General features: G+C 42.2%; 2 protein-coding genes across 2 annotated transcripts; both read right to left on the bottom strand.

Annotated features, from left to right (window-relative positions):
• Positions 1 to 34797: 34797 nt before the first annotated feature.
• On the bottom strand, positions 34798 to 37525 carry LOC310723385 (uncharacterized protein). The gene is made up of 4 exons (XM_083536330.1): positions 37346 to 37525; positions 35426 to 35672; positions 35089 to 35116; positions 34798 to 34996 (listed from the first exon to the last, which is right to left on the bottom strand). The coding sequence occupies exons 2-4, from the start codon at positions 35642 to 35644 to the stop codon at positions 34914 to 34916; spliced, it is 330 nt and encodes a 109-aa protein (XP_083392456.1). The 5' UTR covers positions 35645 to 35672; positions 37346 to 37525; the 3' UTR covers positions 34798 to 34913.
• Positions 37526 to 42884: 5359 nt separating this feature from the next.
• LOC310723364 (importin subunit alpha-5-like) lies at positions 42885 to 57349 on the bottom strand. Its single transcript, XM_083536286.1, has 15 exons — positions 57238 to 57349; positions 56413 to 56546; positions 56162 to 56275; positions 55496 to 55595; positions 55223 to 55317; positions 54645 to 54776; positions 53399 to 53487; positions 52957 to 53056; positions 52603 to 52772; positions 48643 to 48721; positions 48415 to 48540; positions 48206 to 48333; positions 47102 to 47277; positions 46810 to 46987; positions 42885 to 43018 (listed from the first exon to the last, which is right to left on the bottom strand). Exons 2-15 carry the CDS (start codon positions 56536 to 56538, stop codon positions 42967 to 42969), a joined length of 1665 nt encoding a protein of 554 aa, XP_083392412.1. The 5' UTR covers positions 56539 to 56546; positions 57238 to 57349; the 3' UTR covers positions 42885 to 42966.
• Between the last annotated feature and the right edge of the window lie 11706 nt (positions 57350 to 69055).

Below are 69055 nucleotides of genomic sequence, written 5' to 3'. Positions count from 1 at the left end.
TCTGGTTACAGCTAGAACAGTCGCCGGACCCAGATACTTCGGTTCACCGACCTTGGTAGGCTTCAGACTTCGTATCAGGACCTGCTGATTAGGCACAAAAGGGTGTGTTGGCTTATCTGTGGGCAGAGGAAGAGTTAGTGAGACATCAGCACTGATAGAATTCAATTTTTCAACCAGGACAGAAACGTAGTCGTCCACCATCACTTCCAGGTTACCTAAGGAAGAAATGCCAGTGCGTCTCCTGACCCATGGGGTTGGGAAAGGCCTGAACATTAGAATTTCAAAAAGTGACAGTTTAGTAGTTGAAGATGGGGTCATTCTCATTTCTGTGAGTACTGCCGGGAGAACAACAAGGAAAAGCCGTTCCTTAATGGTTCTGTTTGTTCTCTCCACCACTCCAGCTGACTGAGGGTGAGAGGGAATATTAAAATGGCAGTCAATTACTAAGCTTTTAGGCAAAAGTTGTGTTACTTTAGAAGCGAAAGGTGTGCCGTTATCACTTTCAATCACACTAGGAATATCAAACCTAGAGATGATCTCTTTCATTAATATTTTTACAACTGTGTTAGCGTTCTCTGACGCACATCCAAATGCTTCTGGCCACTTACTGAATCTATCAACTATAATTTCCTACAGGTGGAATATGTGTGAAATCTATCTGTAGGTGTTGGAAAGGTGCTCAGGAAAAGTAAGCGCAGTATGATGTACAGGTCGATGTATAATAGTTTTGGATCAATATCTAGTATATTGGTGATATGTGAGTTGAACAGCACTTCACCAATGAGATTAGAATATATAATAGACTTTTCATCAGCTTTATTAAAGTGTCTTTGCCTCAATGTTTTGACAAAATCATGTACGACACCTTAACATACTTAGAATCAGTGTATGTAGTCACTACTTTACCTTCAGACAGCTGACATGCTCTTGTAAGTGCCACCAACTCTACAGCTTGTGCAGATGTGTATGGTAATGATTTAGCTGCAACTATTTCATCAGTTAATCTTACAACCGCATATCCACAAAAATACACATCATCAGATCCATCCATCTACATAGAGGCAGAATCCAGGGCCGTATCTAAAAGATCGGCCCTACAAGAGGTCTCTTGTTCAATGTGTTTAAGGCAATCATGTGCATCGTCAAAACCATCTAAATCAATATCGTCTAGCAAATCACACAGCGCTACTACAGCTGAATCCGGCTGAGAAGATGCTTAAGAGTTAAGTTTTCCGTTGCTAAGAGTGTGGTTTCATAACCAGATCTACGTTGTGCTGTCATATGTTGTGTGTTGAGGTTGTGTAAAATAGCTGTTACCTGATGTGAGGTGTACAGTATCAAAGGATGTGACAGCACCGTTTTCTCAGCATCCCGGACCATCAGAGCCGCAGCAGCCACTGCACGCAAACACGAGGGAGACCCTTGTGTTATGTTGTCTAAAGATTTAAAGATACACAACAGGGCGATATCGGTCACCATGTTCCTGGGCTAGGATCCCCGCAGCCGTGCCACCATGTTCGTGCACATAGAGGTAAAAAGGCTTAGTATTATTCGGAAGACCTGAAGCTGGAGCAGACTGTGGAGCCTTCTTGAGAGCAGTAAAACTTTAAATAATTTCATGAGTCCACAGAATGAGATGTGATGGAGGAGCTTTGTGATCAATAGCACTACGCAAAACTTTATCATGCTGAGCGCAGTCAGGGATCCATGCTCGGCAGTAGTTCATCAGTCCCAAGAAGCTCTAGATCTGCTTTGTTAAAGGTGCACAATCTTCATGAGGTGAGACGTGACTGGAGCTGAAGCAACCTCAGGATGGGTAGAGAAAGAGAAGCAGTGGAGAGGAATTAGCGTAGCTGCTGTTCATGATATAAACAAGCACAAGTTAATGTGTATGTGAGCAGATGTTCTGGAGCACAAGGTGATTATATGTGATGTGCGTCTTGTGTAGAACCCGCTAAAACGATACGTCTTTAATCTGCACTTAAACTGGGGGAGTGTCTGAGCCCCGAACACTGTCAGGAAGACTATTCCAAAGTTAAGGAACTAAATGTGAGAATGTTCTACCACCTTTAGTGGACTTTGGACTTTTAGGTTCAACTAGAAGTCCGGAGTTTTGAAATCTCAAGAACGTGATAGATTGTAGCATGTTAGAAGACTGGAGAGATATATGGGAGCTAAACCATTTCCATGCTGGAGCTTTTGCTAACTGGTTTTTGGGCAGATTAACTATATCTGTCTCAGAATTTAATAATAGAAAGTTATGCATCATCCAATCTTTTAATTCTTTGACACACTCAGTTAAACTGTCCAATTGAGCTTTATCGTCTGGTTTTGAGGAGCTATATAGCTTGGTATCATCAGCATATCAGTGGAAAATAATCCAATGCCTTCTAATAATATTTTCCAAGGAAAGCATGTATATTGAGAAAAGCAGGGGTCCTAGAACTGAGCCTTGTGGTACCCCAAGTCTCTGGGAATCGATAACATTTCACCACAGAGAGAATGGACCAATGTCTTCATTCGATTATGTAGATTGTGATGGTGATGAGACTTGTTGCATCTATTAAAATCCCTGAACATAAAATAAATTATTCCATTATTGATTCTGTTGGATAGAGTTGGGTTGATTATAATGAGGTAAAGCATGAGATTCCTGTATTTTCCAAGATATACAATCATCAATAACCAGGATCTTGGCTATTGTTTGTGGTCAATCAGCTTGTGACTGATTATTTCAGTGAACACAACCATGCTTTTGTAATATGCAAGGGTGAAGACAAGGAAGATAAAACAAGTAATAATTTTGACTCATTTTCATTCACTTCATTAGACAGTGAGAAGAAAAGTTATTATTAAGTAATATTTTCAGTGTTAATGACCTTTAAATTCATCCTATACAGAATCGTTCTCTTCTAGTAGTGTTAAATTGTTAACTCTGTATTAGTGTTATTAGTTGATTATTAGTAAAATAATCAACACTAAAGTACAGTTAAACCTTGAAAACTAGTAATAGTGTTAATTTAACTGGGCAGTGAGAATTATATAAACACCAGGAAAGTGTTGAAATGAATTCTTAAGAGTTCTTAAGAGAATTAACACTGTCAATTTTACTCTCTCTCTCTCTCTCTCTCTCTCTCTGGCTTATGTTCATTATTTATTTAGGCATTTATTTATTGTATTTCAGCATGTTATGAGGTGTGGGACTTCAGTGTTTGTGTGTATGTTCTTTCTACAGAAAAGTGAACAAAAAAGTCACATTTAATTTAAGAGGGGGTGTAACATGGAAAATATACAAAACTATTTCTATTATATTTTATTTTTTTATTTATATAATATTTGTTAAAACATTTGGAACTTTAGTACGAAATTTAAGCAAGTTATTATTAAAGACATGCGATCCTCCTTCGTCCTTCCCACGTCCTTGTCCAGTTCCTCGTCCACTTTCTCACCCGCTTGGAAATGTGGTTTGATGATCAGTATTTTTTCGATCATGCTCAGAAGAAGACCTGCCAGCAGAGAGCTGCAGTAGTATAGTTTTGAAATCATTAGAGACTGAACAAGCACCTGAGCAGCCTGTGTGGACAGAAATGGTCGAAACCTTCGATGTTGTAGAGAAGAAATCGACAGGAACGTGCAACATGTGAGGAACAGGATAGTTGATTGTCAATAGTTGACTCAAGGTTGCGAGCAGTGGCTGAAGAGAAGAGCAGAGAGTCATGAAGATCAATTCTGAGATCCTGACATGGAGATGAATCACCTGGGATGACCAGCAGTTCTGTTTTGCTGGGGTTGAGTTTTTACTAATGAGCACTCATCCATTAAATATGTCTGTGAAGCATGCTGAGATCCGAGCAGAAGCTGTGGTATCTGAGGGAGGGAAAGAAAAGAAGAGTTCAGAGTCATCAGCATAGCAGTGGTAAGAAAACCCATGTGAGGAAATGACTTCAAACACAAACAGCAGAAATAATGGCGATTAAAACTCTGTAAACCCCAGAATAGAGTGCATTGTTAAATTATCACCTACAACTTGACTTATTGTGCCATACACTTTTTCTGCAGATATGGGCAGATGAATTCCTTCACTTTCAAGCCTTTTAATATAAAAAATTTAAGGCTTCAGAATCAAATCAAAGCTGACAATGAAACAAAGCCACTAGATAAATGTTCAAAACGGCTGAATTAAACTTTGGTGGTAGATTTTGCAGTCTCAAACTCATCAAAATAGAGCTGAATTTGTAAGGAATTTGTGAATTTGGAGAACAGTGGATGGGTTTTACAATAGCTCCCATCACTAAAATCTCTAAAAAATCTATTTAAACGGTTCATCAATTGCGCCGAGGGAACCGTCTGACTTACGGGGAGGAGATTCTTCTCAAGAGCTATGTAGACGTGCTCAGTCTGGCAGCGGTTCCTGCAAACAGCAAGGAGATATGGCTGTCTTCCTTCTTGTTGCTGGAGATGATGTTCGAGTCTGGTACAAGTCTACAGAGAGACACAGGGGAAAAAAAGATACATTCACATTAAGGTTCTGTATAGATGTGCAGATATATGGAAAAATAAAAAAATCTGAGAGTTTTGGACGCACCCCCGCAGCCCCTATGGCACACTTTAGTGAATTCATCTAAACATTACGCCAGTAACAGAAAATGTGAAGTAATGGACATAAATGCTTTATTTATCACTTAAAATGAATAATAAAATGATGTGTTTAACATTTTTATGAAATTTATAAGTGAAAAGATTAAAATGTTATTCTTAACGTTCCTGAACAGTCACGTGAATTTTAAGATAAACTTGCTGTTAGTTAGAGTCCAAATGAGAACTCGTGAATTTTCTGAACCGCAAATCATCAGGGGTTGAATGTATATCATACAAAACATATACAATATTGTTACAGTGAGCATTTTAAAATACCTTGAATACTTTAAGATAGATAGTTTAGAATGCTTTTTACGAATACATCATTCAGTTAAAAATGTACAATGTGTTTATGCTGGGTCAAACAGGCATTAACACTGATGTAACAACACAACCATCACAAAGATGATTCAACAGTTACGTATTTTCATACGCCAGCATCACTCTGTTTCGCTCAACAAAAACACAATTCATTTTTCTTTTTCTTATTATTATCTGTTTTGTCGTGTATAGTGTGTTTTGTCTTGTATACATGGGTGTAAATTTTATTTAACAGTAGGGGGGGACAATAAATATAAAATTTCTCATGAGCAATTTTTGAAGGGGGACACAAATAATAATCAAATGGTACTTACAGTATAAAGACACAGTGTCCCCACAGGGAAAAACTTTGTTTCTATCATTATTATTGTAGCATGGAGACTGCGTCAATTACAATGGTAATTCAAACTGCTTTACATAAATAAAGTAAAACTATCATAAAAAAAATAATCACAACAATAAAAACAAGGAATAAAAAAAAAAAAAAAAGGGTTAACATTTTACTTACAAATTAAGACATTTAAGAACAGAACAGAAATTTATTTTAAATACAGTGGGGTCAGTTCGGACGTAGCACAGTGCTCATTTAGTAAATGCACAGATAAACAATATGCTAATTGTGGCCGTTAATGTTAAGTTAACATTATGCCAAGTCGTTCCAAATAAAACACTGCATGGGAAACGGCTTTGGTGTGTTCGTGTCAGTGCGCTATGCTACAAGCTATTGTAAACAAGCTAACGTTTACTAGATAAGTCATATTTTAATCACTAATAGAGCAGATTCATGGAAAATTACATCGCTAATCAGCATTTTTGCCGCAACTAATTTATGAATGAGTCTGCATCAACTACATTAAAGAGAATCGCTTTATTTAAAGTAAATAAAATCCCCTAGTTAATGGAGTTGAACATTAATTGAGCCGCAGACACACACCTGACTCGTGTGTGTAGAGAAGGTGAGATGAACACACACCTGACTCGTGTGTGTAGAGCAGGTGAGATGAACACACGCCTGACTCGTGTGTGTAGAGCAGGTGAGATGAACACACGCCTGACTCGTGTGTGTAGAGCAGGTGAGATGAACACACGCCTGACTCGTGTGTGTAGAGCAGGTGAGATGAACACACGCCTGACTCGTGTGTGTAGAGCAGGTGAGATGAACACACGCCTGACTCGTGTGTGTAGAGCAGGTGAGATGAACACACGCCTGACTCGTGTGTGTAGAGCAGGTGAGATGAACACACGCCTGACTCGTGTGTGTAGAGCAGGTGAGATGAACACACGCCTGACTCGTGTGTGTAGAGCAGGTGAGATGAACACACGCCTGACTCGTGTGTGTAGAGCAGGTGAGATGAACACACGCCTGACTCGTGTGTGTAGAGCAGGTGAGATGAACACACGCCTGACTCGTGTGTGTAGAGCAGGTGAGATGAACACACGCCTGACTCGTGTGTGTAGAGCAGGTGAGATGAACACACGCCTGACTCGTGTGTGTAGAGCAGGTGAGATGAACACACGCCTGACTCGTGTGTGTAGAGCAGGTGAGATGAACACACGCCTGACTCGTGTGTGTAGAGCAGGTGAGATGAACACACGCCTGACTCGTGTGTGTAGAGAAGGTGAGATGAACACACGCCTGACTCGTGTGTGTAGAGAAGGTGAGATGAACACACGCCTGACTCGTGTGTGTAGAGAAGGTGAGATGAACACACGCCTGACTCGTGTGTGTAGAGAAGGTGAGATGAACACACGCCTGACTCGTGTGTGTAGAGAAGATGAAATGAACACACGCCTGACTCGTGTGTGTAGAGCAGGTGAGATGAACACACACCTGACTCGTGTGTGTAGAGAAGGTGAGATGAACACACACCTGACTCGTGTGTGTAGAGTAGGTGAGATGAACACACACCTGACTCGTGTGTGTAGAGTAGGTGAGATGAACACACACCTGACTCGTGTGTGTAGAGTAGGTGAAATGAACACACACCTGACTCGTGTGTGTAGAGTAGGTGAGATGAACACACACCTGACTCGTGTGTGTAGAGTAGGTGAAATGAACACACACCTGACTCGTGTGTGTAGAGTAGGTGAGATGAACACACACCTGACTCGTGTGTGTAGAGTAGGTGAGATGAACACACACCTGACTCGTGTGTGTAGAGTAGGTGAAATGAACACACACCTGACTCGTGTGTGTAGAGTAGGTGAGATGAACACACACCTGACTCGTGTGTGTAGAGTAGGTGAGATGAACTGGGTACGCAGGCAGTGGGTTTTTGTCTTGTCTGTTTCGTCTTGTATAGTGCGTTTTTGTCTTGTCTAGTGCGTTTTTGTCTTGTCTGTTTGTCTTGTATAGTGTGTTTTTGTCTTGTATAGTGTGTTTTTGTCTTGTCTGTTTGTCTTGTATAGTGTGTTTTTGTCTTGTCTGTTTGTCTTGTATAGTGTGTTTTTGTCTTGTATAGTGTGTTTTTGTCTTGTATAGTCCAAGCTGAATGTATAGTGTTATTTATGTGTGTACTTTTGAGAGAGTCATTAACAGCTGGAACTAAATTCCTTGTGTGTGTGTGTGTGTGTGTGTGCGCGCGTTAACACACTTGGCCAATAAACCTGATTCTGATTTATGTCTGTAATGTATATGAAAAGTAAAAAATAATTTATTTTAATTTACTTAAAAAAAATAAAAAATAAAGTCAGAAAGACATCAGATGTCTGCTGTTGTTCATAAATAACAGTAGTAATGTTGTACAATGAGGATGAAGAAATAATCATCAGCTCAAATTAACCATTTCTGTTCCTTGAACGTGTGAAGAGACACAAACCCCAGAAGCCTCCATGTGGAAGGTAGTTAATGTGGGGATGACCCTCATTAACCCTCATTAAAACACGGATATCACTTAGAATTACTCGTTAGTTCGTGGTTTTATTTACTCGGTAGTAAAACTTTCTTTAAAAAATAATTCATGACCTCCAGTTTTTCTTAATCCCGATTTGTAAGTGTAAAACACTACATTTATTAAAATATAGTCACTATTCTCTTCAGAAACCTCAAAACCGTGTGTCAAAAGTTACTGAAAATCAAACCTTCACACTTAAGCAGAAATAATTCAAGCGGAAAAACTGCACCGCCATAAAATGCTCGTTTTTAATGCTAATGCTAACGAGCTAATTAGAGGTCGCTTATTAACGGCGGTCTGGTTGCTAACAGCCATTCAAACTGATCATTTTAAATGTAAATATTGCAAAGTTATTATAAATACATTTTCTAAATGATATATATATTAATTTATTACATACTAAAATAATTCGCTGACTCGCCTCTATCTCTCGCGGTGAAAACAGACTTTCCCGCTTCTTGCATCCAGACCGGAAATGATTGAAGGCGCGTGCACGAAAAGAAATTAACTCTCCGTGAGCGTTCATAATAAAAGCACTGCCCTCTTGTGGACAAATATTGACATTGCAAGTTTAGAAAACGTTTAAATGAACACTGTAATTAACACCAGACAACTGTAGAGTAGGGAACACTGTAAATTCAACACTCGAGCTTTTGCTGTGGAAGAGAAACACAGGAATAAGAGCGACAGACAGAAGAGTAAAAGACAGATGAAAGACAGAGGAGAAACAGACAGAAGAGAAACAGACAGAAGATTAAGAGACAGAAGAGAAACAGATGGGGAGTGGTGGCTCCAGCGGTTAAGACGCTGGGTTATACAGTGCCTTGCGAAAGTATTCGGCCCCCTTGAACTTTGTGACCTTTTGCCACATTTCAGGCTTCAAACATAAAGATATAAAACTCATTTTTTGTGAAGAATCAACAACAAGTGGGACACAATCATGAAGTGAAACGAAATTTATTGGATATCTCAAACTTTTTTAACAAATAAAAACCTGAAAAATTGGGCGTGCAAAATTATTCAGCCCCCTTAAGTTAATACTTTGTAGTGCCACCTTTTGCTGCGATTACAGCTGTAAGTCACTTGGGGTATGTCTCGATCAGTTTTGCACATTGAAAGACTGAAATCTTTGCCCATTCCTCCTTGCAAAACAGCTCGAGCTCAGTGAGGTTGGATGGAGAGCATTTGTGAACAGCAGTTTTCAGTTCTTTCCACAGATTCTCGATTGGATTCAGGTCTGGACTTTGACTTGGCCATTCTAACACCTGGATAAGTTTATTTGTGAACCATTCCATTGTAGATTTTGCTTTATGTTTTGGATCATTGTCCTGTTGGAAGACAAATCTCCGTCCCAGTCTCAGGTCTTTTGCAGACTCCATCAGGTTTTCTTCCAGAATGGTCCTGTATTTGGCTCCATCTCCTTGTATGAGCTGAAGGTTTAGAGGGACGGCCAGGTCTTGGTAGATTTGCAGTGGTCTGATACTCCTTCCATTTCAATATTATCGCTTGCACAGTGCTCCTTGGGATGTTTAAAGCTTGGGAAATCTTTTTGTATCCAAATCCGGCTTTAAACTTCTCCACAACAGTATCTCGGACCTGCCTGGTGTGTTCCTTGTTCTTCATGATGCTCTCTGCGCTTTAGACTGACCTCTGAGACTATCACAGTGCAGGTGCATTTATACGGAGACTTGATTACACACAGGTGGATTCTATTTATCATCATTAGTCATTTAGGTCAACATTGGATCATTCAGAGATCCTCACTGAACTTCTGGAGAGAGTTTGCTGCACTGAAAGTAAAGGGGCTGAATGATTTTGCACGCCCAATTTTTCAGTTTTTTATTTGTTAAAAAAGTTTGAAATATCCAATAAATTTAGTTCCAATTCATGATTGTGTCCCACTTGTTGTTGATTCTTCACAAAAAATTACAGTTTTATATCTTTATGTTTAAAGCCTGAAATGTGGCAAAAGGTCGCAAAGTTCAAGGGGGCCGAATACTTTCCCAAGGCACTGTAAATGGATTGTCTGTTGTGGATGGAGTTAATAGAATCTCTAGTATTTAAGTCATTGTTAGATTTTTATCATGCCCAAAACGAAACTTGGAGAGATTTTCCATACAACCTGTGATGCTCTGTAGTGCCTTTCTGATATCAGGGAAGAAGAAATACACAGCACACAGAATGTAGCAATGTTTCCTCTCTTCAGTTTATTGCAGGTGGCAGACACGTATTTATACACAGGATGATACAGTCCACGCGCACACACACGAACACGCACACACATATTGGGGAGAAAGCTGACCTTAAGTGTTTCCTGTTTAGACTAGAGGATATACCAGTCAGAGATTTGTGAGCCCAGATAAGACTCTCTGTTTACCTTACAGACTAACATCCTATAGACACTGAACGGACAAAGGAATGTGTGTGAGATAGTGTTAAAACAGTTTTAACACTAACAATGGCCACTTTGATTCATTTATGATTTAGCATCACACACCAAAACATAGGCGAATTGAAAGATAAAGAAAAACAAAAACATACAGATTCCATTTCATTCTTTCCCTACATGCAAATAATCCTTCATCATTACCACTCAAATCGAGGCCTTTATGGCCTGTCTTACCATCGTCATCAACATACATAATACAATTCCAACAACATACAAGAATCTTTCCTAAAACAAAATAGTGTTCAACACTCGTAAACAAATTCTTAATCTTTTCCAAAAACTTTGTTCAGCAGTTGTTTCACGTTCTCCAAGACATCATGAGACCACTGTTTCTCATTGTTTGTTCAGTATGTCTATAATCAGTGATATAAGGTATACATAACAGTTTCTTCTCTGAATAATGTATTCAAAGAGAATAAAAAAGTTTGGAGTCTAGTTCAATCTATGCACATATAGTTATAGAATTTAGACCTAGAGCAGGTATCAGGGTAAGCTAAACTAAACAGTCAAGTGAGTTTGATCTCCACCCCGGCGGTGGCTCCCTTTCTACTAAAAAGAAAAGATCTTTCCGTGGGCTCTCAACTGTTTCAGCCCTGAACACTCACTTAGGCTGGCTTCTTAGGCCAACAGACCAATTAATGCATAGATTAAATAGGTGCTGTTTTGATCCTGCTTGCGCGTATCCACTGTGGCTGATAATCAGTCAGAACTCCAGTTCTGGTTACAGCTAGAACAGTTGTGGACCCAGATACTTCGGTTCACCGACCTTGATGGGCTTCAGACTTCTTATCAGGACCTGCTGATTAGGCACAAAAGGGTGTGTGGGCTTATCTGTGGGCAGAGGAAGAGTTAGTGAGACATCAGCACTGATAGAATTAAATTTCTCAACCAGGGCAGAAACGTAGTCGTCCACCATCACTTCCAGGTTACCTAAGAGAGAAATGCCAGTGCGTCTCCTGACCCATGGGGTCATAAAAGGTTAGAACATAAAACTTTCAAAGGATTAGTTTTGTTAGAGATAGGGTTATTTTATTTCTGTGAGTACTGCCGGGAGAACAACAGTCCAATTTTCTGCCTGTTTCAATGCAGGCTTTAGTAACACGCTTAATGGTTCTGTTTGTTCTCTCTACCACTCCAGCTGACTGTGGGTGATAGGGAATATTAAAATAACAATCAATTGCTAAACTTTTAGCCAAAAGTTGTCTTACCTTTGAAGCAAAAGGTGTGCCGTTATCACTTTCAATCACGCTAGGAATACCAAACCTAGAGATGATCTCTTTTGTTAATATTTTGACAACCGTTTTAGCATTCTCTGTCGCACATGCAAATGCTTCTGGTCACTTACTGAATCTGTCAACTATAACCAACAGGTATCTCAAATTTCCTACAGGTGGCATATGTATAAAATCTATGGCCACTTTGGCAGGGAGTTGAACAGATATTTTAATAAGTCGCCTATGAGATTAAAATGTGCTATGGGCTTTCCATCAGCTGTTTTAAAGTCTCTTTGCTTCCATGTTTCAGCAAAATCATGCACAACACCATAAGCATACTTAGAATCAGTGTATATAATCAGTAAGTGTGACCAATTCTGCAGCTTGTGCCGATGTGTATGGTAATGATTTAGCTTTAACTATTACATCAGGTAATCTTACAACCGCATATCCACATAAATACACACTAGAAGGTTCTAAACATGAACATCTACTTATAGACAATCCCCCTCTTCCAGGGCCGTATCTAAAAGATCGGGCCTACAAGAGGCCTCACGTTCAATTTGTCTAAGGCAAGCATGTGCGCCATCAAAACCATCTAAGTCAATATCGTCCAGCAGATCACGCAGAGCTACTACAGCTGAATGCGGCTGAGAAGAAGGCTTAATAGTTAAGTTTTCCGTTACCAAGAGTGTAGTTTCATAACCAGATCTACGTTGTGCTGTCATATGTTGTTTGTTGAGGTTGTATAAATTAGCTGTTACCTGATTCAAGGCGCACAGTATCAAAGGACGTGACAGCACCGTTTTCTCAGCATCCCGGACCATCAGAGCCGCAGCAGCCACTGCACGCAAGCACGAAGGCAACCCTTGTGCTATGTCGTCTAAAGATTTGGAAAGATACGCAACAGGGCGATATCTGTCACCGTGTTCCTGGGCTAGGATCCCCGCAGCCGTACCACCACGTTCGTGCACATAAACTAGAAAAGGCTTAGCATAACTCGGAAGACCTAGAGCTGGAGCAGACCGTATAGCTTTCTTGAGGGCAGCAAAACTGTCAGTCATTTCATGAGACCACAGAATGAGATGTGATGGAGGAGCTTTGTGATCAATAGCACTACGCAAACTTTATTATGCTGTGCGCAGTCAGGGATCCATGCTCGGCAGTAGTTCATCAGTCCCAAGAAGCTCTGCATCTGTTTCACAGTCAGAGGTCTTGAAAACCTAGTCACAAGCTGTACTCGGTCCTGCGATATCTTACGTTGGCCTTCTGAAATCACATGGCCCAGATATGAGACCTTTCTCTTCACCCACTGTAGTTTCTGGTGTGAAGCCTTAAATCCAGCCTGAGCCAGGACATTGCAGACAATCACTGATGCTTTGTGGCAGTCCTGCTCAGTCAGTCCTGTGACAAGGATGTCATCTGCGTATTGAAGAATGCAGGTCGTTTCCGGCAGGTGTATATCAGCCAAAGTTCAGTGCACTACAGCGGAAAATACGGCTGGCAAGTCAACAAAGCCTTGAGGAAGACGTGTCCAGGTGAATTGACGTCTACTATAGGTTAAAACGAGAAGCGTCTGCGTCTCTGAGGCCAAAGGGACACTGAAAAAAGCAGAACAAAGATCAATCACAGTAAAAAATTCTTGAGTCACTGGTATGGAGTTAACAATGGTAGCTAAATCGGGCACCAAAGGAGCTAACAGAATAATTAATTTATTAATCTCACGTAAATCTTGTGTTGGCCTCCAGCATTTTTTATCTGCCTTTAAGACAGGATTATTCGGTGTGTTATACGGTGAATGTGTCTCGATCAAATCACCTTGTGACAATAAATTGTCAATAACTGGAGCAATGCCAACATTCTTCTCTTTCGACAATGGATATTGTTTAACAAAAATCGGACGGTGTGTTTTTAATGAGTGCATGATACGGTTTTACCTGGATTAAACCTGCCTCATCTTTGAGAGAGGCCCATAATTTAGGGTTAACTTCACCTAAATTTGGTTCATCAGACAGGACCTCTGTGGCTCGGTTGAGAGCATGAGGACAGAAGGAAAAACAGTGAGACATTGGTTTCAAAAAAACAGAGTTTCCATTCCCATTTTGTGCATCATATCACTTCCTAAAAGGCGAGTTTGCAATTATTGTAAAGCTATTATATAAATCTGTACCAGTCGGTGTCACCACAGGCAAAAGGTGAGTTACAGGACATGAAATTGGAACTCTATCTATTCCCACGGAGCGGATACTTTTTCCTGAAATGGGACCAGAATATTCACCCCCAGCAATTGAAGAACATGTAGCGCCAGTATCAACAAGAAAACAATAGTCTTTATTGTCTATGCGCAACGTGATATTAGGCAAAGTTGAAGGGTGATTACTGTAGGATAAAGTTATCATCGAAAAATCATGGAGTTCATCGTTCCGTAGGCTGCCCTATGCAGAGGTCCATTGAGTAGGATATTGCTACTGTGTGGGCCTCTGCACAACTGCATGCTGGTCTGCATTCTCTACTCGCTGAGTGGCTACGCCCCGTTTCTCATCTCCCATTCTCTTTCTACAAGTTCTAAACCAATGACCAAGCTTCCCACAATAATTGCACCTCCCCTTTTTCCTGAAACCTCCTCCTGGAGTTTTGTACTGTGGCTGGAATGCACCACTTCCTGTTGCAGCAAAGAACATAGTGGGTTCAGACTTAACTGAACCAGAAGCGGACTGAAAACCTCCAGCAGCATCTAAATCTCTAATTCTAGCACAGAACTGATCTACCGACTTCTCGAGTAATCTGTCTGTCGTGATGCGAATCATTTGAGCCTGAGAAGCTTTCATGTTATTCAAACAAGTATTTATAAACAACACATTGTGTGTATCATCAGTTGGCAGTTTAGAATCATTCTCCCATGCTGCTTTAAAACGCACCACAAAGGCAGACGGCGTTTCTGTAAAACCCTGCCTAGTGTTAGCTGCATGTGAAATGTCACACTTGGATGCTATTCCGTTATCCAGAAAATCCTTTAACTCATTAAACATTTGCAGTACATTGGCATCGTTTTCCCAAAAAATCTGGTGACGGTTCGCGGCCGTGCCCTCGCCTGTAATGGCATCATTACCTCGCGCAAGGGTCGGACATTTTTCTATGATCAACTCCTCTATAACATCATCTCCCAATGTACGCAAAAAAATAGTTCTAAAATCAGGGCCCGTTAACTGTGCATACCGAGTGTGGCGTTTTAAGATCTGTATATATTTTGTGGGGTTAGTTGGAATAGGAAGACTCCTACATATAGCATCAATATCACTAGCTTTCGCTGGTTTAACATGTACTTCATTTCGCTCTCGTACAAATGCAAAAGCGGGCTGTAAAGATGTATCAACAGGCAGCACAGGATAAAGACCAGGACTAGTAGACGGTGTCGAATTGTATGGTGGAGGCGATTGTTTCTTATTCAAAGAGCATTTAGAAGCATTGACTCTTTCTGGACCTTTGTCCCAGTACTTCTTCATATTTACCCATTTATCATAGGACTCACGCATATAAGTGTAGTCCCAATTCAGATCGCCCCATCCACCGTTCACCATAGAACACGCATTTTCCATATCGCGGGTCTTGAATGACCCATGTCTAGGAAAATTATCTACCTGCGACATGCATTCACTCCATCCTGCCAAATGATCTAAATAAGGATTAGTCCAAAATCCAGCACTATTCCTATACACAAAATCTGTGGGACATTCTTCCGGCAGTAAGCGAGAAATGTTATGACCCATCTTCTTTACACAGAACAAAGAACAGTCCCACAACACTTAATACACAGACAATACACAAAACACATAACACTCAGACAATACAGCTGCGCAGGCACCAGGGAGATCACAGTCTTCAAACAAAAAGGAAATCCAGTCTCTCCAATTGGATCACAAATTTTGTAGATTTGGAGAAAAAAAAAACTTTAAAGCCAAAACAAGATTGAAGTGTTTTGAAAATTTTTTAAGTCTTATCAAAATGTAAGTTTTTCTTACACAGAGATACAGTCCACGGGCACACACACACGAACACGCACACACATATTGGGGAGAAAGCTGACCTTAAGTGTTTCCTGTTTAGACTAGAGGATATACCAGTCAGCGATTTATGAGCCCAGATAAGACTCTCTGTTTACCTTACAGACTAACATCCTATAGACACTGAACGGACAAAGGAATGTGTGTGAGATAGTGTGAAAACAGTTTTAACACTAACAGTCATTAAAGAAGCATACGAAAGCCATATGATACACAGTCATACGCCTAATTACAAATGCTAAATTGAGAATGAATCGTTCTTTTTGGATAAATCTTTGCTTGATTTGCGTTAGAGGAAGGCTTTCATACCAGACAGAATCCTCTGCCAGCTGATCAGTTTAATTTCACCGGCCACGTTTTGCTTTCTGTAAATCAGTTTTGGCTCATATTAACCCAGCCATTAGGGAGGCACAAGCTAAGAGGAGGCACACTCTTAGTGCCGGTCCCAAGCCCAGATAAATGGGGAGGGTTGCGTTAGGAAGGGCATCCAGCGTAAAACATGTGCCAAACCGAATATGCGGATCACAAATAAGAATTTCATACCGGATCGGTCGAGGCCCGAGTTAACAACGACCACCACAGGTATCGTTAGCCAACAGAGTACCGGTGGAAATTGGGCTACTGTTGGCCGAAGGAGGAGAAGGAGAGGAGGAAGACGTCTACAGAGACGGCAAGGAAAGGAGAAGTGTAGGAGAGTGGAGGTTTGGGTTGGTACTTTCAATGTTGGTACTATGACTGGTAAAGGGAGAGAGATAGCTGATATGATGGAGAGGAGAAAGGTAGATCTGTTGTGTGTTCAGGAGACCAAGTGGAAAGGGAGTAAGGCCAGGAATATTGGAGGTGGGTTTAAACTGTTCTATCATGGTGTGGATGGAAAGATTCTGAGGGAAGAGTACAGTAAAAGTGTAGTGGAGGTGAAGAGAGTTTCTGATAGGGTGATGATCATGAAGGTGGAAGTTGAAGGGATGATTATAAATGTCATCAGTGCCTATGCTCCACAAGTCGGCTGTGAGATGGAGGAGAAGGAAAGATTCTGGAGTAAATTAGATGAAGTGGTAGATGGTGTACCTAGAAATGAACGATTGGTGATTGGGGCAGACTTTAATGGGCATGTAGGTGAAGGGAACAGAGGTGATGAGGAGGTGATGGGTAGGTATGGCCTTAAGCAGAGGAATGTGGAAGGGCAGATGGTGGTAGATTTTGCTAAAAGGATGGAAATGGCAGTGGTGAATAAGTATATTAAGAAGAAGGATGATCATAGGGTGACCTATAAGAGTGGAGGAAGGTGCACACAGGTGGACTATGTTCTATGCAGGAGATGTAACCTGAAGGAGATTGGAGACTGTAAGGTGTTGGCGGGGGACAGTGTAGCTAGACAGCATCGGATGGTGGTCTGTAGGATGGTTTTAGAGGTGAAGAAGAAGAGGAGGAGAGTAAGGACTAAAAGAAGAATAAGATGGTGGAGGCTGAAAGAGGAAGAGTGTAGTGTGAGGTTCAGGGAAGAGGTCAGACAGGGGCTCAGTGGTGGTGAAGAGGTGTTGGATGATTGGGTAACTACTGCAGGAGTGATGAGGGTGGCAGCTAGAAAAGTACTTAGTGTGACATCTGGAAATAGAAAGGAATACAAAGAGACGTGGTGGTGGAATGAGGAAGTGCAGGAGAGCATAAGGAGAAAAATGTTGGCAAAACAGATGTGTGTTATGGTTAGGGTGAGGAATGGAGAAGGAGTATGCTGGTACTGATCTTTAGGCATAAGGGAGATGTGCAGCCCTGCAGTAACTACAGGGGAATTAAGTTGATCAGTCACACCATTAAGTTATGGGAAAGAGTAGTGCAATTCAGGCTGAGAGAAGAGGTTTCATGCCGAGGAAGAGCACCACAGATGCCTTATTTGCTTTGAGAATGTTGATGGAGAAATATAGAGAAGGACAGAAGGAATTGCATTGTGTATTTGTGGATTTAGAGAAGGCGTACGACAGGGTGCCAAGAGAGGAGTTGTGGTATTGTATGAGGAAGTCAGGTGTGTCAGAGAAGTATGTGAGGGTGGTGCAGGACATGTATGAGGTAGCAGAGCTGAAGATGTTAAGGTTTTCGTTGGGAGTGACGAGGATGGACAAGATTAGAAATGAGTTTATTAGAGGGACAGCACATGTAGGATGTTTTGGTGGCAAGGTGAGGGAGGCGAGATTGAGATGGTTTGGACATGTGCAGAGAAGGGACATGAATTATATTGGTAGAAAAATGCTGAAGATGGAGCCACCAGGTAGGAGGAAAAGAGGAAGGCCAAGGAGAAGGTTCATGTATGTGGTGAGGGAAGACATGCAGGTAGTTGGTGTGAAAGAGGCAGATGTAGAGGACAGGGTGGAATGGAGACGGATGATCCGCTGTGGCGACCCCTAATGGGAGCAGCCGAAAGAAGAAGAAGAAGAAGAAGATAACTAGGAAATTGTCTACTAAAATGTGGAAATAATGACATTTCAAACCATTTTCTACCGTGTTTTCTCCATATAGTGTCCTCATGATAACAGGAGGGTGAAACAGTAAAAGCACTGTGGAGTAATCTTTCTCTTTCACTACCGTTATAACATGTGTATATACAATACACCAGTGTTGGGCAGTAACACGTTAGTAACAAAGTTACTTTTGACAGTAACTAATACTGTAACGCGTTACTTTTTTAAATAAAGTAACTCTGTTACCGTTACCGTATGGTGCGTTACCCGTTACTTTTTTAAATGAATGAATTGTGGCTGAAGTGTAGCCTACAGTCTAACCTGTTTACAGCAGCGACGCATTGTAGGATTGGTGGATGAACCACTGTAAACACGAGGAAGACGCACTGTGGGCGTGTCTCCGTTTATTCAGGTCTGTGCGGCAGTAATGTCGAGGCGAGAGCAAGACGAGTTTCTCAAACTGGAAATATGCTGATTATCTAATATAACTCCAATCTGTCGAAGCTCCTCTAGAAACTCCATGCCTGGATGAAGCTAGAAGCTAACCCGGTGTTATGTTGTACATTGTTGATAGTTTTCATATATAAGCTGTGAAAGGAAAATTTTTAAGAGCTCAACACAACAGCTTTTATGATTCAGAAGCTACTTTAGTTTTTTATTCTGAATATATTATTCAGCTTGTTTTGTTATTTATTTCAGAAATCCTTGTGATATATTCAGTTTGTGCTGCTCTGACTTAAATAAAATAGTGTTTAAACATTACTTTGTGTTTAAGTCAGTTTTGTGTTTGTATAGACCATAACGCATAAAAGGGCATTAATGGGAACATTAAAGAACGCATTACTTTTTGGTGTAATTGTGTTTTGAACTTTTTGAATGAAGTAACGAGTAACTGTAACTACTTACTATTTTTTATTAACTAGCACACCAATGCAATACACAGAGAAAAGCTCTGAGGAAGTTGTTACAATACTTAACATTATTTTAATGTGATTTAGGTGAAATAGGTAGAGGTGATAAAAAAAACGTTCATTTATATATATCATTTCTGAACATAACTAAAAATATGATGCGTTAAAGATGACCTCATTTTGCACCGTTCAGAAAGTCAGTCAGATGTTTTATGTGAAGCACGCTTCGGTTTGTGCAGTCAAGTTGAACAGTTGTTGTGTTAGCTCCACTAAGGGTTTTAAAAGACAAAACATCGTATAAGTAACTTAAACTATGTTACAGTGGTCAGTTCATATTTACGGTCCAAAGTGAACCAGTACGTATTTAATAATCGATCTGTGTTCAAGGCCCACACTAATTATTCTAAACATTAATCACAACAAAGCCTGAAATTCACCATATTGATGCATTTAACTTTTTGCATGGTATTGTGTTATTTTAACATCATTTACTCAGATCAGTTAACAGTTTGGGCAAATGGTAGATTAGAAGGTGTTTATAACCTTGTGATTTTTAGTCTTTTTTTTTTTTTTGTTCTGATAGTCTTATGCTCATGTAACTTGCATGCTTTATACATACAAATAATGGATTGTGCCCTGGTTGATGCAGTAGCATGCTCTACTTTATATTAATGTTTTTGTTTTACAGGTAGCCTGAAGCAGAACCCTTTGCTGAAAACTGTTATTAAGGAAGAGATGGAGACAGCACTTGATAAATGGTTCACAAATGCAAGCGACAGAGAAGCCAACCGTGCTTTGAGAGCCCAGCGGGACCATGATTGCAGGGCAGTACAGCCGGAAGTGTAAGTCCTATAACCTTATAGCTAGGGCTGAACAATTCATAATATTTTATCCCAATCACTGTTTTTGCCTCTGTTTATTTAAAGGAATACTCCACCCTGAAATGAAAAAATATCTTATAAATTACTGATCCTCAAGGCATCCTATACAGTGTCTGAGAGAGCACACAACACAACCAAACACAGAAACACGCTGCAAATCCTCACAACACAACCAAACACAGAAACGCGCTGCAAATCCTCACAACACAACCAAACACAGAAACACGCTGCAAATCCTCACAACACAACCAAACACAAACACGCTGCAAATCCTCACAACACAACCAAACACAGATACACGCTGCAAATCCTCACGACACAACCAAACACAGAAACACGCTGCAAATCCTCACAACACAACCAAACACAGAAACACGCTGCAAATCCTCACAACACAACCGAACACACTGCAAATCCTTACAACACAACCAAACCCAGAAACACGCTGCAAATCCTCACAACACAACCAAACACAGAAACACGCTGCAAATCCTCACAACACAACCAAACACAGAAACGCGCTGCAAATCCTCACAACACAACCAAACACAGAAACACGCTGCAAATCCTCACAACACAACCAAACACAAACACGCTGCAAATCCTCACAACACAACCAAACACAGATACACGCTGCAAATCCTCACGACACAACCAAACACAGAAACACGCTGCAAATCCTCACAACACAACCAAACACAGAAACACGCTGCAAATCCTCACAACACAACCGAACACACTGCAAATCCTTACAACACAACCAAACCCAGAAACACGCTGCAAATCCTCACAACACAACCAAACACAGAAACACGCTGCAAATCCTCACAACACAACCAAACACAGAAACACGCTGCAAATCCTCACTACACAACCAAACACATAAACACGCTGTAAATCCTCACAACACAACCAAACACAAACACGCTGCAAATCCTCACAACACAACCAAACACAGATACACGCTGCAAATCCTCACAACACAAACCAGATCACAAAATTCATTTTTCAAGGGGACCACAACAAGTGACAAACCCGTCTGGGACTGCTTATTGTTCAATGTCTATTTGTCAGTGGTGTTGTTGATGACCTTTTAGCCATCTTTTTAGCCATCTGACCATCTTTCAGCTGATCAGAATCATTGTTCTAATCACTGGCTTTTGGCAATGGCCAAATATTTGTTTAAGAGTCAAGTTCAGACGCAAGGTTGATATTTTAATTATTACATTCATAAGTTTTGGATTCCATGACTGGTCCCCCGGCATAAGTTATTACTGTGCGAGGCAGAGGTGGGAACAGTTCACTGATGAGATTCTAGGATATGTCTTAATTATATTGATGCATGTTTTTTTAAATGCTGCTGTGAATGGTAGTATTTTAAAATGTACTAAATTGCCTTTTCTCTCTTCTCTTTCTTTACTGTTTTGTAGGTGTGCAGCTGAGGAATCTGCATAGACCCACCAGTGAACTATTCTACATTAGTAATTCTGTTATTCCTGTTTCTTGTTTACTTTTTTTGAATTAATTTCAATTAAATCTGATTTACACATTCTGAGATTAAGTCATTTATTTTTCACAGTTCAAATACTCAACCATGTAATTTTAAACATAAAGCAGCACATAAAATCAACTAATATTAGTTCTTTGTTTGGTCGGGCACAGCTTTACATTGTAACTGAGGTTTGAAATGGTTTGACACTGGATTTTCCATAGTAGCACATTAAGTTCACCAACAGAAATCAAAGATGAAATTAATAAATGGGACCCAAATCTCACCCACTGTGGTCCCACAACAACCCCATAAATGGGCCATTTGTGGGTTGACCCATGATTGAGTGATGTGGGGCCCATAAGGGTCCTTTTTGTAGCCCACTTTGGCCCCATTTTTAACACCTATTTGGGACCCAAATGGGCCCATATAAAGAACACCTATACAGGTCCCATTTAGAGCCCACCATGGACCCATCAGTGGCCCCTCTGGGCTAACACACATGGGGCCCATGTGGAGCCAATGGACAAATTTCTCTGGGCCCCATTTGGGTTGCTTATGCAGGGCCCAAGTGACAGCCCATAGAATACCTGCATGGGGCCCACATGGAAATGTTGGCTGGGATTTATGTTGTGTTTTAAACAATTAATGTCAATTTAGATGGAATGTATTACTGCACATGTCAAACTGTGTTTGTTTTTTTATAGAGGTCCTCTTGAAACACTACAGGCTTCAGCACTATCGAGGGGGCGATCCCGGCAGCATCCTTGCTTGTATACAGTATAGTGTCTTAAATATGTGATATCTGAAATATGTAGTATCTACAGGCCTAAAGTCAGATTATTTCTGCACTGATGAAATTCATGCAGGGGCTGAACGTAAATCCCTGTTTCTATAAGGATAAGCGTTTGCCCAGATGTTTTCCTTTAAGCCAAATGTATGAAAGACCCTTAATGTTTATCTTAAAGCATGTGGGGGATACGCGCTGTGTTCTTAAATCAGTATGAGCCGAAGTATAGAATATGATCCAGGATGCATGCCCTCTGGGGAAAAGACCTCTGTCCCGTTCACTATATGTTAAACTGAATGGTCTGGGAAAGTGAGCTCTAGTACATCTGAGATACATTTAGTCTGGACAAAGACAGGTTTCGCTTTATGTTAAACATTATTGCGAAATAGGCTCATATACATCTGTTATACGTTGAGAGGCGGACCCAGAGAACGGGCAAACTATTTAAACGTATGTGCAGCTATGGATCGGGAGTCGATTCAAATTTGCCAGAGTCGGCTCCGGGCTCATCCAGGAGGCTCGTTCCAGATGCTGAATTTCTGTGTTAAATAAACGCTATTTACAAGAAATAACAGTGTCTACGAAGATTCCTTCCAACCGAGATCTACACTCCATCACGACAAGAAATATACATCAACAGACTGCATCTGCACTTTTAAAACTTTAGGTGTGTTAAAAACACATTTAACAAGATCACACAAACACACTGCTGCAGTTACTGACAAATTAAATTTTTCATGTGAGTTATGTGATTTCAAAGATGTTTGTCAGCCAACCCAGTTTTAATCCTTTGAGGAGGCATGACACAGTCAGTTGTCCTTTTAAAGATTGTGAGCTGACAACCAATGTCCTTTCAACTTTTAGTAGCCACATATCTCAGAAGCATTCATCTGAAGGTTTTAACTTTTTCTGTGACTTTCAGGTTTCTGATGTGCTGCTAAAAAAAACCTACAGCTCTCAAAAGTCTACCTTTGTTTATGAGGGGGAAAAGTCTGGAAAATTCCTGAAGTCTTGCCTGGTAAGTGTGCTATCAGTCTGTTATAGGCATATTATCTCATACCTGAGGTACAGATCCTGTAAAGAAAAAACAGTTTTGTCTGGTGTCCGAAACTAATCTGATAACTGCAAACGGCAGGGGAAAGAGTAGAATGGAGGAGGCAAAGTGTTGGCAAAAATGTATTTATTGAATAATCCTAGTTGAATATTTATTAGTAATGAGTCTGGCAGCACAAATCAAGTGTTACACTATATTGCCAAAAGTATTGGGACACCCCTTTTCTATTCTAACATTCGAAAATGCCTCTGTGTATAAGGCAAGGTTCAAAAGGAAATGATTGATTCAGTCAGTGTGGAAGAACTTGACTGGTCTGCATAAAGCCAAGTCCTAATCCCATCTGAACACCTTTGATGTCACTTTAAATGTAGACCTCGAGCCAAAAACTCAAACCAAACACCAATGACTTGTACATATGGGTAGCCATTTTAGACACTTCCAAAACTGTTGCAACAGAGATGGAAATACAATTTGTAAATACATGAATTATGTTTTTATCTTTGTTGTCACAGTTTTGGAAGTGCCTTTTTCTGTTCTAAAGAAGGGTGTGTCCCAATACTTTTGTTCATATAGTGTAAGTACAAGTCATTATTGTTTGGTGATTAGTGTTTGGTGATTAGTTTTTGGCTCAGTGTGTGCATATAAGTCCCACCAGAGATGTTCATCTGGGATTAAGCCTTTGCTTTCTGCAGACCAGTCAAGTTCTTCCACACTGACTGAATCAGTGATTTATTTTTTCAACCTTTCCATACACAGCAGCATTGCTATTTTAGAATAGAAAAGGGTCCTGTCCAAACTCTTGCTAAAAATTAGATGCACACAATTCCATCGAATCTCATCATATGCTTAAACATGTAATTTGTGGAAATTACTAAAGTAGTCAAACCTGTTCATTAGAAGGGGGTGTCCCAATACTTTTGGCAACATGGTGTATATCCAAGCAAACACAGTGGTAAATTGTGGCATGTGTGATATCTGGGTGACCTATCTTAATCCATATAAAAATCTCTTTGTGGTCCAGCAGAACTCAATCAATTTAAAATGGGTTTTGATTCTGTGTTTATGCTGATTTTTACTGCAGGACACAGACCCAGAAGACAATCACACAACAGGGATGAAGAAGGGTGTCTTAACTGTCATTGAAGATGAATTTGCCACCATCCATTCAAACCCAAATGTAAGGGGCCTGTCTGTAGTTTTAGAGGAGCAAGGTGTGCTGGATAATGTGCAAGACGTCCCTACAGCTGTTGCTTTCCTATTTGACTTGATTTATGCCATCAAAATCATTAGCTATCCTGAAGAAAATACACCTTTTAGTGAGCAGTTAATAGGAGCATTTTAAGATTATTCTGGCACTTTGAGAAAAATTTTTTTTTACTCCAGCACTTTAAAGGCATTACAAGATTGCCTTTTTTGCCTTTTATTTTATTTTAATTTTATATATATTTTATTTTAAATTATTTATTTTATTTTGATAACTAGAATCTGAATCCAATTCAGTTGCATGTTGACAGGAAATGTGTCGCTTGGCAAAATTGTAAAATAAATATTTTTCTCCAACAAAATGTTTCTGTCTTTTTTATTGTGTTTACAGTATGGTTTGCAATCTCTGTGTTTGATTTTTAATGTGAATGCCATACAGGAATTTGTGAAAGAAGTTTACTTGTTTTGCTCGACCTTAGTGCAGCTTTTGACACCATTAATCACACTATACTGCTTGCTAGACTTGAGAACGTTGTTGGAATAAAGGGAACAGCTCTCTCTTGGCTCAGGTCTTATTTGACTGATCGCTATCAGTTTGTTGATGTAAATGGTGAGTTCTCCACACTCTCTGTGGTAAAGTTTGGTGTTCCTCAAGGATCTGTCTTAGGCCCACTGCTTTTCTCTTTATATATGCTGCCTCTGGGTGAAATTATACATAAACATGGTATTCGCTTCCATTGCTATGCTGATGATACACAGCTGTATATTTCAGCAAAGCCAGATGAGAGGGATCAGCTTAACAATGTTGAGGAGTGTGTAAAGGACATTAGACAGTGGATGCTTGATAACTTTCTTCTGCTCAACTCAGAAGGAAGTTGAGCAGGAAGTACTTTTACTAGGACCACATGTAGCTAGAAGCAAACTTTCCAATTACGTAGCATCTCTGGATGGTGTTTCTGTTTCAGCATGTACGGCTGTCAAAGACCTTGGTGTTATTATTGACCCTAGTCTTTCCTTTGAGGCTCACGTGAACAATATTACCAGGATCGCCTTCTTTCATCTTAGAAATATTGCTAAAATTAGAATTATGATGTCGTTACAGGATGCAGAAAAACTAGTTCATGCTTTTGTTACATCTAGATTAGACTACTGTAACGCTTTACTGTCTGGGTGTTTGAGTAAGTGCATAAATAAGCTTCAGTTAGTTCAGAATGCAGCAGCAAGAGTCCTCACTAGATCTAGGAAATATGACCACATCACTCCTGTTTCAATCAGTCTACACTGCTCCCAATCAAATCTCTCATTGATTATAAAATACTACTACTGACGTATAAAGCACTTAACGGTCTCGCACCGCAGTATCTGAGTGAACTTCTGTACCAGTATGATCCTCCACGCCTACTTAGATCAAAAGGTGCAGGCTATCTGTTGGTTCCTCAAATAATGAAGACTAAAGCAGGGGGCAGACCTTTCTCTTATAAAGCCCCACAGTTATGGAACAACCTTCCAATCAGTGTTCGGGACTCAGACACAGTCTCAGTGTTCAAGTCGAGGTTAAAAACATTTATTTAGTCGAGTCTTTTATCAGTAGATTTTTTCGAGGTGAAGGTGCAGATCTGGAGGGATCATGGACATGGAGTGTTTGGTGAACTGGGATATTTGTATGCTGTCGTCCCCTCACTTTCACACGTTCACTCAGGTTTGTTGACGGTGGTTTGGTGGGTCGTCTCTTATCCCAGAGATCCCTCATGTTGGTGTTACCTTCTGGTTCTCCATTTTAGTTATGTTGCCATAGCGAGTCTTGCCGGAGTCCAAACTGCACAGTGACATTAACTTTTATACAACAATAAAGACACTTAATAATCCATATCCTTCTCTTCCTGTCACCCTCTTCTCTTTCTCTCTCTCTCTCTCTCTCTCTCTCTCTCTCTCTCTCTCTCTCTCTCTCTCTCTGTGTTGAGTTAAACATTCTCCTGAGGTTCCAGTGACCACTGTTCCTGCCCCTCTCCCCTCCGTGGATCTTTCCACTTAGTCCAGGCCTGCCTCTGGATAGTGTTCTCTTCGACTAGAGGCCACTCTGTGCAGCTTGGGACGGTTTCTCATCAACGCCTTGGGTGGTTCCATGAAATTCCGGAGTAAGAACGGGAGCTTTGAGGATGGATTGGACTGTAGTTAATGTAAACAGTCTGCTACATTGACTCAGGACTACATTTCACTTCTGATCATCATCACTGTACCCCGCAACATTGTATATCTGCTATAAATGGACATTCGGTGCAACCCAGATGAGGATGGGTTCCCTCTTGAGTCTGGTTCCGCTCAAGTTTTCTTCCTAATGCCGTCTCGGGGAGTTTTTCCTTCACCCCAGTCGCCACCGGCTCGTTCATCAGGGACAAACTTACTTATAAAGAACATCTTCACTTTTAATCATCACATTATCTGTGTAAGGCTGCTTTGAGACAATCTTCTTCTTCTTCTTCTTTTGGCTGCTCCCATTAGGGGTTGCCACAGCGGATCATCTGTCTCCATACCACCCTGTCCTCTACATCTGCCTCTTTTACACCAACTACCTGCATGTCTTCCCTCAACACATCCATAAACCTCCTCCTTGGCCTTCCTCTTTTCCTCCTACCTGGTGGCTCCATCCTTAGCATTCTTCTACCAATATAATTCATGTCCCTCCTCTGCACATGTCCAAACCATCTCAATCTCGCCTCCCTCACCTTGTCACCAAAACATCCTACATGCGCTGTCCCTCTTATAAACTCATTTCTAATCTTATCCATCCTCGTCACTCCCAACGAAAACCTCAACATCTTCAGCTCTGCTACCTCCAGCTCCACCTCCTGTCTTTTACTCAATGCCACTGTCTCTAATCCATACAACATCGCAGGTCTCACCACAGACCTAAAAAGTTTCCCTTTAATTTTTGCAGATACCCTACTATCACAAATCACTCCTGTCACTCTTCTCCACCCACTCCACCCTGCCTGCACTCTTTTCTTCACTGCTCTAACACACTCACCATTACTTTGCACTGTTGACCCCAGGTACCTGAATTCCTCCACCTTCTCCAGCTCTTTTCCCTGCAACTGCACAACTCCACTGCCCTCCCTCTCATTCACACACATGTATTCTGTCTTACTCCTACTGAGTTTCATTCCCCTTCTCTCCAGCGCATATCTCCACCTCTCCAGGCTCTTCTCAACCTGCTCCCTACTCTCACAACAAATCACAATATTATCCGCAAACATTATAGTCCAGGAAGACTCCTGTCTGACCTCGTCCGTCAACCTGTCCATCACCACTGCAAACAGGAAAGGGCTCAGGGCCGATCCTTGATGCAGTCCAACCTTCACCCTGAACCAGTCTGTCGTTACTACTGCACACTTCACTGCCGTCACACTGTCCTCATACATGTCCTGCACCACCCTCACATACTTCTCTGACACACCTGACTTCCTCATACAATACCACAACTCCTCTCTTGGCACCCTGTCGTACGCCTTCTCTAAATCCACAAATACACAATGCAATTCCTTCTGTCCTTCTCTATACTTCTCCATCAACATTCTTAAAGCAAATAAGGCATCTGTGGTGCTCTTCCTCGGCATGAAACCATACTGTTGCTCACAGATGGTCACCTCTTCTCTCAGCCTGGCTTCCACTACTCTATCCCATAACTTCATGGTGTGACTGATTAACTTAATTCCCCTGTAGTTACTGCAAGACTGCACATCTCCTTTATGCTTAAAGATCGGTACCAGCACACTTCTTCTCCATTCCTCAGGCATCTTCTCACCTTCCACCTTCCTGTTGGATCCAAGATGGCGGCACGGCAGTAGCTCGCAGCGGCCGCTCCGGACCCAAAATGGTGCTAACTTTATTTTTTAGCCCGCCTTACACAACACATGGACATCGGAGCAACCGGTGTGCCTGTGTACAACCGCAAAACACTGAAAGAACTCAGAAACAACCCAAACAACACCATAAATTATGACCTGCGGCAGAAACTACGCGACCTCGGCGTGCTCCGAGAACCAGGCCTCCAGACCTCGGCATCGCCTGCGGAGGACGGACGGAGGAGGGGGAATCGGAAGCGCTGTGCGAGGAAGCAGAAACGCGGAAAGCGAGCGGGTGCTAATGCTAGGCTAAAAGCTAACCCTAGCCGGCCCGCTCTACCATCACTACTGCTGGCAAATGTCTGCTCCCTGGACAATAAATTAGACTACATCAGACTACAACAAGCTACTCGGCGTGAGTACAGACACTGTCGCGCTTTTGTGTTTACGGAGACGTGGCTGAGCGACAGAGTTCCGGACGCCGCCATCCAGCTGGACGGGCTAGCGGCGTTTCGTGCCGACAGGAATGCAGCTCTGTGCGGTAAGACTCGCGGCGGCGGTCTGTGTGTTTACATCAACACGAAATGGTGTAAGAACTCTGTGCTTGTTTCTACCTACTGCTCATCGCTGCTGGAGTTTATTGTTGTGAAATGTAGACCTTTATATTTACCCTGGGAATTCACCACCGCTATTGTGCTCGGAGTGTACATACCACCTAGCGCTAATGCTAAGGAAGCGCTCAGCGTGCTCTACGGGACCATTAGCGGACTTCAAAACTCACACCCTGACGGATTGTTTATTGTCGCCGGAGATTTTAATCACGCAAATCTCAGGACTGTGCTTCCCAAATTCTATCAGAATGTGGACTTTGCAACCAGAGGAGAAAACACGCTGGATGTTGTTTACACAAACATCCGGGGCGCATACCGGGCGAAGCCCCGCCCCCACCTCGGGTACTCAGACCACATCTCTGTTATGCTGATCCCAGCATACAGACCACTCAGCAGACGTTCAAGACCAGCTCAAAAACAAGTGAGAACCTGGCCAGCAGGATCCATGTCTGCTCTCCAGGACTGTTTTGAATGCACTGACTGGGTCATGTTCAGGGAAGCTGCAACCAATAACGATTTCATTAACTTGGAGGAGTACACGTCAACAGTGACCAGCTACATCGGCAAGTGCATTGATGACGTGACTATTTCCAAGACCATCACTACACGCTCCAACCAGAAGCCGTGGATGACCGCCAAGGTGCGTGCGCTGCTAAAAACAAGAGACTCTGCCTTCAGAGCAGGGGACAAGATGGCCTTAAAAACAGCAAGGGCCAAACTGTCCCGTGCCATCAGAGAGGCGAAGCGCGCACACGCCAAGAGAATCCATGGCCACTTCCAGGACAGCGGAGACACCCGGCGCATGTGGCAGGGCATCCAGGCGATTACGAATTACAAGACCACATCACCTGCTTGTGACCGTGATCCCTCCCTCCCAGATGCGCTGAATGACTTCTACGCCCGGTTCGAGGTGCAGAACAACGTGGTGGCGAGGAAGACCATCCCTCCTCCCAGTGACCAGGTGCTCTGTCTAACCACAGCTGAAGTGAGGAAAACTCTATGCAGAGTTAACCCACGGAAGTCTGCTGGACCTGACAACATTCCTGGCAGAGTGCTCAGGGAATGTGCAGAACAACTAGCAGATGTATTCACTGACATCTTTAACATCTCCCTGAGCAGCGCCACTGTTCCCACGTGCCTCAAGCGACGACCATCATTCCTGTGCCGAAGAAGTCTTCTGTCTCCTGCCTCAATGACTATCGTCCCGTTGCACTCACACCCATCATGATGAAGTGCTTCGAGAGGCTCGTCATGAGGCACATAAAGACCCAGCTCCCACCCGCACTGGACTCCATGCAGTTTGCGTATCGTCCAAACCGCTCCACGGACGATGCCATCTCCCCAACCTCCCATCTGGCCCTCACCCATCTCGATAACAAAGACTCTTATGTAAGGATGCTGTTCATAGACTTCAGTTCAGCATTTACCACAATCATTCCTCAGCACCTTATTGAGAAGTTGAGCCTACTGGGCCTGAACACCTCCCTCTGCAACTGGATCCTGGACTTCCTGACTGAGAGACCTCAGTCAGTCAGGATCGGGAACAGCATCTCCAGCACCACCACACTGAGCACTGGAGCCCCTCAGGGCTGTGTGCTCAGTCCACTGCTGTTCACTCTGCTGACTCACGACTGTGCACCAACGCACAGCTCGAATCATATCATTAAGTTTGCTGATGACACGACTGTGGTGGGTCTAATCAGCAAGAACGACGAGTCAGCATACAGAGAGGAGGTGCAACGGTTAACAGCCTGGTGTGGAGCCAACAACCTGTCTCTGAACGTTGACAAAACCAAAGAGATGGTTGTTGACTTCAGGAGAGCACAGAGAGACCATTCTCCACTGATCATCGAGGGATCTTCAGTGGAGATCGTCAAGAGCACCAAATTCCTTGGTGTTCATCTGGCGGATAACCTCACCTGGTCACTTAACACCAGCTCCATCACCAAGAAAGCCCAGCAGCGTCTCTACTTCCTGAGAAGGCTGAGGAAAGCTCATCTCCCTCCCCCCATCCTGACCATGTTCTACAGAGGGGCCATCGAGAGCATCTTGAGCAGCTGCATCACTGCCTGGTTTGGGAACTGCACCGTCTCGGATCGCAAGACCCCACAGAGGATAGTGAGGACAGCTGAGAAGATCATCGGAGTCTTTCTCCCCTCTATCATGGACATTTACACCACACACTGCATCCGCAAAGCACACAGCATTGTAGATGACCACACACACCCGTCACACACACACTTCACCCTCCTACCATCAGGGAAACGGTTCCGAAGCATTCGGGCCGTCACAACAAGACTGTGCAACAGTTTTTTCCCGCAAGCCATCAGGCTCCTAAACAAACATCTAAACTGAACTCTCTTTCACACACACACACATACTCACACACACACTTACACACAACTGTGTGACTGATCTGTACAACCGGACTCAACACACATACACTTCGCACACCCAGGTTTCAACACCATTTACACCTTTCATTGTCGCAATAATGTTTACATGCCGTTTGTTACTGATCTTCTGGGACTTGCTCTCTTTGCACAATATTCTGTCCAAATCCTTTGGTCACTGATCACTTTATTTTTGATTGCTGCTATTGTAGAATTGCACAATTGTTTACATTTCTCTGTTTACATTTTTCTGCTACTGTGCACCTTATTCTGTTACGACAGGTTTTACTGGCGGAGCTATTGTTGTTTTTATTTTTATATTTTGTGTATTTTGTATTGTCCTGCACTGTCCTGTGTTGTCTCGCACTGTCTTGTGATGTCTTTTGCACTGTTTGCACCAGTTGCACACATGCACTTTATGTGGCGAGGATCTTAGTTCCTGGCCCTGTGTTCTTCTGTTCTGTGACTGTTGTTTACTGTTGTTTTATGTTGTTTTATGTAGCACCTGGGTTCAGGAGGAACGTTGTCTCATTTCACTGTGTACTGCATCAGCTATATATGGTTGAATGACAATAAAAGCTTCTTGACTTGACTTGACTTGACTTGACTTGACTTGACTTCCAAAATCCTGTTAAACAATCTGGTCAAAAACTCCACTGCCATCTCTCCTAAACATCTCCACACTTCTACCGGTATGTCATCTGGTCCAACCGACTTTCCACTCTTCATCCTCTTAATCGCTGCTCTCACTTCCTCCATACTAATCCTATCCACTTCCTGCTTCACCAACTCCACATCATCCAACCTTCTCTCTCTCTGATTTTCCTCATTCATCAGCTGCTCAAAATACTTCCTCCACCTTCTCAACACAATCTCCTCACTAGTCAACACATTTCCCTCTCCATCCTTCACTGCTCTAACTTGCAGTACATCCTTCCCAGCTCGGTCCCTCTGCCTGGCCAATCGGTACAAATCCTTTTCTCCTTCCTTAGTGTCCGACCTCTCATACAGCTCCTCATATGCCTTTTCCTTGGCTTTCGCCACATCCCTCTTAACCTGCTGCCGCATCTCCTTGTACTCCTGCCTACTTTTCTCATCACTCTGTCTATCCACTTCTGTTTTGCCAACCTCTTTCTCCTTATGCTCTCCTGCACTTTCTCATTCCACCACCACATCTCCTTGTCTTGCTTTCTATTTCCAGATGTTACACCAAGTACTTTTCTAGCTGCCTCCCTCATCACTCCTGCAGTAGTTGCCCAATCATCCAACACCTCCTTAACACCACTGAGCCTCTGTCTGACCTCTTCCCTGAACCTCACACTACACTCTTCCTTCTTCAGTTTCCACCATCTTATTCTTCTTTCAGTCCTCACTCACCTCCTCTTCTTCTTCGCCTCCAAAACCATCCTACAGACCACCATCCGATGCTGTCTAGCTACACTGTCCCCTGCCAACACCTTACAGTCTCCAATCTCCTTTAGGTTGCATCTCCTGCATAGCACATAGTCCACCTGTGTGCACCTTCCTCCACTCTTATACATCACCCTATGATCCTTCTTCTTCTTAAAATACGTATTCACCACTGCCATTTCCATCATTTTAGCAAAATCCACCACCATCTGCTCTTCCACATTCCTCTGCTTAAGGCCATACCTACCCATCACCTCCTCATCACCTCTGTTCCCTTCACCTACATGCCCATTAAAGTCTGCCCCAATCACCAATCGTTCTTTCCTAGGTACACCATCTACCACTTCATCTAATTCACTCCAGAATCTTTCCTTCTCCTCCATCTCACAGCCAACTTGTGGAGCATAGGCACTGATGACATTTATCATCATCCCTTCAACCTCCACCTTCACGATCATCACCCTATCAGAAACTCTCTTCACCTCCACTACACTCTTACTGTACTCTTCCTTCAGAATCACCCCTACACCATTTCTCTTCCCATCCACACCATGATAAAACAGTTTAAACCCACCTCCAATGTTCCTGGCCTTACTCCCTTTCCACTTGGTCTCCTGAACACACAGCATATCTACCTTTCTCCTCTCCATCATATCAGCTACCTCTCTCCCTTTACCCGTCATAGTACCAACATTTAAAGTACCAACCCGAACCTCTACTCTCCTACACTGCTCCTTTCCCTGCCGTCTCTGTAGACGTCTTCCTCCTCTCCTTCTCCTCCTTCGGCCAACAGTAGCCCAATTTCCACCGGTACCCTGTCGGCTAACGATACCTGTGGCGGTCGTTGTTAACCCAGGCCTCGACTGATCCGGTATGAAATTCTCATTTGTGATCCGCATATTTGATTTGGCACATGTTTTACGCTGGATGCCCTTCCTAACGCAACCCTCCCCATTTACCCGGGCTTGGGACCGGCACTGAGAGTGCACTGGCTTGTGCAACCCTAATGGCTGGGTTAAAGCTGCTTTGAGACATTGTTCATTGTTAAAAGCGCTATACAAATAAAAATGAATTGAAATTGAATTGAAAGATTTAAAGCTGTAAATTAAAAGAAGAAAATTAAGTTGAACCAATTTGAAAAATGTAGTAGATTTGCTGCAAAGCTTTTTTGAGTTTACTGAACTTCAGGTCTGTAGTTCTCCCTACTCGTTTTTTTTTTTTAAGTTCACTCAACCCACTTTTTAACTTTAAACAAACTCATGATGACTAGTTAGATGTTCTTACTGAGGAAGGTTAAATGAACTTACTGAGGAAGGTATACCTAAATTAAGCTATACCTAAATTAAGCTAGCAGTTTTAATCCACTTTCTACAATGATTTGGCATAACTTTAACCATGGAAGTTGAGTAAACTCAAAAATGCTTTGCAGCAAATTTACTAAATATTTTAAATTAACTCAACTTTTTATTTTATTACAGTGTACCGACCATGTTCATTCCTTTTAATGTTGGTCTTGCATTGTATAACTGATGCATTGTTAGCTTTTTTTTTTTTTCAGTTTCAAGAGGGAAATATTAGAAAATAAGATTATTATTATTATTATTATTATTGTATTATTATTTGTTATTATTATTATTGTATTATTATTTGTTTTGTATTATTTTGTAAATGCTTATAGTTTTAGTATTTTTTGTAATAAGTAAAAATAAATTAACTTAACATTCTTGATTTAGTTTTAATATATTACGTTGATTTAACTAAACAACATTAGATTAACTTTATGTAATTAAATAAAGTTTACTGAAAAAAATTTTGTTACTTAAATGCAGCCTAACTGAGTTACCTGGAGCCTGTTGACATGAAAAAGTTAAGTAAGGCCAACAAATAATTTTTTTGAGTCTATAAACAATACGAGTCAAATACTCAAGAACTGTTCAAATCAGCTACTTGAAGACTTTTCCTCAAGTCATATTGAAATTGGTGACTTTTCACTTTTAATGAAGGGAGTTTTGCAGGAAGGTATCTATACTTTTATGATGATATGATGAGTACAGACTCACACACAGTGGACAAAAAAGGCATAAAAAAGTCATAAGGTGACTGTGTTCATTTACTGTTGTTTATAATGATTTTGTGTTAAACACTGTGTATGTTGGTGTTAAAGCAATAAGGACGTTCACGTGTACATTTCTGTATGTGTTTATTTAGCGCTTCTGGTGAATTTCTGGAGTTTACACTGAAATGTCATCCTGTGTGATAGATTATGATCTTCATAAAACTCATCAGTAAAGCTTGACCATCACTCTGGAGGGGTCTGCTGCAGTGCCTGTTTGGAACCTTTCATTTTCCTCACATATTCATGGAGATCTTCTTCTCTGATCTCTGTGGAAAAAAGCGAAAATATTTCCATACTATGATTTTATTTAATGCATTTCAGTTATATTTGTGAGAAGAAGAGCAGGAATAACACACACCTACTACACCTGGCATTGGTTCAGTCGGCTTTTAAAAGGAAAAAGAAAGAAAAATCATGTTACCAGGAACAGACAATAATGACCAGGACAAGCAATAATTATACCCGATATTTACATTATATTTACACATTATATAAAGAAGGACACATGATAAACCATACAGTTGTGTGAAAATAATTCATTTCCGGTTCTATGAGTCTCATAATAGAGGACAACATTAACATTAGAGACTGCAGGGGTCTTGGTTATATACCCAGACGATAGCTTGAGAACGTTTAAAATCATAAATTGCTTCATCAGTTAGTTTTTGGACTTATGATTCATAAATATTACTCACCGGCACATACTTTTCCTTATTGTATTTCTTATTAAACAGATTTTCCAGATGGTTTAGATAGGCTTTCTCCTTCTCTTTGATTAACTCTGTATTCCCGTCTCTCAGAGCCAACCCAAACTCCAGTACCTCCTTTGTCGGTGCGGTAAATCGAAAGTCGTCCACGAACGCGACCCACACCGTCTTTGCGGTCTCAGTTGACGAACCAGATGCAGTGTCCATGCTGTTACACTGTCTCTGTCTCTAAAACCTGCAAATGAGCAGCACATCTAACACTTGGTATCTCATCTACTGGCAGAACAATGAAATCACACACACACACACACACACACACACACACACACACACACTATATACACAGAGCTCTGAAGTTTATTTGCAGCAGCGGCCCCTCGGCACCGCCCGATTCTCTCAAGTTTTTGCTTTCAATTTGACCTATTGTTCAGAATCGACCAGCACAAATAGAAATGATAGCAACTTGTGAATCGGATCAAATGCAGACAAATTCATCCAATTAAAATCAATTGTTTAATATATTTCAAATATTCAAATGTATCAAAAAATATCAAAGAAATTTGTCCCCCAATGAGTGAACTGAAGAGCAGAGCTCGATGTACATGTACAACACCACAGCTCTCCATGTCTGCAACAGAAATGCTTCATTCAAGCACTAATTCATAAGGATTCCATGCAACATAAGTGTTTTTATTATTATTATTATTATTATTATTATTATTATTATTATTATTATTATTATTATTATTATTAATATAACCTACAATGTTAAGAACTTTGATAAGAATGATAAGAATGTTATTCCAATAACAGAAGCTGAAGCCTAAAGCTGTGTAATGTTACTTGGTGACTGAAGGAAGTGTCTTTGTTCTGATGCCTTTTACTTTTTATAAGTCTGATCACATCTGTCACACCTTAATGGCCACATGTCTGCTTTCGATTCTAAACATGGCTGGAAAGAGTATGAATACTGTAGATTTTAAAATGAAATCATCAACAAATCATCTCTTTCTCTTTCAGCTTCCATGTTGCCTAGTAACGAACGTGCTCGCAGCGGGATCACAGAATTTACCCGGAAACAACAAATCCGGATTTCTGATTGGCTGCTAGGCGGCATTTAACTCTATAGCGCTCGAGACAGCGATGACCTCGACATAGAAACTTCTCTCTGTCTGTCTGCGTCTCATCCATTCATACAACATCTCCCTCACTTCTCAGCGTGAGAAACACAAGGTGTGGTGTGTGTGAACCGGGTAAAATGTGTGTCTCAAGGTGAATGTGTGAGACTTGAGATTCCTGAATTATTATTATTATTATTATTATTATTATTATTATTATTATTATTATTATTATTGAGAAACAAATCTATGGAAGCATAGAGGTCAGTAAACCTTCTGGTCATTTCAGAAAGAGAAAATAAAAAAGGTCTGTATTTTCATTTTTGTAAAACTCCAGAACCAAACCAATGTAACGGAGCGTTGTGAAAAGGGGGAAGTTCCCCTAAATACTTTTCTCTAAGAAAATAATAGAAACGGAAGCAGGATACCGAAAACAAACAGTCCGACTTTTGATTGTACTTCATGTTATGAACAGCATCACTGTGCGCAGGTGCGATAATAAATCTCTCTCTTGCTACGGCAAGTCCCGAGGGAAAAAAGAAAACTATAACACACCCATAAAATGAACACAGCGCCCTCTTGAGCTATCACACACAATTACACCCAAAAACACTTTTACACTACTAAAGAACAAGTCATTTTCCTGTTGAAACAGAGAAAACAGGAAATGACGATTTTAATTGATGACACAGAAAGATGACTTTTTATGTAATCAGGGGAACACGCCAAAATGAGGGACAAGATACTATAGCTGGAAGATCAAAACAGGTTAGTCAGTATGGAACCTCACCTTAATATGACGTTAGAATGGGGAAAAATATGAATATCAGACTACTTGTCAGACTATCACTCTGTCTCAGACTATCTCTTGGTTTTTCAGCAAGAAATGCAAGACTTTGTGCTGAATGCTACTGTTTATAGACAGTATAAGCTCCGCCCAATTCTGACCTGAGACCACTGTGACGTAAACGAATGAGTTGTGTTGCTTCTGCAGTACCGCGCTTTGGGCAGCAGGTGGAGTAATATCTGCACATGCAACGCGCACTTTTCGGCTCTGTTTTTGATCGGCACCATTTAATGGGAATGAATTTAAACAAAGTTCAAAGTTCATTTGCTGTGATACAAATAAAAGACCCCGGTCGAAGACGTCTCCCCCGCCACCACCACCGGCCTTTGAGATCTCGACCGAGAACCGCTTCGCCCCTCTCCGCGAGACGGAACGCGACACTGTGATTCTCGGAGATTCCATCGTCCGGCATGTCCGCGCTACCGGAGCCAAAGGTAAGGTGCACACTCGCTGTTTTCCTGGTGCTCGTGTTCTCGATGTCGCTGCGCAGGTACCCGCGATCCTGAAGGTGAACTTCGGAGCGGTTGTTCTTCATGCCGGAACGAACGACACCAGGCTGAGGCAAATGGAGATCTTAAAGAGGGACTTCAGGATCCTGGTGGAGACGGTACGCAGCACATCGCCCACAACGAGGATCATAGTGTCAGGACCTCTTCCCACTTACCAGCGAGGGGCTAAGAAGTTTAGTAGACTTTTAGCTCTAAATGAATGGTTACAGTCATGGTGTCGAGAACATAAACTTCTCTTTGTTAATAACTGGAACTGTTTCTGGGAGCGTCCTAGGTTCTTCAGCCCTGATGGCCTGCACCCCAGCAGAGTTGGAGCAGCAGTGCTATCAGATAACATCTCTAGGATACTTCACACCATCTGACTGGTAAGACATCAGGAAATCTTCAACTATAAGAACACGCATACTACAGACCAAATAGTTACAAGTGAACACACAGCCCAGTTTATAGAAACCGTATCTATTCCTCGTGTAGTAAAACCAAGAATTAAATACACAACATCCAGAAATAATCCTATTGCAGTTAAAACTGAAAAATGCCAGATAAGCAAACACCAAAAAGTTCTAAAGTTTGGTCTTTTAAACATTAGATCACTTGCTCCCAAAGCACTGATTGTAAATAAGATGATCACAGATAATAATCTCTCAGCACTCTGTCTCACTGAGACCTGGATTAAACCAGGTGATTATATGGGTCTAAACGAGTCGACACCGTCAGGATATGTTTATAAGCATGAGCCTCGTCAGACTGGTCGTGGGGGGGGGGGGGGGGGGGGTAGCAACCATTTATAGTGCCCCTCTTAATGTTAGTCAGAGATTAGGATTCAGCTTTAAATCATTTGAAGTGCTCGTTCTTAAAGTTGCACTTTCAGACATGCATAGAAAACTCGCTCTGGTCACCGTGTACAGACCCCCAGGGCCCTACGCTGATTTTCTTCAAGAGTTTGCTTGTTTTCTTTCAGACCTCTTGATCAGTTTTGATAAAGTGCTGCTTGTAGGAGATTTTAATATTCATGTAGATGATGTAAACGATGCTCTAGGATTATCATTTGTTGACTTATTAAACTCTTTTGGTATTAAACAAAACGTCACCAGACCAACTCACCGTTTTAACCACACACTAGACTTAATAATATCCCACGGAGAAGACGTCACTGATATAGATATTTTACCTCAGAGTGCTGACATCACAGACCATTACCTCATACTGTACACACTACCAGTAGAGCAGATTAGCCGTGTTTCACCACGTTATCAACCTGGTAGGACTATTTTTCCAACCACTAAGGACAGATTCATAAATAACCTGCCTGATTTATCTCAATTTCACCCTAAACCCATAACTGATAATAATCTTGATGAAATAACTAACTTCTGGAGAGAGTTTGCTGCACTGAAAGTAAAGGGGCTGAATTTTTCAGTTTTTTATTTGTTAAAAAAGTTTGAAATATCCAATAAATTTCGTTCCACTTCATGATTGTGTCCCACTTGTTGTTGATTCTTCAAAAAAAATTACAGTTTTATATCTTAATGTTTGAAGCCTGAAATGTGGCAAAAGGTCGCAAAGTTCAAGGGGGCCGAATACTTTCGCAAGGCACTGTATTTCTTAGAAAAAATGTGCAATACCACTTTTTATTTATAAAAGAAATGTGCAACTGGATGCTTCTGTCACCAAAACAAATCTATTAAAAGTGCAAATATACTGTCAGGGATTCACCCTGCCACGCCCCCCCCTCTGTAGCTGTCAGGGATTCACCCTGCCATGCCCCCCTCTGTAGCTGTCAGGGATTCACCCTGCCACGCCCACCTCTGTAGCTGTCAGGGATTCACCCTGCCACGCCCCCCTCAATAGCAGTCACGCTGCTTTCCAAGATTACCGACAGCTGTGGCTCATTAAAGAACAGACTACTTAAACTCACGTTCTTGAGTCACAGGCTGTCGGTCGTTATATTGTCAAGCTGGACAATTGCGTGGCTGCTCGACCGCCGGCATTCACCGCTCGCTGTATAGCTGAACTCCACTTCCGAATTGGACTACTCATTGCCGAAGGCTTTATGGATTATTCTTGGGACATTCGCGCTCATAGTGGACAACGCGTCTTTGTTTATTGTTTTCAACGGCTTGTGAGTGTTTTGTGTTGTCACAACCGCTCCTCGCGGTTCAGATCCACAGAAGCCGGATCATGCGAGCGTGGCTGCGCCACGCCCCTCAGAGAGCACGAGGGGATTACCGGCTTGTTACTCTGGGAAAAAAGACGAATTGGGCGGATTTCTGCAAGGCATCGGCGAGTATGTGGCTGTTAACATTTCCCGGTTTCCTTCCGAACGAGCCAAGATTGCCCTCTGTATTTCCCTCCTGTCTGGTGAAGTTCTTGCCAAAGCCAGCTCACTATGGAGCACCAAAGGGGGCAAATTCGGCTCACTCGCCGAATTCAGCGGGCTGCTTCTGGGGAAGTTGGGGATAGAGGTGGTGGATCTCCACTACAGTCCCCTTGAGGAGGAAGGTGCTCCATTCCAAGGTTCTCAAGAGCACGCGGCTCCGTGCCGGATCTCCCATGAGCCTGCAGCTCAGCCCCAATGTTTTGATGAGAGGGCTGCTTCATCTCAGGATCTCTACCAGCGTGCTGCTGTGTTCCGGGGTTCTCGTGGACGCACCACACCATCTCCGAGCGTCGGCGAGCACACCATGCCGTCACAGAGCTTCTACAGGCGTGCCGCTCTGTTCCGAGGTTCCAGTGGGTGTTCCACACCGCCACAGTGTCTCCAGGAGCGTGCTTTTCCGCCACAGAGAGCTCCGCCCAGCTCCAGGTCCCTAAAGAGAGCTCCGCCCAGCTCCAGGTCCTTCAAGAGAGCTTCGCCCAGCTCCAGGTCCTTCAAGAGAGCTCCGCCCAGCTCCAGGTCCCTCAAGAGAGCTCCGCCCAGCTCCAGGCTCCTCAAAAGTGCTCCGCCCAGCTCCAGGCTCCTCAAGAGGGCTCGTCTCGGCTCCTGGTCCCTCTTGAGAGCACGACTCTGCTCCAGGCTCCTCCCGAGAGCATGTCTCTGCCTCCGAGCGACCCCACTAGCTCATCTCCGCTTCAGTGTCCCGAAGAGAGCTCCACTGATGCCGTGGACCTCCAGGCGAGCCCTTCTCCGCTCGTGTATCTCCAGGCAGGCTTCACCCCGTTTCCAGGCTGCCCAGTAGGCTCCGATCTGCTCCTAAGGGTCCCAAGGAGCGCCCCTACGCCCAGGGGTTTCCCTGTGCACTCACCCCGGCTCCAGGACTGCGAAAGGGAAGTCGAACCGCTGCCCCCGGGTTCCACCGAAGGCGACGGCTCGCCCCACAGTCCCGCAGAAGGCGACGGCTCGCCCCCGGGCTCCACAGAAGGCGACGTCTCGCCCCCGGGCTCCACAGAAGGCGACGTCTCGCCCCCGGGCTCCACAGAAGGCGGCGTCTCGCCCCCGGGCTCCACAGAAGGCGACGTCTCGCCCCCGGGCTCCACAGAAGGCGACGTCTCGCCCCCGGGCTCCACGCAGGGCGAAGGATCTCATCCAGGCTCCACGCAGGGCGAAGGATCGCATCCAAGCTCCACAGAGGGCGACGTCTCACCCCCAGGTCCTCTTCAGGACGACGGATCGCCCCCAGGTCCTCTTCAGGGCCACGGATCGCCCCCAGGATCCCCGCATCAGTCCTCCAGGTCCCTCTGACGGCGACATCGGTCCTCCAGGTCCCTCTGACGGCGACGTCGGTCCTCCAGGTCCCTCAGAGGGTGGTACGACGTTCCTGGTCTCCGCCCGGGACGTCCTCCGCTCCCCGGTCATTGTCATGGTTGCCGTCCAGTTCCGGTTCCCCGCCATGGAGGTCGCTCCAGCTACAATCCCCGCCAAGGGCTTTACTCAGCCTCCCGTCAGCACCGAGGGCGTGGCTCCGTTCCGGATCCTCCTGCAAGGTGTTGTTCCGTTCCGGCTCTCCGCAAAGGATGCTCACCAGGCCTCTGTTGCTCCCAGGCGTCTAAGGAGGCCTTCCTCGCAGTGCCCTGGCCCGCCTGGCATAGGTGGGTTTTGGGGCGTCAGGTGTCGCCCCTGGAGGGGGGGGTACTGTCAGGGATTCACCCTGCCACGCCCCCCTCTGTAGCTGTCAGGGATTTACCCTGCCACGCCCCCCTCTGTAGCTGTCAGGGATTCACCCTGCCACGCCCCCCTCGATATCAGTCACGCTGCTTTCCAAGATTACCGACAGCTGTGGCTCATTAAAGAACAGACTACTTAAACTCACGTTCTTGAGTCACAGGCTGTCGGTCGTTATATTGTCAAGCTGGACAATTGCGTGGCTGCTCGACCGCCGGCATTCACCGCTGGCTGTATAGCCGAACTCCACTACCGAATTGGACTACTCATTGCCGAAGGCTTTATGGATTATGCTTGGGACATTCGCGCTCATAGTGGACAACGCGTTTTCGAGCGGATGTCTTTGTTTATTGTTTTCAACGGCTTGTGAGTGTTTTGTGTTGTACGGTTTGAAATAAAAGGACATGATTGGACTTCTGCTTCCGCGTCTGCAGCCTGACATATACATTACACAATCAAACGATTTCTGATTCCGATTCTGAATGAAGGAAGGACAGAATAAATTCATTTATAAATAAATAAATTGAATGAATAAATGAATATGTAGTGTTTTTCAAATGCAGGTATTTGCTAAAGTGTGCTGAAATAAGTAGAACAGTTACATAAAAATACATATTTAAAAAAAAAACACACAAATTATATACACATTCTGTCACCCAAATGGTTTTTTAATGAAAATTGTCCATTATTTAATCAATTTAATTTGTGCCAATTTAATATTTTAATTAATTTAATTATTGTAATAAAAATATTGTATTGACTTGATTTATTCTATTTTATTTATATATATATATATATATATATATATATATATATATATATATATATATATATATATATATATTTATATATTTATTTATTTGTATTTAAATTAAGCAGGAATTTTATTTAAAATCATAAAAAATGTTTAAAAAATGTCAACTTTTGATGTTCACAAATGTTAGTAAATGTTACTAAAAAAACAACAAGCGATTGTATGTTTCGCATTTCTTCCCCCTAACTGTACTGAAATTGAACTTAACCGGGACCTAACAGACTCTTAACTGGACGCAACTTTTAGTTTTTAATGCTTGTTTATGTTTTATCTTTTCTGGGTTCGGTGGTGGGAATTACTGTAAGGTGGGCAATATGGGAGTCTTTCGAGTCAAGTCAAGTCAAGTCAAGTTTATTTGTATAGCGCTTTTCACAACAGACATTGTCTCAAAGCAGCTTTACAGAAAACAACAGTGAAGGTGAATGGTGTGCGTTTGTCCCTGATGAGCAAGCCGTGGCGACAGTGGCAAGGAAAAACTCCCTTAGATGATATGAGGAAGAAACCTTGAGAGGAACCAGACTCAAAGGGGAACCCATCCTCATATGGGTGACATCAAAAGTTTGGTCATAAATCTTTCAACAATACAGAACAATTTGTGATCATCATAGATCCAGCATCAGCTTCTCCATGCCAGGGCCTTTAAACACTCGGCATCTACTTCTCCATGATCATCCATAGGTCCATAATCTTCACGAGGTGGGACGTGACTGGAGCTGGCCAAACCTCAGGATGCCTCGGGATGGGGAGAGAAAGAGAAGCAGTGGAGAGGAATTAGCGTAGCTGCTGTTCATGATATTAACAGCACAAGTTGATAATGTGCATGTGATCAGATGTTCTGGAGCACAAGGTTATGATGTGATGTGTGTGATGTGTGTTATGTGTAGGCTTTGCTAAAAAGATATGTTTTTAATCTACACTTAAACTGGGAGAGTGTATCTGAACCCCGAACACTGTCAGGAAGACTATTCCAGAGTTTAGGAGCTAAATGTGAAAATGCTCTACCGCCTTTAGTGGACTTTGCTATTCTAGGAACTACTAGAAGCCCAGAGTTTTGAGATCTCAGGGAGCGTGGCGGATTGTAGCGTGTTAAAAGACTGGATAGATACATGGGAGCCAAACCATTTAGTGCTTTATAAGTGAGTAGCAGTAGTTTGTAGTCTATTCGAAACATAATAGGAAGCCAATGTAGGGACGATAAGATTGGGGTTATATGATCGTATTTTCTTGACCTAGTAAGAACTCTTGCTGCGGCATTCTGAACTAACTGAAGCTTGTTTATTAATGATGCAGGACATCCACCTAGTAATGCATTACAGTAGTCTATTCTAGAGGTCATAAACGCATGGACGAGCTTCTCTGCATCAGATATAGATAACATATTTCTTAGCTTAGAAATATTTCTAAGGTGAAAGAAGGCTGTTTTTGTAACTTGATTGATGTGATTTTTGAAAGATAAGTTGCTGTCTAAAATAACTCCCAGGTCTTTTACCGTTGAACTAGTAGTTACAGAACAACCGTCTAAATGCAGGCTGAGATGCCGGAGCTTCTGTGTACTATTTTTTGGGCCGATGAGCAAAATCTCCGTTTTATCAGAATTTAATAGCAGAAAGTTATGGGTCATCCAATCTCTTATTTCTTCAACACACTCAGTTATGCGAGCTAATTGAGCTGTATCGCCTGGTTTGGATGAAATATATAGCTGGGTATCATCAGCATAACAATGGAAGCTAATTCCATGCCTTCTAATAATATTTCCTAATGGAAGCATGTATATTGTAAAAAGCAGGGGTCCCAGAACTGACCCTTGTGGCACGCCATAATTTACTAGCATTATCCTGGATAGCTCTCCATTTAAATCTACGAAATGGTAACGATTGGACAGGTAGGATTTAAACCAGCTTAATGCCTGTCCCTGAATACCGATGTAATTCTGTAAGCGATCGAGGAGAAGATCATGATCTATAGTGTCGAACGCAGCACTAAGATCTAGTAAAACTAATAGGGAGATGTAGCCTTGGTCTGAAGCTAAAAACAGGTCATTAGTGATTTTAACTAGAGCAGTTTCTGTGCTATGATGGGGCCTAAAACCTGACTGAAACTCTTCAAAAATATTGTTCTCCTGCAAGTGGTTACATAGCTGGGCAGCGACAATCTTTTCTAAAATCTTAGACATAAATGGGAGATTTGAAATTGGTCTGTAATTCGATAGCGTGCTTGGATCCAGATTAGGTTTTTTAATGAGGGGCTTAATAACTGCTAACTTGAGGGATTTAGGGACATGACCTAACGATAGTGAGGAGTTAATAATATTTAAAAGAGGCTCACCAGCTGTATATAACACTTCCTTCAGTAGTTTAGTGGGAATTGGATCTAACTGACATGTTGTTGATTTAGCTTTCATAATAGCATCATACAGCTCTTCCTGTCCTATACATGTAAAACAGTGTAGTTGTGGGGTTGTAAGTACGATTGTGTCGGGAGATGCTGTCAGAGGTTGAACTGCCACAATTGTTTTTCGAATGTTATCTATTTTTTCAGTGAAGAAATTCATAAAGTCTTCACTACTAAACTGTGATGGACCACATTTTTCAGATCCCTGATTTGTTGTTAATTTAGCGACTGTACTGAAAAGGAACCTGGGGTTGTTTTTGTTATTTTCTATGAGTTTGCTCAGGTGTTTAGCTCTAGCAGCTTTTAGCGCCTGTCTGTAGCTAAGCATACTGTCTTTATACGCAATTCTAAATACCTCCAATTTAGTTTTCCTCCATTTTCTCTCCAGATTACGTGTTGTTCTCTTTAGGGCATGCGTATGACTATTATACCAAGGTGCAGGTGCTTGTTCTCGAACCTTTTTTAACCGGATGGGGGCAACAGTGTCTAAAGTGCTAGTGAGGATAAGGTCTATGTTGTTCGCCATCTCATCAAGATGATCAGCAGTTATGGGTTTAATGTGAAACTGAGATAAATCAGGCAGGTTATTTATGAATCTGTCCTTAGTGGTTGGAATAATAGTCCTACCAAGTCGATACCGGGGTGAAACACGGTTAATCTGCTCTACCGGTAGTGTGTACAGTAGGAGATAATGGTCTGTGATGTCATCACTCTGGGGTAAAATATCTATATCAGTGACGTCTGCTCCGTGGGATATTATTAAGTCTAGTGTGTGGTTAAAACGGTGGGTTGGTCTGGTGACGTTTTGTTTAACTCCAAAAGAGTTTAGTAAATCGACAAATGATAATCCTAGGGCATTGTTTTCATCATCTACATGAATATTAAAATCTCCTACAAGCAGCACTTTATCAAAGCTGATCAAGAGGTCTGAGAGAAAACAAGCAAACTCATGAAAAAAATCAGCGTAGGGTCCTGGGGGTCTGTACACGGTGACCAGAGCGAGTTTTCATTGCATGTCTGAAAGTGCAATTTTAAGAACGAGCACTTCAAATGATTTAAAGCTGAATCCTAATTTCTGACTAACATTAAGAGAAGCACTATAAATGGTTCCTACACCCCCCCCACGACCAGTCTGACGGGGCTCATGCTTATAAACATATTCTGACGGTGTCGACTCGTTTAGACCCATATAATCACCTGGTTTAATCCAGGTCTCAGTGAGACAGAGTGCATCGAGATTATTCTCTGTGATCATCTCATTTACAATCAGTGCTTTGGGTGCAAGTGATCTAATGTTTAAAAGACCGAACTTTAGAACTTTGTTGTGTTTGTTTATCTGGCATTTTTCAGTTTTAACTGCAATAAGATTATTTCTTGATCTTATTTGTGTTCCAATGCTGCAATGGTGGGGTTTTTTTTGGCGGTTAATCTGGCTCTATATTCCTAAAGTCGCTCTTTGAAAATAAGTTACAGCAGATAAGAAAGGAGCAGGAAAGGTGAAGGTTAAAGAAGTTGACAAGCAACACAGGCTCTTGCAATGTGACATGCTTTAAGATCATTATATACATATTAAGCACTCTCTTGCTGTGGCTCTTCTGGTTCTCGGAGTTCTGAGTTCTCCATCGGTTCATCGCACTGCTGCAGGTCAACAGCAGGTGCCAGGTCTGGGTCCTCATCTTTGGGGCTTAAGTAATTCTCAATCAGTTCAAATGCTGTCTGACGGATTTCCTCGTTTTCATGGCTTTTTAGGTGCTCCAGCGTTCGGTGGTCTGCAAGTGAAAGGGAGCAAATGAGTCCTTAATAATTTAAGACTAAAACCTTGTGAAAAGTTTGGTTTTTTTATTAGGAGTTAAAAAAATAGAAGCCTGAATGTGTGGAGTTACCGAATTCTGCCTTGACGATGCCAAAGTACGGATTGATTCCTCCTCCTTCCTGGGCCTCCATCTGTCCCAGTTTGAGTATGTTCTCCAAGCCAAGCAGTGCATACCGCACAATATCGGAGTTACTCTGACTTAGAAGGTAACAGAGAGACCTGATACAACCCAGCTCCACCAAATGCCTGTTTAAAGAAAATCCTTTTAATTTTCCTTTTGTCTTGACAGAATGAAGAAAACAGGCATCATTATTTAAAGGTCAAAGGTGCCTTTTTCCCCATGCGGTCTATAATGGCTTAATAAATCACAAGTTTTGCTCTCTACCTTTTGTGTAAGTAAATAAATACAATATTTAACTAATTATGGTCAGATTTGGGGGAGTGGTGGCTCCAGTGGTTAAGGCGCTGGGTTGCTGATCGGAAGGTCTGGGGTTCAAGCCCCGGTATCGCCAAGCTGCCACTCTTGGGCCCTTGAGCAAGGCCCTTAACCCTCTATGCTCCGGGGGTCCCTTACGAGGGAAATATCAAGGTCCGTGACGTGGGGCCACTTTCCCGTGGGCTCACCACCTGCAGGAGGGACCGTAAGGGACGGTGCTGTGAGGATTGGGCAGCAGTCGAAGGCGGGGGCCTGCTTAGACTGCTGCCCCCGCGACCCGAATTACGGATAAGCGGGAGAAAATGAATGAATGAATGAATGAATGGTCAGATTTGCCATACTATCTGATGAGGTTCGATCCTGTTATTATAGCAAGTGATCATATCTGACCCTACATTCACACCAGAACGCTACAAAGTCACATAATAGAAAATTAATTATTATAATTTTATATACAGCAGCAAGCAACAAAGTGACAATGAAAATAAGATGTTCTCAATTTGATGCATTTATAGATCAGTTTTACTATAACTGAAATGAAAAAAAATATAACACCAGACAGTGCACACCCACTGAGTGACAGCAGAGGTCAATACACACCCACAAGACTAGAAGCTGCATAAGTGACTTGTTAAAGATTGTGCTGTTCATCTACTTTTTTTGTATTTATTTTTATTAAGAATGTTTTTTACACAAATTATATTCATGTTTGTATAGTTAGTTTTAAGTCATACAGACCTGATCTGCTCAGCAGAGCCCCTGACCGCAGCAACGGTGATGGCCCATCCTGCATCAAACGTTGACTCGATCCTCTCCAATTTAAGCGCATGAATAAGTCCAGAAAACATACCTTTGTCTATCACCCTCTAAAGAAAAAAGGAAGGGGACTCTTAATTAAGTACAAACATACTATAACTGAGTATATACTGAGTCTAAAAGAAACACACCTGCATTTGTGACTGGGTACCAGCAGTGATTCTGGCGACCATAACACAGGCTTTTGCCCTAACGTTTCCACTACCGAAATATATCAGGTAATGTAAACCCTTAAGGACAGAACAATCCAGCATCACCTGTTCAGGTAAAACACAAAAACACTTTAAACATCCCAAATGTCCTTTTTTAACTGGCACGCGAAAAACACATTTCTAAAGGTAAAACTTTGTTTTTATGACCTCTCTCTGGGCATTATTTCCTACGATGATGTTGTCCACAACGTGAAGCGCAGAAAGGACAACTTCATCATCTACATGTCTACAAAAAAAAAAAAAAAACTTTAAAAAATAAGAATAGAGTGAAGAATCACAGATCTGAACAGCAAAATAAGATGGAGTTTATCACTGATCTTACAATCATTATATGAGCTGGAGATTTTTGTCTTTTCGGTGTTTTGCACACTTGTATACAGGCTAATGTGTACAATAAATAAAACCTTTTATATCCACATGTATGCATTATTTAATCACCATCCATCTTCTCCCGCTTATCCGATGCCGGGTCGCGGGGGCAGCAGTCTAAGCAAAGATGCCCAGACTTCCCTCTCCCTAGACACTTCTTCCAGCTCTTCCGGGGGGACACCAAGGCGTTCCCAGGCCAGCCGGGAGACATAGTCTCTCCAGCGTGTCCTAGGTCTTCCCCGGGGTCTCCTCCCAGTGGGACGCGCCCGGAACACCTTCCCAGGAAGGCGTCCAGGAGGAATCCGGAACAGATGCCCGAGCCACCTTAGCTGACCCCTCTCGATGTGGAGGAGCAGCGGATCTACTCTGAGCTCCTCCCGAGTGACTAAGCTTCTCACCCTATCTCTAAGGGATCGCCCAGCCACCCTGCGGAGGAAGCACATTTCGGCCGCCTGTATCCGGGATCTTGTCCTTTCGGTCATGACCCAGAGCTCATGACCATAGGTGAGAGTAGGAACGTAGATTGACCGGTAAATCGAAAGTTTCGCCTTGCGGCTCAGCTCCTTCTTCACCACGACAGACCGGTACATCGACCGCATTACTGCAGAAGCTGCACCGATCCGTCTGTCAATCTCCCGTTCCACCCTTCCCTCACTCGTGAACAAAACCCCAAGATACTTAAACTCCTCCACTTGCGGCAGGAACTCCCCACCAACCTGAAGTGGGCAAGCCACCCTTTTCCGACTGAGGACCATGGCCTCGGATTTGGAGGTGCTGATTCTCATCCCAGCCGCTTCACACTCGGCTGCAAACAGTCCCAGTGCATGCTGAAGGTCCTGGTCTGATGAAGCCAACACGACAACATCATCTGCAAAGAGCAAAGACGAAATCGTGTCGTCACCAAACCGGACACCCTCCGACCCCTGGCTGCGCCTAGAAATTCTGTCCATAAAAATTATGAACAGAACCGGTGACAAAGGGCAGCCCTGCCGGAGTCCAACATGCACCGGGAACAAGTCTGACTTACTGCCGGCAATGCGAACCAAGCTCCTGCTTCGGTCATACAGGGACCGGACAGCCCTTAGTAAAGGGCCCCCGACCCCATACTCCCGGAGCACCCTCCACAGGCCGCCGCGAGGGACACAGTCGAATGCCTTCTCCAAATCCACAAAGCACATGTGGACTGGTTGGGCAAACTCCCATGAACCCTCCAGCACCCTGTAGAGGGTATAGAGCTGGTCCAGTGTTCCACGGCCTGGACGAAAACCACATTGTTCCTCCTGAATCCGAGGTTCTACTATCGGCCGTATTCTCCTCTCTAGTACCCTGGCATAGACTTTCCCAGGTAGGCTGAGAAGTGTGATCCCCCTCTAGTTGGAACACACCCTCCGGTCCCCCTTCTTAAAAAGAGGGACCACCACCCCGGTCTGCCATTCCAGAGGCACTGTCCCCGACCGCCACGCGATGCTGCAGAGGCGTGTCAGCCAAGACAGCCCCACAACATCCAGAGACTTGAGGTACTTAGGGCGGATCTCATCCACCCCCGGTGCCCTGCCACCGAGGAGTTTCTTTACTACCTCGGTGACTTCAGCTTGGGTGATGGACGAGTCCGCCTCTGAGCCCTCAGCCTCTGCTTCCTCAATGGAAGACGTGACGGCGGGAATGAGGAGATCCTCGAAGTATTCCTTCCACCGTCCAACGACATCCCCAGTTGAGGTCAACAGCTCCCCACCTCTACTGTAAACAGCATTGGTGGGGCACTGCTTTCCCCTCCTGAGGCGCCGGACGGTTTGCCAGAATCTCTTCGAGGCCAGCCGATAGTCCTTCTCCATGGCCTCACCGAACTCCTCCCAGGCCCGAGTTTTTGCCTCGATAACCACCCGGGCTGCAGTTCGCTTGGCCTGCCGGTACCCGTCAGCTGCCTCAGGAGTCCCACAAGCCAACCAGGCCAGGTAGGACTCCTTCTTCAGCTTGACGGCATCCCTTACTTCCGGTTTCCACCACCGGGTTTGGGGATTGCCGCCTCGACAGGCACCGGAGACCTTACTGCCACAGCTCCGAGCGGCCGCTTCGACAATGGAGGTGAAGAACATGGTCCACTCGGACTCAATATCTCCGGCCTCCCTCGGGATCTGGTCAAAGCTCCGCCGGAGGTGGGAGTTGAAGATCTCTCTGACAGGAGGCTCGGCCAAACGTTCCCAGCAGACCCTCACAGTACGCTTGGGTCTGCCGAGTCTGTCCAGCTTCCTCCCCCGCCATCGGATCCAACTCACCACCAGGTGGTGATCAGTTGACAGCTCCGCCCCTCTCTTTACCCGAGTGTCCAAGACATACGGCCGCAGGTCAGATGAAACGACCACAAAGTCGATCATCGACCTACGGCCTAGGGTGTCCTGGTGCCACGTGTACTGATGGACACCCTTATGCTTGAACATGGTGTTCGTTATGGACAAACTGTAACTAGCACAGAAGTCCAATAACTGAACACCGCTCGGGTTCAGATCAGGGGGGCCGTTCCTCCCAATCACGCCCCTCCAGGTGTCACTGTCGCTGCCCACGTGTGCATTGAAGTCTCCTAGTAGAACGACGGAGTCCCCAGTCGGAGCACTGTCCAGCACCCCTCCCAGAGACCCCAAGAAGGCAGGGTACTCTATACTGCCGTTTGGCCCGTAGGCACACACGACAGTGAGAGACCTATCCCCGACCCGTAGGCGCAGGGAAACGACCCTCTCGTTCACCGGGGTAAACTCCAACACATGGCGGCTGAGCTGGGGGGCTATAAGCAAACCCACACCAGCCCGACGCCTTTCACCATGGGCAGCTCCAGAGTTGTAAAGAGTCCATCCTCTCTCGAGGAGTGTGGTTCCAGAGCCCAGGCCGTGCGTAGAGGTGATCCCGACTATCTCTAGTCGGAACCTCTCAACCTCACGCACAATCTCAGGCTCCTTCCCCGCCAGCGAGGTGACATTCCACGTCCCTAGAGCTAGCTTTTGTGTCCAGGGATCGGGTTGTCGAGGCCTCCACCTTCGACTGCTGCCCGATCCTCTTAGCACCGGCCCCTTAGGGTCCCTCCTGCAGGTGGTGAGCCCACTGGAAGGCGGCCCCACGTCGCTCCTTCGGGCTGAGCCCGGCCGGACCCTGTGGGGGAAGGCCCGGCCACCAGGCGCTCGCATACGAGCCCCAACCCCGGGCCTGGCTCCAGGGTGGGGCCCTGGCTGCGCCATACCGGGCGACGTCACGGTCCCTGATGTAGTATCTCTCATAAGGGGTTTTGAACCGCTCTTAGTCTGACCCATCGCCCAGGACCTGTTTGCCTTGGGAGACCCTACCAGGGGCATATAGCCCCGGACAACATAGCTCCTAGGGTCATTCGAGTACTGAAACCCCTCCACCACGTTAAGGTGGCAGTTCAAGGAGAGGTTATTTAATCACATTCAAAAAAAAAGTCATGTCTAGCCTATACCACTGTAATATGCAAATTACTTTGCTGGAATCAGAATATTCATAAAGTGAATCTATACATTACTAGCCTTTTCTGAATTTTGATCCTCTATAGAAAATTATTGTGGTATGCAAGTTAAATATCAGCTAATTAATGCACCACCTGTCCAGCCTTCCACCTGCAGTAGATGTAGAATTGTGCATTGTGTGGACAATGTTGTGGACAACAAAAATCCCCATGACTATATGTCTAACTGCACACTTTACCACCTTCTATGCCTGAGAGTAATATCTTACAGTAGCAGCTCCGACAGTCTGGGGCACACGCCCAAGTCTATAACGGATTGGATCTTATCTTCATCCCTGTCCCTGCTCAGGAGGCTGAGCGTCCAACATACATCAGACAGAACATATATGTCATTCACATTCAAAAGTAGCCAGGAGAGCACGCCGAGGCACAGTGACACCTACACACACACACACACACACACACACACACACACACACACACACATATATATACACACATACAGTTAGTATTCAATATGTTAATTAAATATGTTTATTAATGCTCTTATAAAAACTGCCAAGCTGCAATAGAAATTCATAGAATAAAATATAAATCTAATGTGCTTAATTTAGGAGTATTACCTTGTTGAAATCTGGAGGTGGGTTCCTGCCTGAGCACATCTTTCTCAGAGCCCAAACTGCATTTCTCTGAGTAGTCAAGCGATTCTGATTGGTCAAGAGCCTGTATAACATACACACAACATATTAACAGTTCTTGTGTGTGTGGGTGTGTGTGGGTGTATATATATATATTTATTTATTTTTATATTAGTCACACCTAAATATTCAGGTAATTAAAAAAAAATTATATTACACAAAGATAACCAGAGAAGATCAGGAAGGGGGAAAATCACCAAATGTGTGTCTGTGTGTGTGTGTGTGTGTGTGTGTGTGTGTGTGTGTGTGTGTGTGTGTGTGTGTGTGTGTGTGTGTGTGTAATGATGATTATGTGAACTGCATGGGAAAGATGCTGCAGCATATAAAGTTCTAAAGTAAATTAAGGACATTTTTTAAAGAAACCTACTGTATAATTAAGGGAATGATGTTGCAATCCAACACATAATCTCTACACTCTGTGCTGGCTCCTGCAATTATTCTCAACGCCAACAGTGCCTGCACGGGAACACAAGACCATGAGAAAAAAAAATGGACAGATAGAGCATGACTCAAAACTATAGTTCAAAAACAGAAAGAAAGGTGGACAGAGGTCCATAGAGACAATTATGTGTGTGTCTCTCTCTCTCTCTCTTTCTCTCTCTCTCTCTCTCTCTCTCTCTCTCTCTCTCTCTCTCTCTCTCTCTGTCTTGAGAGACAGACACAGACAAAGAGAGTCAAATAGAACCATTAGAGACAAGAAACAAACAGACAGAGAGGGACATACAGACAGAGAGACAGACAGACAGACAGACAAACAGACAGACAGACAGACAGACAGACAGACAGACAGACAGACAGACAGAGATACATAAACAGACATGCACACAGACAGAGACACTCCCAGACAGTTCCACTCATTCACACAATAGAACAAATTCAAATGCAACAGGATTCAGGATTCCCCTGTAGGACAAAGCAAGTGTTTGGCTTTTTGCCAGCAATATGTAAATATTTTGTATTGTTCTGTTTCTACACATATGCAATACACTTGTCCAGATACATGCTGCATGACGGTGCAGCAGGTCATGTTGCCGTCTCACAGCTCGAGGGTCACAGAACCTGAGGTCAGATTACTGTCTGTGTGGTGTTTCACATGTTCTCCCCATGGCTGTGTGGGTTTCTCCTACCTCACAAAAACATTCTGGTGGGTGGATTATCCATGTTAAATCATTCCATGTGTGAATGAGGGTGTTCATTACCAGTATTGCCAAATTCACCACTATCCTGAATCCCTCATGACCCGTCCCGGACCACTACAATTACTGTATATTCAATAATGAAGTCAGTCTTAAAACATGCTTAAGAATCTAAGACTAAGGGAAAAGGTTGAGGAAACAGGTCTTTTGTTGCTACGGTAACCTGATTCTTTAGCAAACACATTACTGGGAATGTAGCTACATTTCAATATACCGATAAAATAGAGAAATAAGTGAATCTGTTGCTAAGTAACAGAAACAGACGCGACTGAGTCAACCGATTTACAGTTTGATCATTTCTAATCGATCGGCTCATTCCATTAATACACACACACACATACTGCTAACACCTGGTTAAGATGTGCTCTGCACTTTTTAAAATAATCAGATGGAGAACTGCAGTATGGTTGATTGTACCTGGTCCTGGACATCCACATTTTCTGAGCTAACCATCTCTATGAAGATGGGCACAGCACCAGCCTGGATCACCACGCGTGTCTGGTCAGATGTGCCAGAGGCGATGTTTGTCAAAACACATGCTGCATCAAACTGTGGAGATACAACACACAGTCGAAACAATGGCATGACCTTTTTCAGACCAAGCAGATCACACACACACACATTCCTCCAGCATGAAGGAGGCATGAGGTGGCGTGGTGTGTTTATTGTCAGATGGACCCTACATTTACACAGTAGCAAGCTATACACAAATATTCAGTTTAAATATCCTATAGCTCCACTCATGCATTTTATTGGATTATTTAACAGCAGTGATATATTCTTTATACTATTTATACTAGTTGTTTCAATAATAACAGGAAATACATAACTTTTAAATAAAAAAGCCCTACTGAAGTGGGGCCAAAAGCAAAGCTTTAAAGGACATCTAAGAAACATCTTGACATCTCGTATTGCTATATTTTGATCTGTAACCGGGGCAGCAACATCTCATCACTAAACATGAAGAGTCACTGATATTTTTGTGTAGGCTTCACCTGTAACCTGGGGTCCTCCTTTGTCTTCAGGAACTCCACAAAGCGCTCCACTACACCAGGAGTGGCTATGACTTCATCAATGGGGGGGTTGGGCTCTAACAATGGGACAGACATCACTTACATGAGCATCTATACACTACATACATACACTGTCATATTACATACACAGTGTGTGTGTATGTTATGTGGCTGACCCCATGAGGATAAATGTCAGTGAAAGGTCTTCGCAAGTATAATAAGACTGTGTGTGTGTGAGATTTTTTTTCCTCTAACTTTTACACATAAGCTTCCTGAAGCATTGCATTCCCTCAATCTGCTGTTCTATAAAACTGGAGAAGATCATCTGGGTCATGTCCTCGGATATAACACCACCCTGACAAATAAAGCACAAGACCTCGGTTAATTGAAGTATGTTCATTATAAGACAACAACCCTGGAGAACATACATAGTGCACTCTATATACATAATAAACAGTGAATACTATAACATTTAGCCACAAAAAGCTATATAAATTTGAATATTATATATATATATATATATATATATATATATATATATATATATATATATATATATATATATATATATATATATATAATATTTGAATATTGAATTGAAGGAGAAGCCACTGAGCATGTGTACTGTGTGTATATATGTATATATATATATATATATATATATATATATATATATATATATATATATATACATATATACACACGCACACACACACACACACACACACACACACACACACACACACACACACACACACACAGTACACATGCTCCTAGTGGTTTCTCCTTCAATTCAATATTCAAATATTATTTACAAATGTATTATTTGAATAATCACTATTGTTATGTAATATAAGTTCACATAGGGTTACAATTTAAAAAGGATGTACATGCTTGTGTTTTTGAGTGCAGGCATCTTACTGTCACTTGTTCCATGTTATTGGCCTGAGATTCCAGGTAGCCACTGTCTGACATCCGATCGACCTGCATTGTGCAGTCGTCCTCCACTGTGGCCGCATTCCTCCATTTGTACAGCTGTAAGGCCATACAGATACGCACATTTTTTTTTTAACAATTTATGCTGTTTCTGCCACCAAGGTAAACTAAGTGAACTCTGCTTCTACCCACTACAGAGCAGTTCATAAAAACACTGAAGCTGCTCATCATCTCACCTGTTCGTCTTTCTTCTGTTTGCGTAGCTGCAGGTCGACCTCCTCCCTCCTCCTCCTCATCTCATCAGTGTAAAATGATTTGTTCTTATAGCTCCGGAGTCGTGCTTTGTAATTTTCTTGACTCATGGTTTAGACTTTAAGGGAAAAATACCAAACAATACCAAAATTAAAATGTGTTACAGGTTAAATCCTGTAATCCTACAGCACTGCAAAGTTCTGAGGATTAAAACTCAATGCTGGAGAATTAATGACGAGAAGAACTTATAGTATGATAGTATTAAGTATAGTACTATAGTATTATTATATCTATAATACTATAGTGCTGTAGTATTATAGATATAATAAAATTGTTGTTGAAATGTGAGGGGTGTACTCACATATACTTATATACACTTATATATATATATATATATATATATATATATATATATATATATATATATATATATATATATATATATACTTAATACTATAATACTATAAGTACACCCTAAGTGATAACAGCTTTATTTCGCTTAACCATGCAAAGACACATGTCCTATTCATCATTTTCATGTTTTTATCTGCTTAAGCAGTTAAAATTTCTTGCTTTAAGTACAATTCTCTCATACTGACCACTGGATGTTCAACATGACAAAGAACTTTGAGGATTTGAAAATTATAACTGTTGCTCTACACAAAGATGACAATAATGGCCGTATGTTTATTTATTTTTAGAGGACAGTATTCACTAATAATTGAACTATTGCATTATCCAATTACATGGTTTATGTTTTAATATATTGCTTATCGTGCATCTTATGAATTTACTCATTCAAAAGTTACCTTCTTTAAAACGATTCTGTAGAAGAAATAGATACAATCAATAAAAGTAGCGCTCCACCACTCAGACGCACTGATGAGAGTGTTAGGTGGCGCAACTACTTATATAGGCCGTATAAGCCCCGCCCACTTCTGATCCAAAACCGCTGTGACATAATCACCTGTTTCCAAAAAAAAACCAAAAAACAAAACAAAACGCTATATACATGTGTGTGTGTGTGTGTGTGTGTGTGTGTGTGTGTGTGTGTGTGTGTGTGTGTGTGTGTGTATGTATATATATATATATATATATATATATATATATATATATATATATATATATATATATATATTTTTTTTTTTTTTTTTTTTTTATTATCAGTTTTAAGGGGGGTATGCAAGACAGAATTTTGGGCCCCCATATATATATATATATATATATATATATATATATATATATATATATATATATATATATATATATATATATATATATATATATACACAATGTTATATTATTATTAATAAGATAATTTGTATTGTTAAAAAAATTTATCATTTGCTATTGCATAATGTTACAATATAAATGATATAATGAATATAAATGAATATAAATTATTTTAATTTTTTTAATGAAACATTTTGAAAAAGACAGATGTATAAAGGAAGAGAAATGTAACACATCAACCGACTAAAAACCACAACGAGCTTCTAAACACATTTTAACTTATGCAGTCTGTAGACAAACCTCATGCGTTTCATTTTATTTATGAGTAAACACGCTCTCAAAGTAAAAAAATAAAGAAACATCTTCATCCTATTTTTAGTAAAACATTCCATTAGAGAACACATAAAAACATGCAAAACAACACCGTAAGCTACAAACGACATAACTCTCGTTCAATTCATTGTCTTTTTTCACTGCTTTTTCAACACTCATCATCAGAGAAATATATTTTCATCCTATTTTCAGTAAAACATTAGTACATTTCATTTGGGCGGTAGCAATAAAGAAATATAAAATGTAAAAAATGCACAACAACACCGCAAGCTTCTACTGAACCGAATAACTTGTAACAGTTATTATAAGTCTTACACTTGGAAATAGATGATCAAAAAGAACACGATGGCCTTATATATTTAAAAAGGCCAAAGAGAAAACCTTTCAGAAATACAAAAATGTACTGTAGGCTATAACACACCCATTTACATTCGTGCACGTCTTGATTTCGCCACCGAGCTGATACCTCAGAGCTTTAACCGAGTCCAGCTTTGCCTCCCATCTCGTATCGCTAAGGGGTTTCAATGTTATGTCAATGAACCGTTTCAGAATGTCCCAGCGTTTCACTGATGATGCAAATATAGTGTACAGTCTTTGGACAGTTCCGAAAACATTCAAACATGCTCTATTGGAAGAGGCAGGTAATTTCCATGCTAGGTAAGCGTCAATGTTAAGTTTTCATTTCTCTCCGTCATGTTGATGTGCAATATGTTGTTGTCATCCATTAAAGATTACTACAAATATAACTTCTTACTATTGTTTTATTTACCGTTTACGTCTCAATGCACTGGCATAACATCAGTGCACGAGGGAGCAGCGCCAGGTTCACCTGACACCTGAGTCCCGTCAATTAACACATGCGCACAATGAACTCTTACACATATTTGGGTATACAACAGTCTCATAATCTGACATAAAAGAAAAATAATAATAATAATAGTAAGCAACATAATAACATAAATGATGAGAACATAACTCAACACCCCCACTTGTTCTCATCATCTTAAGCCATGTATAATGACATCACAAATATTTAGTTCCCAAACAGAAAACATTTGAACTTTAGAATACACAATATGTTTTATTACCCATGGGCGTAAATTTCATTTAACAGTAGGGGGGGCAATAAATATAAAATTTATCATGAGCAATTTTTGAAGGGGGACACAAATAATACAGTCAAATTGTACTTATAAAGACACAGTGTCCCCACAGTGAAACACTTTGCTTTTATTATTGTAGCATGGAGACTGCGTCATTATGGTTATTTTAAGTTTAAGTTTTTGTCAGGTTCAATGACAAAGCAAAACAAGGAATTAAAAAAAGGTAAAATTTTATTTAAAATTAATTTAGACAATAAGAACAGAATAGAAACTGATTATAAAAATACAGTGGGGTCAGTTCGGATGTAGCACAGTAATCATTTAGTAAATGCACAGATAAACAATATGCTAATTGTGTGTTAATGTTAACATTATGCCAAGTCGTCCCAAATAAAACACTGCATGGGAAACGGCTTTGGTGTGTTCGTGTCAGTGCGCTATGCTACAAGCTATTGTAAACAAGCTAACGTTCACTAGATAAGTCATATTTTAATCACTAATATAGCAGATTCATGGAAAATTACATCACTAATCAGCATTTTTGCCGCAACTAATTTATGAATGAGTCTGCATCAACTACATTAAAGAGAATCGCTTTATTTAAAGTGAATAAAATCCCCTAGTTAATGGAGTTGAACATTAATTGAGCCGCAGACACACACCTGACTCGTGTGTGTAGAGAAGGTGAGATGAACGCACACCTGACTCGTGTGTGTAGAGTAGGTGAGATGAACACACACCTGACTCGTGTGTGTAGAGCAGGTGAGATGAACACACACCTGACTCGTGTGTGTAGAGCAGGTGAGATGAACACACACCTGACTCGTGAGTGTAGAGCAGGTGAGATGAACACAGACCTGACTCGTGTGTGTAGAGTAGGTGAGATGAACACAGACCTGACTCGTGTGTGTAGAGCAGGTGAGATGAACACACACCTGACTCGTGAGTGTAGAGAAGGTGAGATGAACACACACCTGACTCGTGAGTGTAGAGCAGGTGAGATGAACACACACCTGACTCGTGTGTGTAGAGTAGGTGAGATGAACACACACCTGACTCGTGTGTGTAGAGTAGGTGAGATGAACACACACCTGACTCGTGTGTGTAGAGTAGGTGAGATGAACACACACCTGACTCGTGTGTGTAGAGTAGGTGAGATGAACTGGGAAAGCAGGCAGTGGGTCAAACCACTGTGAGGAAGGGGGGGGGGGGGAACTCAACTGTTTCTAAATGCATTTTTGCAACTTGTATACTAACTTGTCTCCTATGCTAGATGTTTCTTCAAAACCTTCTGGTTGTTCTAAGTATATGTCTTCCTCTATTGGAGCATGCAGATATGCTGTTTTGACGTCCATCTGATGAACAAAAAAAATCATTCTGAGCGGCTATCTGCATTAATGCCTGTACAGAGGTGAGATTTGCTGTAGGAGCACATGTCTCATGGTAATCTATGCCTTCAGTTTGGTTGTATCCTTTTGCAACATACCTAGCCTTGAAGATTTTTCTTCTTTCTGCATTTTCTTTAAGGACCTATACCCATCTTCCCCCTATTGTCTTTCTGCCCTCTGGTAGAGTTGTCAATTTAAACGTGTCATTTTCTATAAGTGACTCCATCTCTTCCTTCATAGCATGTTCCCATCCGGTAGCATCAGGTGATATAAGGGCTTCTCTATAGGTTTGGGGAACTCCACACACTGCCCTGTTACAATAATCGACACTCACATTGGTTACATCGTCTTTAAAGTCTGTCATGTAATCTTGTAAAAACTTTGGGGCTCTCTTTTCTCTTTTTGAGTGATAATGTTTTTGACTAGCATTGTCTGTTGGACCTGTATTGTTTTTGTTGTTTTCTGTGTCTACTTTTTCCATAGTTCCATCATGTTCTGACACCTCTGTGTTGTCTTTATCTATACTCTCCATTTTTCCATCTAGGACCTGGTTCTCTGTGCTTTCCTCACTTTGTGGGGCATCGCCGCTGTTCTCACTATCCTGTGTCCTGTCTCTGTAGCTTTGGATTTCTAAGTAATCTTCATCGGTTTGTGTCTGTTGTTCAACACTGCTCTTCCTAATGAATTTCACCAATCTATGTTTTGACACATTTCCTGTCCGTGGATTGTATATCAGATAAGTTGGGCTATTTTTACTATACCCCACAAATATTCCCTTTTCACATCTAGGGTCTAATTTCTTTTGATTCTGTTTGTACGCATAGCATTCTGATCCAAAAACCCACATTTTAAAAAGGTCTGGCTTTCTTCCTGTCAACTTGAAAAGTGGAGTATTCTTAATTCTGTCATTACAGCATCTGTTTCGGATATGAGTAGCAGTTTGGACAGTATAAGGCCACAGAATCTTTGGTAATCCCTTCTCTATTAGTAGACACCTTCCTATTTCAAAGATGGTTCGCCATTGTCTCTCGGCTGTACCATTTCGATGAGGAGAGTACGGAGATGATGTATCATGTCTTATACCCTTTTCTCGTAAAAGTGACTGAAATGCATTGCCTGTGTATTCTGTACCATTGTCTGATCTTATGCATTTGACTCTACCGTATGGTGCACAGTCTGCAAGGAACTTCTCTGTCGCTAGAGTAGTGTCACTCTTGTTCTTAAGGAAGTAAACAGATATTACCCCTGAGAAATCATCTGTAAATGAAATTGCATACTTATATCCATCTTGAGAAATTGGTTTAATGGGACCTGCTAAGTCAGTGTGTACTAACTCTAGGGCCTCGCCAGCTTTTGTGTCAGTTTTCCTATTTCTGCTGTTGATGAACTTTCCCTCAGCACAAACGGTGCAGTCTAGTTTGGTATTACCTGTGATTTTCATACCCTCTACCACTTCAGGTAATTTCAACACATCACTAACATTACAATGTCCCATGATCTCATGCCATGTTTTAATATCACAAGTTAGATTCACTTTGTCCCTGGACATCATATCAGTAACTGATGTATCAACACAGTGTTTGTTGTCATTTACTGTTTTCAGATAGTACAGTCTCTCATGCTCTTCTATTCAGAACACAGCTCCATTCTTGCTTATCAGTTCATTCTGTCCTTCCTGGAAGATCACTTTGGTACTATCTGTTGTAGCAGCTTGAACGGAGATGATGCTCTGTGGATATGATGGTATGAACAAGGCCTTCTTTAGAGTGATTCTGATGCATTTTCCTTCCACATCCAGCAGTAACACCTCTGCGTCACTCGGCTTTAATGCCACGTTGTTCATCCTGGTCCCATCCGCCAGCTCCACGTAGTGTGACTTTGGGTCGAAACTCTCATCAAATCTTGTAAAATTGTTCTTCTCTGTTAAGATGTGGGATGTTGCTCCACAGTCTACCATTAGTCCATTTTTCGTAATTTTATCTGGAAGGAAAGTTTGACTGATTCTGAGAACAAATGTTGGTTCTTTCTCATGCTCCTCTTGTTTTTCTGCAGCCTGTTTTGCTTCGTCTTTGTGCCCGTCTTTTCCCTGACGACATGTCTCATCACTGTGTGTTGAACTTCTATGGTAGCTGCACCACAGGTACGCCTTTTTGGCGGCAATCACGTGCAACATGACCGCGGTTTCCAGTTCCATAGCAGGTTACGGATGCTATGTTTACTTTCAGCACATTTGGGTTTATCCTCAAACTTTTCTGTCTCTTCATAGCTTCTTAGTTTGATTTTGAACTGGGTGAAAGTCAATTCTTCACTACTCTGTGTAGTATGGATAGCGAAAGGTTTGTAGGAATCTGGCAGGCCTTTTAGGATCATAGATATTATCAGTCCATCACTTATTACTTCTTTTGCGTTTCTTAGGGAAGTCACCGCTTTCTCAGCTCGGATAATTTAGGTCATTTTCCTGAATTCTTTAGTTAGGTTATCAAATGACTGATCAGAAAACTTGCGTTTTCATGTATTTTAGTTCAAGAAGTGGGTGAAGAGCGATAGCAGGAGTGATCTGTGATAGAAGAGTATCTGTGAGAGTGAAAGGGAAAGTTTATAGGACTGTGGTGAGACCTGAGATGTTGTATGGTTTAGAGACAGTGGCATTGAGTAAAAGACAGGAGGTGGAGCTGGAGGTAGCAGAGCTGAAGATGTTAAGGTTTTCGTTTGGGAGTGAGGAGGATGGACAGGATTAGAAACAAATTTATTAGAGGGACAGCGCATGTAGGACGTTTTGGAGACAAGGTGAGGGAGGTGTGATTGAGATGGTTTGGACATGTGCAGAGGAGGGACATGGGGTATATCAGTAGGAGAATGCTGAGGATGGAGCCACCAGGAAGGAGGAAAAAAGGAAGATCAAGGAGGAGGTTCATGGATGTGGTAAAGGAAGACATGCAGGTAGTTGGTGTGACAGAGGCAGATGTAGAGGACAGGGGGGAATGGAGACGATCTCATTATTCCTCTCTGATACTGAGATTCAGATCAAATCACAACCAGCTCTGAATATTCAGTTTTACTAATTTCTCTTTTCTTTTGTTTATTCTGGTATTTTGAAGAGGTTGTTGTGTTGAACTTTGGTTTTGATTTGTATTTTAAGAAATGAAACTTCACAAATCAACTGTTTTTGGCTTTTCATTAACGTGTGTCTTTGAGCGTATGTTCAATACGAGTCAAATACTCAAGAACTGTTCAAATCAGCTACTTGAAGACTTTTCCTCAAGTCATATTGAAATTGGTGACTTTTCACTTTTAATGAAGGGAGTTTTGCAGGAAGGTATCTATACTTTTATGATGATATGATGAGTACAGACTCACACACAGTGGACAAAAAAGGCATAATAAAAGTCATAAGGTAGACTGTGTTCATTTACTGTTGTTTATAATGATTTTGTGTTGAACACTGTGTATGTTGGTGTTAAAGCAATAAGGATAAGACGTTCACGTGTACATTTCTGTATGTGTTTATTTAGCGCTTCTGGTGAAATTCTGGAGTTTACTCCGAAATGTCATCCTGTGTGATGGATTATGATCTTCATAAAACTCATCAGTAAAGCTTGACCATCACTCTGGAGGGGTCTGCTGCAGTGCCTGTTTGGAACCTTTCATTTTCCTCACATATTTAAGGAGATCTTCTTCTCTGATCTCTGTGGAAAAAAGCAGAAATATTTCCATACTATGATTTTATTCAATGCATTTCAGTTATATTTGTGAGAAGAAGAGCAGGAATAACACACACCTACTACACCTGGCATTGGTTCAGTCGGCTTTTAAAAGGAAAAAGAAAGAAAAATCATGTAACCAGGAACAGACGATAATGACCAGGACAAGCAATCAGTTGACGAACCAGATGCAGTGTCCATGCTGTTAAACCGTCTCTGTCTCTAAAACCTGCAAATGAGCAGCACATCTAACACTTGGTATCTTATCTACTGGCAGAACAATGTCCAGATTACAGCCAACCCCACCAGGTGATGAAATGTGAATGTGAAACACACAGTTTAAAGCAGGGGGTCACCAACGTGGTGCCCGCAGGCACCAGGTCGCCCGCAAGGACCACATGAGTCGCCCGCGAGCCTTTTTTAAAAATAGCTGTTGTGAGAAATCATTAACATGATCAGTGTCTTCACATAGATCAGGGGTGTCAAACTACAAATACGGCCCGACGTACAATTATATCCGGGACGTGAGATGATTTTATATAGATCTATTATTATTGTTATTAATGTCCTGGCTGTAATAATTCAGGGCTTCAGCTGCCTTACTGAACGCTAGACTACCTGTGAACATTCCAGCGTCAATCAAGTCGGGCGTCTGTTGATGTATTTAACCCTATTGTACAGTTATTGTGAAACAGCGCCTCACAGTGGTGAAGAGAAAAGTTGATTCTGAAAACAGCCTTTTAAAACCGATGGGATTCTGAGTAGATGTTTACTGACACTGGCGGTAAACACGTGTGTCTTATTTGTGGAGCGAATGTGGCTGTAATTAAAGAATTGAATCTAAGACGGAACTACGAGACAAAACATCAGGAGAAGATGAAAAACCTGAATGCAGAGCAGAAGATACAGAAAGTAGAAGAGTTGAAGAACAATCTGACATTTCAGTAGACGTTTTTCACCAGAGCAAAATCACAACGTGAAGCTGGTGTGAAAACAGAGGAGAAATCAGACTCACATCAGCCGGTTATTTACTGAGGGAGAGTTTCCTGAAGAGCTGCATGATGAAGCTGTGAGACGTCTGGTGTTTCACAGGAGATATTTTTATGGAGAGCAAAATATTTTAAGTGATTTAAAGTTTAATTTATTTTTTCTGGAATAATATTCCTGACTGTTTTTATTCATTTTTATGTTAAAAAAACATTGTTTTAGTGTGTTCAATAAATGTTTATCCTGTTCTGCCCGTGATCTAAAGTGTGCTTTGAGTTTTGTCCCCTGTGCAATTGAGTTTGACCCCCTGATCTAGATAAATATCATTAATTATTAATAATAACATATAATTAAAGGTAAATTGAGCAAATTTGTTATTTCAGAAGTGTGTATTAAACTGGTAGCCCTTCACATTAGTCGTTACTCAAGAAGTAGCTCTCGGTGTCAAAAAAGGTTGGTGACCCCTGATCTAGACGATATTGATTTAGATGGTTTTGACGATGCACATGATTGCCTTAAACACATTGAACAAGAGACCTCTTGTAGGACCGATCTTTTAGATACGGCCCTGGATTCTGCTTCTATGTAGATGGATCGTGTTCCTTCTGATGATGTGTATTTTTGTGGATATGCGGTTGTAAGATTACCTGATGAAATAGTTGCAGCTAAATCATTACCATACACATCTGCACAAGCTGTAGAGTTGGTGGCACTTACAAGAGCATGTCAGCTGTCTGAAGGTAAAGTAGTGACTACATACACTGATTCTAAGTATGTTAAGGTGTCGTACATGACTTTGTCAAAACATTGAGGCAAAGACACTTTAATAAAGCTGATGGAAAGTCTATTATATATTCTAATCTCATTGGTGAAGTGCTGTTCAACTCACATCTTTCTGGCCACAGTCCCCACCAGCTTGTTCATCAGGGACAAACTCACTAATAAAGAACATACTCACTTTTAATCACCACATTATCTGTGTAAAGCTGCTTTGGGACGATGTTCATTGTTAAAATACAGATAAACATGAATTAAATATGACTTGAGGAAAAGTCTTCAAGTATCTGATTTGAACAGTTCTTGAGTATTTGACTCGTATTGAACATACGCTCAAAGACACACGTTAATGAAAAGCCAAAAACAGTTGATTTGTGAAGTTTCATTTCTTAAAATACAAATCAAAACCAAAGTTCAACACAACAACCTCTTCAAAATACCAGAATGAACAAAAGAAAAGAGAAATTACAGTAGTAAAGCAATCTTTCAAATAACAAATAGAATTACAGGATTAAATGACAAAGTAGAAGAACCGTTAGAATTCAATGGACAAATAAAATGAAAGTATATAATATTTGATAAAGTAAAACCAAATATTCAGAGCTGGTTGTGATTTGATGTGAATCTCAGTCTCAGAGAGGAATAATATCTTTATTCAATTTATTCAAGCTCTTTTTTGGTCTTTTTTGGTTAGTTAAATGTTTGTTGTTATGATCAGTGAAGCGTTTGACCGATTTTTCTATGTTTTAATGTCCACCTACAGGAAACATGCCGAGACTGTCCCTGTGCATGTGAGGGGGGGAGGGGGTGGGGAGTGTAGTCCTCACTTCTCTACGTCACAGTGGTTTCAGGTCAGAAGTGGGCGGAGCTTATACTGTCTATATACAAAATCTTGCATTTCTTGCTGAAAAACCAAGAGATAGTCTGAGACAGTGTGATAGTCTGACAAGTAGTCTGATATTCATATTTTTCCCCATTCTAACGTCATATTAAGGTGAGGTTCCATACTGACTAACCTGTTTTGATCTTCCAGCTATAGTATCTTGTCCCTCATTTTGGCGTGTTCCCCCGATTACATCAAAAGTCATCTTTCTGTGTCATCAATTAAAATCGTCATTTCCTGTTTTCTCTGTTTCAACAGGAAAATGACTTGTTCTTTAGTAGTGTAAAAGTGTTTTTGGGTGTAATTGTGTGTGATAGCTCAAGAGGGCGCTGTGTTCATTTTATGGGTGTGTTATAGTTTTATGGGGGGAGTGGTGGCTCCAGCGGTTAAGGCGCTGGGTTGCAGATCGGAAGGTCTGGGGTTCAAGCCCCGGTATCGCCAAGCTGCCACTCTTGGGCCCTTGAGCAAGGCCCTTAACCCTCTATGCTCCGGGGGTCCCTTACGAGGGAAATATCAAGGTCCGTGACGTCGGAGTGACGTGGGGCCGCCTTCCCGTGGGCTCACCACCTGCAGGAGGGACCGTAAGGGACGGTGCTGTGAGGATTGGGCAGCAGTCGAAGGCGGGGGTCTGCTTAGACTGCTGCCCCCGCGACCCAAATTACGGATAAGCGGGAGAAAATGAATGAATGAATGAATGAATGAATGAATGTTATAGTTTTCTTTTTTCCCTCGGGACTTGCCGTAGCAAGAGAACCCAGCCATTTAGGGGGGCACAAGCCAGTGCACTCTTCGTGCCGGTCCCAAGCCCGGGTAAATGGGGAGGGTTGCGTTAGGAAGGGCATCCAGCGTAAAACATGTGCCAAATCAAATATGCGGATCACAAATGAGAATTTCATACCGGATTGGTCGAGGCCCGGGTTAACAACGACCGCCACAGGTATCGTTAGCCGACAGGGTACCGGTGGAAATTGGGCTACTGTTGGCCGAAGGAGGAGAAGGAGAGGAGGAAGGTGTCTACAGAGACGGAAGGAAAAGGAGCAGTGTAGGAGAGTAGAGGTTCGGGTTGGTACTTTAAATGTTGGTACTATGACGGGTAAAGGGAGAGAGATAGCTGATATGATGGAGAGGAGAAAGGTAGATATGCTGTGTGTTCAGGAGACCAAGTGGAAAGGGAGTAAGGCCAGGAACATTGGAGGTGGGTTTAAACTGTTTTATCATGGTGTGGATGGGAAGAGAAATGGTGTAGGGGTGATTCTGAAGGAAGAGTACAGTAAGAGTGTAGTGGAGGTGAAGAGAGTTTCTGATAGGGTGATGATCGTGAAGGTGGAGGTTAAAGGGATGATGATAAATGTCATCAGTGCCTATGCTCCACAAGTTGGCTGTGAGATGGAGGAGAAGGAAAGATTCTGGAGTGAATTAGATGAAGTGGTAGATGGTGTACCTAGGAAAGAACGATTGGTGATTGGGGCAGACTTTAATGGGCATGTAGGTGAAGGGAACAGAGGTGATGAGGAGGTGATGGGTAGGTATGGTTTTAAGGAGAGGAATGTGGAAGGGCAGATGGTGGTAGATTTTGCTAAAAGGATGGAAATGGCAGTGGTGAACACGTATTTTAAGAAGAAGGAGGATCATAGGGTGACGTATAAGAGTGGAGGAAGGTGCACACAGGTGGATTATGTTCTGTGTAGGAGATGCAACCTGAAGGAGATTGGAGACTGTAAGGTGTTGGCGGGGGACAGTGTAGCTAGACAGCATCGGATGGTGGTCTGTAGGATAGTTTTGGAGGCGAAGAAGAAGAGGAGGAAAGTAAGGATTGAAAGAAGAATAAGATGGTGGAAACTGAAGGAGGAAGAGTGTAGTGTGAGGTTCAGGGAAGAGGTCAGACAGGGGCTTGGTGGTGGTGAAGAGGTGCCGGATGATTGGGCAACTACTGCAGGAGTGATGAGGGAGGCAGCTAGAAAAGTACTTGGTGTGACATCTGGAAATAGAAAGCAAGACAAGGAGACGTGGTGGTGGAATGAGGAAGTGCAGGAGAGCATTAGGGGAAAGAGGTTGGCAAAACAGAAGTGGGATCGACAGAGTGATGAGAAAAGTAGGCAGGAGTACAAGGAGATGCGGCAGCAGGTAAAAAGGGATGTGGCGAAAGCCAAGGAAAAGGCATACAAGGAGCTGTATAAGAGGTTGGACACTAAGGAAGGAGAAATGGATTTATACCGATTGGC

This window comes from Silurus aristotelis (genome assembly GCF_946808225.1).
Source record: "Silurus aristotelis genome assembly, chromosome: 3".
NCBI classification, from domain to species: Eukaryota; Metazoa; Chordata; class Actinopteri; order Siluriformes; family Siluridae; genus Silurus; species Silurus aristotelis.
Note: the sequence above shows the minus strand (reverse complement) of the source record. Positions and strands in the feature narration are given on the sequence as shown.

Coding starts and splice junctions, on each gene's coding strand:
- LOC310723385 (XM_083536330.1), bottom strand. CDS start 35,644: ATGGACACTGCATCTGGTTCGTCAACTGAGACCGCAAAGACGGTGTGG. Junction 35,117..35,425: donor ATAAGGAAAAGTATGTGCCG/GTGAGTAATATT, acceptor TCCTTTTAAAAG/CCGACTGAACCAATGCCAGG. Junction 34,997..35,088: donor ACCAATGCCAGGTGTAGTAG/GTGTGTGTTATT, acceptor TTTTTTCCACAG/AGATCAGAGAAGAAGATCTC.
- LOC310723364 (XM_083536286.1), bottom strand. CDS start 56,538: ATGAGTCAAGAAAATTACAAAGCACGACTCCGGAGCTATAAGAACAAA. Junction 55,318..55,495: donor CAGGAAGCTTATGTGTAAAA/GTTAGAGGAAAA, acceptor TCCCATTGTTAG/AGCCCAACCCCCCCATTGAT. Junction 52,773..52,956: donor CACCTCCAGATTTCAACAAG/GTAATACTCCTA, acceptor GTGTGTGTGTAG/GTGTCACTGTGCCTCGGCGT.